Raw genomic sequence first — 72,089 nt, forward strand, 5'->3', positions numbered from 1 at the left:
TCCCTCATCATCGGGAACATCCTTCTTGCATCCACCCTGTCTAGTGCTGTTAGAATTTTACAGGTTTTTGTGAGATCCACCCCTCAGTCTTTGAAGCTCCAGTGAATATAATCTTAACTGACTCAAGCTCTCCTCATACGTCAGTCTGGCCATCCCAGGAATCAGTCCGTAAACATGCGCGGCCCTCCCTCTAAAGCAAGAACACCCTTCCTCAGAAAAGGAGATCAAAACTGCACATATTATTTCAGGTGTGGCCTCACCAAGGCCCTGTAAAATTACAGCAAGACATCCCTGCTCCTGTACTCAAATCCTCTTGCTTTGAAGACCAATATACTATTTGCCTTATACACCACCTGCTGCACCTGCATGCTTACTTCAGCAACTGGTGTATGAGGACACCCGGGTCTCGTTGCACATTCTCCTCAATGTATAGCTATTCAGATAATAATATGCCTTCCCGTTTTTGCTACCAACGTGGATAACCTCATATTTATCCACATTATACTGCATCTGTCATGCATTTTCACACTCACAGAACATCTCCAAATCACACTGAAGCATCTCTGCATCCTCCTCACAGCTCACCCTCTCACATAGCTCTGTGTCATCTGCATATTTTGAGATATTAAATTTAGTTCCCTCATCTATATTGTGAATAGCTGAGGGCCCAGCACCGATCCTTTGCAGTACTGCCTGCCATTGAGGAAAAGACACATTTATTCCTACATTTTGTTTTGTGCCTGCCAATCAGTTTTCCATCCATTTCAATACACTCCCCCAGTCCCATACTCTTTCATTTTACACACTAATCTCTTATGTGGGACTTTATAAAACTCCTTCTTAAAGTCCAAATAAGCCACATTCACTGGCTCACCATCATCAACTCTAATGGTCATATTCTTGAAAAATTCCAGTAGATTGTCAAGTAAGAATTCCAGTACGATTGTCAAGTATGATTTCCAAAATATGTATTTAGCTGGTCAGCCATTTCTTTGTTCCCATTTATGAAATCCCCTGTTTCCGTCCCTTGTTTCTGACTGTAAGGGAACTACATTAGTCTTCACCAATATTTTGCTCTTCATGCTCCTATAGAAGCTTTTGCTGTCAGTTTTTATGTTCCCCACTGGCTTACTCTCGTCCTCTATTTTCTCCTTCTTAATCAATCCCTTTGTCCTCCTTTAATGAATTAATAATTGCTTCCAATCCTCAGCTCTGCTGTTTTTTCTGGCCAGTTTGTATCCCTCTTCCTCGGATCTAGCACATACCTTGTGGCACCACACTAACCACTGCCTGCCATTTGGAAAAAGACCCATTTATTCTTATTCTTTGTTAGTAATGACAAAGAATCATCCAGTCTCAAAACATTATCTCCCTTCTCTCTCCACAGATGCTGCCAGACCTGCTGAGATTGCCCAGTATTTTCTGTTTTTGTACCTATTCTTTGTTTCCTGTCTGTCGGCCAATTTTCCATGCATCTCAAAATTTAACCCAAATCCCATACACTTTAATTTTACAACCTAATATCCTAAGTGGGATTTAGTCGAAAGCCTTCTGAAAGTTCAAACAAATCACATCCACTGGCTTCCCTTCATTAACTCTACTGGTTATATTCTCGAAGAATTCCAGTAGATTTGTCAAATATATTTTACCTTTCATAATCCATGCTGACTCGGTCCCACTGTTTTCCAAGTGTTCTGCTATAAAATCTTTTATAATGACTGGTTATAATTCCCTGCTTTCTCTCCACCTCCCCTTTTAAATAGTGGGATTACATGAGTTACCCTTCAATGTGTAGGAATTGTTTGAGCGTCTATAGAATCTTGGAAGGTGACCACCAATGCATTGGCTAATTTTAAGGCCACTTCCTTAAATACTCTGGGATGTAGATTATCAGGCCCTGGGGATTGATCGGCCTTCAAATGCTGCCACTGCCAGTGACCCTGTCATCCCATGAGAAAAAAGAGTTGGCATATTCACCAGAATTTTCTCTCTGTCATTGTGTATCAGATTTAAATTGTGAAGTGATTAAAAAAAAGCATGGGATGACAACATATTGAGATGTTATCACATGCTTGCACACAGACTGTAACAGGCTGAAAGAAAATCTTCCTCACCCACTCGCTTTTTCAGGTCCCACGTACATTTACACATTCTGTCACCTCAACCCACGCTTCTAGGTGTACACCTTATTGCTGAGTAAGGCTTGCCTCAAAATAAGGTGATACATTGATGCAGGCTCTTCAATCACAGGACCTCTGACATCCCAATGTTGAATGAAGCCCAAGCATTTTTTCAGTTAAAATCTGAAATGCAGCTTTCATGGCAGGCAGCTCATCCATTTAAAAGGTGCCAGCACTGAAAATCACCCTCTTTAAAATCTTAGCACGCTCCCCACATCTCAGGAACGACTTGCTTGGACGGTTGGTAGCATTTGGTAATGACTTGACCTCATCCTTTCAGTCGAGGTCAGCTCACCTTTGCTTGGGTGAATGATGGTTCCTGATGATCAGCAGACCCATCAGTGCTGCATGAGAGTAACATTATTGGCCTTTTAGCATTCTTGTCATAATTGGTCATCTGTGTCTGCGTTCATCCCAATAACCTTCTCAGTGGAAAAATGTTGTCGAGCTTTCCTTGAAGCTGTCTAGTTTGTGATCTTGTCGGTCAGCAGAAGCTGAATGGATAGCTACACATGGGAGAGCAAACTCAGGTTAGCTTGTCATTGCGAGCAGTGATGTGTCTGGGTCCATGAAGAGTAATATTGTTCAGTCCATGTAGGTATGTCAATATAGCTCATCCATAGAAGTAACTGCATATCACTTCATAATTCATTAACTTGAAATGAATAAGGCCCATGTTAAACAGTAAAATTGCACTGGATAAATCTTTATATTTACCAACCTCTAAACATCTACCAATTTAAAACAAAATCACACAATTAGGGTGTAATGGGCATATCTGAAACACTAATCAGCTGAAAGCTGATTACCTGACAAGACAACAGACCAAAACATTTAATCAAAGCAAGGGAAGCTCTTACAGCTGAGAATGCTTGAGGTATCTCCATTTTCGTGTCATTTACGAAAATATCAAATATACTTTGGAACATTTAGAATGACTCCTTTGGATTCAAACAGCTAAGCAACAATTACCTGAGCTGTGGAGATGAGGAAACCTCAGGAGTCAGTCCTCAGTCTGCGTCATATTAGGCATAAGAGTGGCAGCGACTGAGTGACATTTGCCTGAGTGTCATTTTACTGGGAGAGAAAAGTTGTCCAGGGTTCCCTTTGCTGAACTCAATCCAGAAGCCACAATTGCAAATGTGTTCATGTGAGAGAACATGACCATACTCATATTTCCACAATGCTCACAACTGAAATCGTCAGTTTTCAGAAATGTACTGAAATAACGTGTGTAGTGATTGTGGTACTAGACAATTAACTGGGCAGTGTTTGGTCGAACATCCATGTGCTTTTATTAATCATTCAACATCACTATGCTGGAAGGGCAGTGGAAACCGAGAAGAAGCAGTAATAAACAGATTGTGTATGTCTCTGTGCCAGAATTGCCACTAATCATCGACTGAAGTGTTAGTACAATGATCAGGAGAATCAAGGTGGACATTCCAGACATTTAAGTTTAAAAACTACCATGGCAAATTATAATTTCTGGATGGACAACAGAACATGAGAATGCCTCTGGATTGGCTCACTAATGCTTTTCATGGAAGGAACATTCCCAGACCCACCCAATTTGAGTTACACCTGAAGAGAATTAATCATATGTAAAACAATTTGGAACAGGTATTGAATGAAATAATTTATTTACAATATTATGCCCTTTCTTTGAAGTTGTCTTGGAGACATACAAGAAACAAACTACAATGCAGGTCATGCTCGGCTGCAAAATGCTATTTTTGTGTAAGTGCATATTCAAATTTGAATTGAAAGCTATTAATCCATCCATATTACATAGCTTTGCAAGGTAGTCCAATTTTTTGTATGAGAACAAAGCGGAATGTGAATCCCCATATTCTCCATCCTCTATTTTCCAGTACGGAAATGCATTGTTAAAATTGTAGTACAAACACTCAGTGCTGACATGTGTATAATTTAGTAAAACAGGTAGTTATGTAAAAGAGTATTGAAAAATGTTGAGGTCACCAGGGAAACAGAATTAAATGATGACAGATGAGTTGATACTCAAAATGATCAGATATTAATAATATAGACAGCTTTGAACACATTTGGCTAGAAGATTGTTCAGGCAGGTTTGTGCTAAATGGGTGGTATACCATGAAAAACACTTTCAATTGCCTGACAGGTATTCTGCTCCATTGATGTCAATGGGCGGAACCTTTTAGTGCATTTGAAAGCAGGAAGGGCATGTACTTAGGCTGAATGGTAACTTACTCAAACCCTGCCATCTTCAGAATTGAATTCTGGGCAGGAAGGTCCATGGTCCATCTACTGCCCTGCCACCAATTGAGACCCATAAGTGGCCAATTAACAACCACTTAAGGGCCTCATCCTGCTGGGCAAGGCTTAACCTAGAAGCTGACAAGTCTGTCACCATACAGGGTGCATGGCAGCTATTGCCCTATGAGAAACTTGCCACCTCCAGGGGCGCATGCCTGATCAAGAGAGTGGGCATTGGGTAGGTTGGAACCACAGGGAGTCACCCTCCCTGCCCTTACTTGTGAACCCCTTGTCTCACTTGCCCCATAACTCCTGCCCTGCAAAGCCACCCCCCTCCCTCAAATCATTTACCTTTGACCTGGATCACATGGCGACCCTGAGATTCTAAGGGCTGAGCTTCCAACAGCTGCCACAACCTGCTGAACACCAGAGCTGCCAGCCTCTGATTAGCCTGCAATTCTCACTAAGCAGGACTTATGTCCCTTGCGGGGACCTGATTCCAGATGAAGGCCCTCCTCTGGCCTTGCCATTGACTGATTGGCATATGGTTCGATGGGCCTTCAAGAAAAGAGGCAGGAGGTAGGTGCTGGACCTCTACCCATTCTTCTCAAATTATAACATCCCACTGCCATGATCATGACACTGAATTTAATATACGGAATAGGTAAAAAGCCAGAGAAAATAGAAAAAATAAATTGAAATGCCAAAGTAATTTGGAAGGTAATGTCTGGATTTCAGGAAATGAATACATAGTCAGAGAAAAAGGGCTTTCTTTTATTAGTTAATCTCACTTCGTAGCATTTCACTTGAAAATGAGAAGGTTGTTCTTCAAGCTCCAGTGTACACTTGTACTCAACTTGCATCAGCAATGCAATGTGGCACTTGATAAATGTTGCAAAGTCTGAGAAACCATCTTTTTAATAAGGAATTAAACCAAAGCCCTGCCTATCTCTTGCTATGGAACATTCAAGAGAACCAGGAAGTTCTCCCAATGTCCTGATCAACACTCTATTGTCAATGCCACCAAAAGCAGATTGGGCATGATCTATTATACCCAAAAGGCTGTGGGGCATGGCCGATAGGTATCAGGAGATCCCTCTTCGATCTCGCAAGACGTCGCGATGTGAATCTTGACCATTGTGGACGGAATCACTTTTTAGAAAATCTGCATATTTCACTGTAACATGCACTCCCATGGTCTACCTAAGGGGTGGGATCTAACCCCCCTTGTCTTGCAGATCCAGCGTGAGTGCCGTTCAGTGACGGTCTCCACAAACGGAGACCAGATGGAACGGCACTTGTGGGGGTCTCGCAGGGGATAAGAGACCCCAAGTGCTTGCACTCTGGGCAGGGTGGCACCCTGGCACTGCTGATGTCACCTATGCACCTTGGCACTGGCACTTGGGTGCCAGCCTGACATGTCAAGGTGTCCAGGTGGCACTGCCAGTTTCACTACCTTCTCAAGGGCAATTAGCAATGTACAGTAATATCGCTGGCCTTGCTAGTGATGTCCACATCTTATGAATGAATGAAAATGTCTGTCCACATCAAAACATACTTTCTAAAATAACCAAATTTAATCAAAGCAAATTGTTAATGCATAATATGTTGCTGTTTTTCTCAGGATGCTGCATATGCTTAAACATTTGTCCATGTCGGAATCATTCATACATTGGCCTATCACTTGTTAGATAGTGGTGGTCCACTACATTATATCATACATTATAATGCCCTATTTAGATACAAACATCCAGAAGAGGATAGGTTTGTGAAAAATATTTCAAAAGTAGCATATCTTTAACTATAGTTGCCTCTCACCTACAGTCATGAAGTACAAATAGGATTGTTGTGAATAAAACTAGTGTTTATCCATACTTCTTAAATGACCTATTATTTTCCATTGTTTCTATTGCTCCCATGCCTCCATTCACTGGGCATTTTTTTTAACTCAGGCATTTGCTCATTCTGAGGCATAAAAAACAAAGTCAAAACCTAAACAAGCCCCTTTGCTTATCCCAAACGTCTATTTTTTATGAGACTGATTAATGGAAGTGGGGCAGCAACATATATTGGTAATAATTTGTTTAGCCTCCTTTCCTTTGGGAGTCAAAATATAGTATAGAAATGGGTAAAGGTGAATCTGAGTGCTTGCAATTTATGTGAGGAACGAATGTCTTTGGTAAGAAAAATAAGTTTTCATGATTTTGAGGGGAAAAGGCAAATAATTCACTCCATCAAAAGGTGCAAATACAAATCAGGTATGGCCACAGTGCTGATCCCTTGGGCATCTCACTCAGCAGTTCCACTCCACTGAGGCTCAACTCTTCCAGCAAACGCCCATTGATTTCTGCCCTTCATTCAATTTTTAAAATTCTAATCTGAAGATTTATCCCGAATCCCCACTATTTTGAGCTTCACTAGTATCTTCTGTGCGGAACGTTGTCAGATGTCTTCTGCAAAGGTTTAACACAGAGCAATTACATGAAATAATTCACATGAATCTTTTCATCGCCAAGAGATGATGGGACTGCAGCCTCAGAACTTTGGTGAGGTCAGATGAGATCATCTGCTGCACTTCCTTTGACGGCTGGACAAGTTGATTCTTGAAAGACAATGGGCTGAGTTCTCCGTTAGCTGACGCCAAAATCGGGAAACGCGATCGTGCAGAGAGTAGCTTCTGACGCCGAAATCGAGCCAGGTGCCTGTTTCACACCAAATCGGGATTCTCCGGCCTCCCAAGAACGACGAAATCGTGCCGCCCGCAGCGCGGCCTGAAAGTACAGTAGGCATATCATTAGTAATCCTGGCGACCGATTTTCCGGGGCCTCAGCGATTCAGCGCCTCAGATGAGCCGATTTCCCGACGGCGTGTTTCTAATGTGCTAGAAAAAATCGTGAACATGGCGCGCTGGCTGTGGCGGCAGAGAGAGGGAGGTAGGATGTGTGTGGGGTGACTGCGGGCTTTCGGCTCAGATACCGGCCCTGCTGGCTGCGGGAGGGGGCCATGCCAGGACCGGGGGAGGGGAGCGGAAGGGGGGGGGGGGGCAGGCGGAGCAGCCGGGAAACACCCCAACAGGACAGGGGCGGTGCCCAGTCAAAGACCGCCATTACAGTGCCCATCTTGCTGGCACCCACCCCAGCCCCTGGGTGTACGCAGTGACAATGGCCGGATGGAATGCCCCCACCCCGACCACCCCACCCAACCGGCAGCCACCCACCGGAGTACCATCCAGGGCTAGACTGAGGCACCCAATGAGGGCAGTGCCATCCAACGGTGTCCCTGGCAGCAGGGACAGGCACCAGGACCGGGGGCACCGACGGGGCCGGGGTGCGAGGGTGGGGACATGCGTGGTTGGTACTTGCGGTGCCAACCGGGGCCACCGTGTATCCCATGGTACCTGGTTGGGCACGGGTGTATGCGCCATGATAACATGTTTACCTTTCACTCCCTGATGGGTTTTGGTCATCAACCTGTGATGCTGGCCGCCATGGCAATGGCCGCTGTCCTGCAGGAGGCACTGTGGCAGCATGAGCGGGGGCTGCTCAGAGAGGAGACGAAGGCTGTTGCAGAGGGACAGGTGGCAACCGCTCAAGCTGGAGGACCAGCCTCTCAACAGGATGAGGAGGAGGAGGTGTCAAGGAGGCACCGGATGAGGCCATGCATATACCTCAACAGTATGTCCTTTGAGAACTTTCCGGACAGGGCATGCAGACGGAGACTGCGGTTGAGCTGGGAGACAGTGTGACATATCTGCCAGATGATGGCACACCTGGCACCACAGGGGTATGGGTGAGGACACCCTGTCCCGGTGGCCATCAAGGTGATGGTCGTGCTGAACCTTTACACAACGGGGTCGTTCCTGTTGCCGAGTGGGGACCTGTGCAGCATCTCCCAGGCATCAGCACACAAGTCCATCCACGCCATCACGGACGTCCTGTATGCCCTGGCGGAGCGGTACATCGAGTACCCTCTGGACCTTGCCCAACAGGATGCCCGAGCAGCGGGGTTCGCTGCCATCACCGGGATGCCCCGGGTCCAGGGGGTTATCGATGGGATGAATGTCGCTCTACGGCCACCGGCGGATAACAGGCCACTGTTCACCGACTGGAAGGAGAACCATTCGATGAACATACAGGTGGTGGGTGATCATCAGATGTGCAATCACAGTATTGATTTGTTTTTGTTCATAAGCAAGGCATTTTTGTATAGCAGTTTCTAGAGTTAGATGCTTATTTTATGATAGTTCTTCCCTCAAATTTTTATCAGATAGTCCAGAAATTAATTGATTCATTATCACAGTGTCTCTGAAATGAGCCTAATCAAAGCCTTGTGGTATTAACTTGAGATTTGTAATAAAATCAGTGATGGGCCTTCCGTTTCTCTGGCATTCATGACAATTGTTAAATCTTTCCAGCATCTCACTAGACTGACTCTTACAGTGCTCATCAAACTTTTTGAGTATTACTTCTATTTTGGTGTCGTCTTCACCTTCTAAGAAATTAAAGCAATTATAGATTTCTCTATAGAGCTTCATGCCCTCCTATTGACAGTAGGAGTGCTATTTTTGTTGCAATAGAGACTATGCTTAAACCAATAGCTGTGATTAATATTTGGAATATCTGTTTAAATCTTTTCCAGTTGTAACTTAAATTAACGGTTGTTTCCAGCTGCCCTAGAGGTCCAATGAGTCCCATAGTTAGTTGTCGAGGATCCATTTGCTGCAAAGTCTTCCACAGTCGAATGTCCAGTCTTCCCTTTTCCTTCTCTTTTTGTCTAACCTTATCTAACTAATTTGGTTAAAGCCACTCGACTGGTACTATGTTTTGTTCTGTGTGGTAGGTAACATGTGCCACTCAATCCTTGGTTAGAGATGAGGTATTCTGAATCCCGATGAAGAAGATTCAAACTCTTCCAGTTGTAACAAAAAGTTTATTGAGTAACTACAACAATATTTACATGAGTTCTTTACTTTAACTTTGATACTAGTGATAAGGTTAACAAGATCTAACTATGGTAACTATACTTAACTCCACTGGCCATCTAAACTAGTCTGCTGTTGCTTTGATCACAGTGCACCCAAGAGAGAGAGAGAGAGATCCAATGTGGCTGCCTTTTATACCCCTATTGGTCCTGCCCTCTAGTGATCATGTGGTGTTACTGATTGCACATTAACCCCTTGTGTACATGCACACATAGAGATCATGACAGTGGGGTTACACGGTCCACCCACTTGGCCTCACTCATCCCCCACCTCCGACTCCCACTGGCCAGCATTGACTGCCCCACCTCCACACCCATCAGACAGAGCACAGAGGCAGGTTTCAACGGTGTTAATTGGTGTTTAATGCGGAGGTATATACAGTCTGTGCTCTAGCCCCTATAACTAAACTATGCCCTGCATCCGTGCCAACTTAACTGGTGTCTAGCTTTCTGGCTTTACGGGCCGAAGTGGTTCCCCAGACGGTACAGCAGGAGTCGAGGCGGACTGCTGTGACTCCTGCCCTGCGATGAAGGTCCCCGTTAGCGCACGTCTCCGGGGGCAGCCCGGCCTGGATGGGCACGGCTGCTCCTCGAGCGACCTGGGTGGCGCCGTGCCACCCTGTTCTGCTCGCTGCCCACCAGATGCACCAGGAACAGGCGGGGGGGGGGAGTCCGAGGTGCTGCGCTGTTCCAGCACTTCTCCTGTGGGAGCCACCGGCACGGGCCCCAGAACCTCCTCCTCCCTCGGGGTGCCCGATGGCCTCCAGGCTACTCAATGGGAAGGGCGGGGCAATAAGAGCCATCCCCTGAGGCCCCCCTGACACATGGTGCTGCCAGTCCTGGAGGCCCGCTCTGCACATTTGTGGTCACGGAGTCTCTGTGTGGAACTGCACCACATCACTCTGTGACTGTGCCACCACCCTGAGGGTCTGTGCCACATCAGCCACTGAGTGGGCCATATCACTCAGGGAGTGGACCACATCCTTCAGGGTGTGGGCCACATCAGACAGTGAGTGAACCATGTCCCTCTGGGATTGGGTAACCTCCCTCTGTGTCTGCGCCATGCCGGCCTGCACCTGGGCAATGCCACCGATACTCTCAGCAGTGGCCTGCTGTGACTGGGCCACACTGTGAGGGGGTGAGGGGGATGAGTGGGGTGGGAGGGGTGGGTGTGGTGAGGAGGATGGGGGGGGGGTGAAGGGGGCATACATGTGTCATGAGGATCCACAGCTAGGTGGGGTATCGCTTCCTCGCCCGCTGCCGAACTCCGACTCGCGACCTCCCTCTCCTCAGGGTCGCCGACCACCTCCAGTGCCCTCTGCTCGGGCAAGGTGAGGGGCCGCAGGTCTGGTGGTCCCCGTCCGGTCTTCTCCAGCTCCCGGCGGTTGTGCGTGGCTTAGTCCTGGGGCGGGGCAAACACAAATAACGACACTTTTAGACAGTCCAGCGATTGCAGCCCAGGGGTTGGGTAACTGATGGCGTCAGTGTCCATGGCACCCGGCCATTGCGGCTCGCATGGGTGCTGGCATGTGGGACAGGGTGGGGGTCCGGCTGTCCCTGGGATGGGAGGGGGGCGTCTGGGTCACATGTGTGCAGGGGATGGGGGGTTGGTGCCATGGGTATAGCGCTGCCTCCTCACCCTGGCCGCCCTGAGGAGGTTGTGCAGTTACTTTCTGCACTGGATGGTAGTCTGGGCGACTTCGCCAACGGCGCTGGCAGCGACTGCCACCTGTGCTCAGGCATGGCAGATGGCGGTGCCTGACGATCTTCCTCCTGGGCCGGGTACAGGACCATCCGCCTCTCCTCCTCGGCATCTAGGAGGGTCTCCAGCTCTGTGTTGCGGAACCCCGGCGCTGCTCTCTTTCCGGCCATATTGGCTGCGATGAGGTATGTGGTGGGGGTGGGGTGGAATGAATCACTTAAGTGCGGCTGCAGCTATGCGGCAAACACTGTGGCGTTTCATGTGACGCCTGAGCTAGTCCCTTTGGAGTTGCTGAACAGTTGCACCTTTCGCGCCGTTTTTGCCGTCGTAAAAGTCCGCACTTTTCACGACGACGTTATTACTTAGTCTCAGATACGGAGAATCCGGGGCAGCACGGCGACGCAGTGGGTTAGGCCTGCAGCCTCACGGCGCCGAGGTCCCAGGTTCGATCCCAGCTCTGGGTCACTGTCCGTGTGGAGTTTGCACATTCTCCCCGTGTTTGCATGGATTTCGCCCCCACAACCCAAAAGATGTGCAGGGTAGGTGGATTGAACACGCTAAATTGCCCCTTAATTGGAACAAAATGAATTGGGTACACTAAATTTATTTTTTTAAAAGGAACGGAGAATCCAGCCCAAAGTGTCACACAGGTGCCACACTTGAAGTTGTCACTTGCCAGTAGGGTGCAAGGTGCTCTCCGCTGATGCCTTGTTTGCTCTGAATATATGAGCATAACAAATAGGATCAGAAGTAGGCCTTTCAGCTCCTCGAGACTGCTTCATCCTTCAATAAGGTGTGGCCTTAACTCCACTTTCCTTCCTGTGCCCCACAACCCCTTACTCCCAGGGAGATTAAAAATCAGTCTAACTCAACAAAGAACAAAGAACAAAGAACAAAGAAATGTACAGCACAGGAACAGGCCCTTCGGCCCTCCAAGCCCGTGCCGACCATACTGCCCGACTAAACTACAATCTTCTACACTTCCTGGGTCCGTATCCTTCTATTCCCATCCTATTCATATATTTGTCAAGATGCCCCTTAAATGTAGCTATCGTCCCTGCCTCCACTACCTCCTCCGGTAGTGAGTTCCAGGCACCCACTACCCTCTGCGTAAAAAACTTGCCTCGTACATCTACTCTAAACTTTGCCCCTCTCACCTTAAACCTATGCCCCCTAGTAATTGACCCCTCTACCCTGGGGAAAAGCCTCTGACTATCCACTCTGTCTATGCCCCTCATAATTTTGTATACCTCTATCAGGTCGCCCCTCAACCTCCTTCGTTCCAGTGAGAACAAACCGAGTTTATTCAATCGCTCCTCATAGCTTATGCCCTCCATACCAGGCAACATTCTGGTAAATCTCTTCTGCACCCTCTCTAAAGCCTCCACATCCTTCTGGTAGTGTGGCGACCAGAATTGAACACTATACTCCAAGTGTGGCCTAACTAAGGTTCTATACAGCTGCAACATGACTTGCCAATTCTTATACTCAATGCCCCGGCCAATGAAGGCAAGCATGCCGTATGCCTTCTTGACTACCTTCTCCACCTGTGTAGCCCCTTTCAGTGATCTGTGGACCTGTACTCCTAGATCTCTTTGACTTTCAATACTCTTGAGGGTTCTACCATTCACTGTATATTCCCTACCTGCATTAGCCCTTCCAAAATGCATTACCTCACATTTGTCCAGGTTAAACTCCATCTGCCATCTCTCCGCCCAAGTCTCCAGACAATCTAAATCCTGCTGTATCCTCAGACAGTCCTCATCGCTATCCGCAATTCCACCAACCTTTGTGTCGTCTGCAAACTTACTAATCAGACCAGTTACATTTTCCTCCAAATCATTTATATATACTACAAAGAGCAAAGGTCCCAGCACTGATCCCTGTGGAACACCACTGGTCACAGCCCTCCAATTAGAAAAGCATCCCTCCATTGCTACCCTCTGCCTTCTATGGCCTAGCCAGTTCTGTATCCACCTTGCCAGTTCACCCCTGATCCCGTGTGACTTCACCTTTTGTACTAGTCTACCATGAGGGACCTTGTCAAAGGGCTTACTGAAGTCCATATAGACAACATCTACTGCCCTACCTGCATCAATCATCTTAGTGACCTCCTCGAAAAACTCTATCAAGTTAGTGAGACACGACCTCCCCTTCACAAAACCGTGCTGCCTCTCACTAATACGTCCATTTGCTTCCAAATGGGAGTAGATCCTGTCTCGAAGAATTCTCTCCAGTGATTTCCCTACCACTGAAGTAAGGCTCACCGGCCTGTAGTTCCCTGGATTATCCTTGCTACCCTTCTTAAACAGAGGAACAACATTGGCTATTCTCCAGACCTCAGGGACATCACCTGAAGACAGCGAGGATCCAAAGATTTCTGTCAAGGCCTCAGCAATTTCCTCTCCAGCCTCCTTCAGTATTCTGGGGTAGATCCCATCCGGCCCTGGGGACTTATCTACCTTAATATTTTTTAAGACACCCAACACCTCGTCTTTTTGGATCACAATGTGACCCAGGCTATCTACACCCCCTTCTCCAGACTCAACATCTACCAATTCCTTCTCTTTGGTGAATACTGATGCAAAGTATTCATTTAGTACCTCGCCCATTTCCTCTGGCTCCACACATAGATTCCCTTGCCTATCCTTCAGTGGGCCAACCCTTTCCCTGGCTACCCTCTTACTTTTTATGTAAGTGTAAAAAGCCTTGGGATTTTCCTTAACCCTATTTGCCAATGCCTTTTCATGACCCCTTCTAGCCCTCCTGACTCCTTGCTTAAGTTCCTTCCTACTTTCCTTATATGCCACACAGGCTTCGTCTGTTCCCAGCCTTTTAGCCCTGACAAATGCCTCCTTTTTCTTTTTGACGAGGCCTACAATATCACTCGTCATCCAAGGTTCCCGAAAATTGCCGTATTTATCTTTCTTCCTCACAGGAACATGCCTGTCCTGTATTCCTTTCAACTGACACTTGAAAGCCTCCCACATGTCAGATGTTGATTTGCCCTCAAACATCCGCCCCCAATCTATGTTCTTCAGTTCCCGCCTAATATTGTTATAATTAGCCTTCCCCCAATTTAGCACATTCATCCTCGGACCACTCTTATCCTTGTCCACCAGTACTTTAAAACTTACTGAATTGTGGTCACTGTTACCGAAATGCTCCCCTACTGAAACATCTACCACCTGGCCGGGCTCATTCCCCAATACCAGGTCCAGTACCGCCCCTTCCCTAGTTGGACTGTTTACATATTGTTTTAAGAAGCCCTCCTGGATGCTCCTTACAAACTCTGCCCCGTCTAAGCCCCTGGCACTAAGTGAGTCCCAGTCAATATTGGGGAAGTTGAAGTCTCCCATCACCACAACCCTGTTGTTTTTACTCTTTTCCAAAATCTGTCTACCTATCTGCTCCTCTATCTCCCGCTGGCTGTTGGGAGGCCTGTAGTATACCCCCAACATTGTGACTGCACCCTTCTTATTCCTGATCTCTACCCATATAGCCTCACTGCCCTCTGAGGTGTCCTCTCGCTGTATAGCTGTGATACTCTCCTGAACAAGTAGCGCAACTCCGCCTCCCCTTTTACATCCCCCTCTATCCCGCCTGAAACATCTAAATCCTGGAACGTTTAGCTGCCAATCCTGCCCTTCCCTCAACCAGGTCTCTGTAATGGCAACAACATCATAGTTCCAAGTAGTAATCCAAGCTCTAAGTTCATCTGCCTTACCCGTAATGCTCCTTGCATTAAAACATATGCACTTCAGGCCACCAGACCCGCTGTGTTCAGCAACTTCTCCCCGTCTGCGCTGCCTCAGAGCCACACTGTCCCTATTCCCTAGTTCTCCCTCAATGCTCTCACCTTCTGACCTATTGCTCCCGTGCCCACCCCCCTGCCATACTAGTTTAAACCCTCCCGTGTGACACTAGCAAACCTCGCGGCCAGGATATTTATGCCTCTCCGGTTTAGATGCAACCCGTCCATCTTATACAGGTCACACCTGCCCCGGAAGAGCTCCCAGTGGTCCAGATAACAGAAACCCTCCCTCCTACACCAGCTGTTTAGCCACGTGTTTGTCTGCTCTATCTTCCTATTTCTAGCCTCACTGGCACGTGGCACAGGGAGTAATCCCGAGATTACAACCCTCGAGGTCCTGTCTTTTAACTTTCTGCCTAGCTCCCTGAACTCCTGCTGCAGGACCTCATGCCCCTTCCTGCCTATGTCGTTAGTACCAATATGTACAACGACCTCTGCCTGTTTGCCCTCCCCCTTCAGGATTCCCTCTACCCGTTCGGAGACATCCTGGACCCTGGCACCAGGGAGGCAACATACCATCCTGGCGTCTCTTTCACGTCCACAGAAGCGCCTATCTGTGCCCCTGACTATAGAGTCCCCTATAACTATTACTCTTCTGCGCTTTGACCCTCCCTTCTGAACATCAGAGCCAGCCGTGGTGCCACTGCTCTGGCTGCTGCTGTTTTCCCCTGATAGGCTATCCCCCCCGACAGTATCCAAAGGGGTATATCTGTTCGAGAGGGGGACAACCACAGGGGATTCCTGCACTGACTGCCTGCCCTTTCTGGTGGTCACCCATTTCTCTGCCTGCACCTTGGGTGTGACCACACTTACATAACTGCGATCTATGACGCTTTCCGCCACCTGCATGCTCCTAAGTGCATCCAATTGCTGCTCCAACCGAACCATGCGGTCTGTGAGGAGCTGCAGTTGGGTGCACTTTCTGCAGATGAAGCCATCCGGGACACTGGAAGCCTCCCGGACCTGCCACATCTCACAGTCAGAGCACAGCACCCCTCTAACTGACATTGCGTCAATTAATTAAAATTAAAATTTGTCTTTTTTTTTTTTTAAATACTTTTTTAAATTTCAAAGTTACTGTCAACTATCTGTTTCCTAGCACTAGATTTCTAATAGAAATGCAATAGCTAACTATAATATTCTCCGATCTCTGGCTTAGATATCCTCTAAATTATAATTAAGTTATTATGTTTAATTAGATCCCAAATACTCAAAAAAATTTAGGTTAGAATCCCAACCAGCCACTCAGGTCACAGCTTTTCTGTGATGTCACTTCAGTTTCCCCCCGACACACACAATTTGAAAAACAGGTATAAAAGTAAAAATCACTTGCTTACCTTCTGAGATGTTCTCAGGTTCCCTCGCTGACAGAGACTGCTCCTCCACCTCCAATCCTTGACCTGCACAATGCTAATAATATAATATGGCACTTACCTTACACCAATGGGTCTTATTATTAGGTTAGAGGAGGAGGGCGGGTGGGAGACACTACACGTGTAGTGTCTCGGGTTTCCTCTCCACCAGAATTTATTGGGGGGGGGGGGGGGGGGCACTTGCCAGAGGTCGAACTTCCGGTTCCCGCCGAAATCCAAAGGGCTGCTCCTGTAAAGGTAAGTGCTTTTAAACTAACTACTCACCTCCCAGAAGGCCCCTGCGCACCGCTGCCGCCGAAATCCAAAGGGCTGCTCCTGTAAAGGTAAGAGCTTTTAACTAACTACTCACCTCCCAGAAGGCCCCTGCGCACCGCTGCCGCCGAAATCCAAAGGGCTGCTCCTGTAAAGGTAAGGTTTTTAAATTCACTACTCACCTCCCAGAAGGCCCCTGCGCACCGCTGCCGCCGAAATCCAAAGGGCTGCTCCTGTAAAGGTAAGTGGTTTTAAACTCGCTACTCACCTCCAAGAAGGCCCCTGCGCACCGCTGCCGCCGAAATCCAAAGGGCTGCTCCTGCAAAGGTAAGTGCTTTTAAACTAACTACTCACCTCCCAGAAGGCCCCTGCGCACCGCTGCCGCCGAAATCCAAATACATTTCAATGACTCAAACTCCACTGCTCTCTGGGGAAGAGAATTCCAAGTGGAAACATTCTTGTTCACCTGATCAAACTATTCCATAATTATAAAGATCTCTATGGGACAGAACAGTGGTGCAGTGGTTAGCACTGCTGCCTCACGGCGCCGAGGTCCCAGGTTCGATCCAGGCTCTGGGTCACTGTCCATGTGAAGTTTGCACATTCTCCCCGTGTTTGCGTGGGTTTCGCCCCCACAACCCAAAGATGTTCAGGGTTGGTGGATTGGCCACACTAAATTGCTCCTTAATTAGAAAAAATGAATTGGGTACTCCAAATTTATACGAAAAAAAATAAAGATCTCTATGAAGTCATCTCTCTGCTTTCTCTTTGCAAGAAAAAGAGGCCCAATCTGTTCATCCTTTCTTGAAAGGTATGACCTTGTTTCTGTTATCAATCTTTTTTGCTGCCTCTCCAGTGCCTCTGTCCTTTTGTTAATATGGTTACCAGAACTGTACAAATGTATTTGAAGTGTGGTCGAACCAAGATTCAATACAAGTTCAGGACAACTTCTCTTCGCAATTCTCTCTTCTGAGAATAAACTCTGGAACTTTGTTTGTTTTGTTTCATGACCTTCGCAAGCCGTATCGCTCCTTTTGGTGTATTTGTCCTTTGAGAGCCCATCGTTCCTCTGCTTTGTTTAGTTTCCTTTTTTTCTAAATGATATGTAACCTCTTTATTTTTCCAACCACAATGGACTATCTCACAAGTAATCACATTGAAATTAATTCACCAACTGTAACCCCAGTGAGCAAGTTTGCTGTCTCATGTCAATTTGTTGCAGTCCTTCTCAGCATTGATGACCCATCCACCTGTCCCCAAATTTAGCATCACCCACAGATTTGGAAATTGTGTTTTTGATTTCAAAGTCTGAATCATTAATACAGAGTGGGATTTTCCGTGCCTCCTTTCTCGGGTTGCACAGCAGCTGAAACAGTCTGCCATTGGCTGGTGCCAGGATCTTAAGGTTCTGCCGCTGTCAACGTTGTTTCCTGGATTATGCCCCGCCCCCAACACCGGGATACTCACGGCTGCGGTTCGCTATCATTGGAACACAAAGATCCCACCAGCAGGAATGGCTGGAAAATTCCAACCATAAACTGTGGACAACTTTTCATAGAATTTACAGCGCAGAAGGAGGCCATTCAGCCCATCGAGTCTGCACCGGCTCTTGGAAAGAGCACCCTACCCAAGCCCACACCTCCACCCTATCCCCATTACCCAGCAACCCCACCCAACACTAAGGGCAATTTTGGACACTAAGGACAATTTAGCATGGTCAATCAACCTAACCCGCACATCTTTGGACTGTGGGAGGAAACCGGAGCACCCGGAGGAAACCCACGCACACACGGGGAAAACGTGCAGACTCCGCACAGACAGTGACCCAAGCCGGGAATCGAACCTGGGACCCTGGAGCTGTGAAGCAATTGTGCTAACCACAATGCTACCGTGCTGCCCTGAACTTGTAGTCTCAGCACTCTTCCTTCTGGCAATCCATTCTTTATCTTCTACCACTCAGTTTTCCCCTACTCTCCGCTTTCTTTCTTGAGGCCAGCTAAAAATCAATTCTGTCACTTGACCCCAAAATGCATGCTTGAACTTATTTATTAGTTCATTATGTGGCATGTTATTGAAAGGCTTTATGAAATCCAGATAAATTATATCTACTCCATTACCTGTGTCAGCCTTCTGTATTACTTTTTTAAGGAATTCAATGAAGTTGGAAAAATAAAACTTTTCCTTTTGAAATCTATGCTATTTAATATTACAATTTCTGGTTTATAGATTTTTCTAGAGTCATGCCTTAGTAGTCCAAACCATAACTGCTTCCTCGCAACATATTATCGTCTTCAGTTCCCCTATTTTATTACAGACACAGTGCATGTTAGTGCATTGGTAATAATTCATTTATAATAGCAGTTCCTCTTGCTTGATTTTTAACCACCATTTTACACTCCTACCCTTGTGCATGAATCTCAAAAGATTAGGATGCAGGTACATCAAGTAATTAGGAAAGCTAATCAAATGTTATTGTTTATTGTGAAGAGAATTTAATACAGAAGTAGAGAGGCTGGGCTTCATTCATACAGGACACTGCTCAGAGCACATCTGGGATACTGTGTAGAGCACTGTTTCTCATACTGGGTTTATCAGAACCTTGGGATTCTGTAGGACTTATCGTGGGGTTTCGAGAGCAGAACCAGGAGGATAAAAGAGAGAACGAAGGAGCGGGACTTGGACCAAAGCCATGAGATAAAAGACCGTGAGATAGCAAGGCTGAGAGAGAGCCAGGAGGAAAAAGGATTGCATGAAAAAGCGAGACAGAGCAGAGCTGGGAAACAAAAGAGCATTAGAAAGAGCGAGATTGAGAATGGAGCCAGGAGGATAAAAAAGCGAGAGAAAGAGCAAGACTGAGAATGGAGCCAGGGAGATAAAAGAGTGTGAGAAAAAGCGAGACTGAGCGGGAGCTGGGGGGATAAAAGAGCAGGAGAAAGAGTGAGACTGAGAGTGGAGCGTGGAGGATAGAAGAGCATGAGAAAGAGTGAGACCGTGAGTAGAGTGCTAGCTTGGCATTGCTGTTCCTGACATGACATAAAGATTCAAAAGTGACATGGGCAATTGCAAGCAGATGATTGGCTGAGTAAAGTCGTATCTATATTCACTATTTTTAATGCTTATAGTTTGTAAGGTCAATATTTTGTGATCTATAAGGGCAATATTCTGTAGTAATGAGGATCGGGGAAGAAGGGCCCTGGGATAATTGATATTGTGTGATTTTAAGTATTTTCCAAAAAGTTTAATTTAAAGGGGTAAGTCATGGGAGGAGAGCTCAAAGGTGTGGTGTGCTCTTGTTGTTCCATATGGGAAGCTGAGAACACTTCCAATGCCCAGGGCCAGCATGGGTGCAGGGAGTATCTGCAGCTCCAGCTCCTGGTTTCTGGATCAGGAAAGGATATTTTCCAGACTTGACCATCCACACTGTATTGTATGGTAATTTTAAACTGGTTTTGACTTGACTTTAAATAGATTTACCTAAATTTGAAAGTTGTTTGGGAAAGAGAATGCCTTAAGGAGTTCAGGGATCATAGAAAAAGTTTGGAATAAGGGGTAGGTTCTACATAAACTCTGTATGTGTCTTTAGTGATTCATATACTTAATTGTTCTAGAGTATCGTAGTCCTGTTTGTGTATATTTATATTTTCTTTAATTCAATAAATAGTTGTTATTCAGTGTTAAATAAAGGTTACAAGAGTTGGTCAGATGTTGGATCTTCTGTGGCATGTGACTCACCTCCTGACTCCCCAAAGCCTGTCCACCGTCTACAAATCACAAGCCGGAGTTTGATGGAAAACATCCCACTTGCCTGGATGGGTGCAGTTCCAATAACACTCAAGCAGGTTAATACCATCCAGGATAATTGATTGGTGCTCCATCCACCACCACCCCAACTGTCACTCCATCAAATTTGCATTGTGTACCTCGTTAAGTTTCAAATTGCACCTATTAACTCAAAGCCACTACCACCTAGAAGGGAAAGGGCATCATAAGACCATAAGACCATAAGACATAGGAGAAGAGTTAGGCCACTCGGCCCGTCGAGTCTGCCCCGCCATTCAACCATTGCTGATATTTTCTCATCCCCATTCTCCTGCCTTCTCCACATAACCCTTGATCCCCTTATTAATCAAGGACCTATCTATCTCTGTCTTAAAGACACTCAGTGATTCGGCCTCCACAGCAAAGAGTTCCACAGATTCACCACCCACTAGCTGAAGAAATTCCTCCTCATCTCTGTTATAAAGGATCGCCCCTTTAGTCTGAGATGGAGTCCTCTGGCTCGAGTTTTTCCTTCAAGTGGAAACATCCTCTCCACGTCCACTCTATCCAGGCCTCGCAGTATGCTGTAAGGTTCAATAAGATCCCCCCTCATCCTTCTAAACTCCAACGAGTACAGACCCAGAATCTTCAACTGTTCCTCATACGACAAGCTGTTCATTCCAGGGATCATTCTTGTGAACCTCCTCCTTTCCAAGGCCAGCACATCGTTCCTTAGATACGGGGCCCAAAACTGCTCACAATACTGCAACTGAGGTCTGACCAGAGCCTTATACAACCTCAGAAATACATCCCTTGTCTTGTATTCTATCCCTCTTGACATGAATGCTAACATTGCATTTGCCTTCTTAACTGCCGACTGAACCTGCACGTTAACCTTAAGTGAATCATGAACAAGGACTCCCAAGTCCCTTTGCGCTTCTGATTTCCTAAGCATTTCCCCATTTAGAAAATAGTCAATGACTAAATTTCTCCTTCCAAAGTGCAGAACCTCACAATTTTCCACATTGTATTTCATTTGCCACTTCATTGCCCACTCTCCTAGCTTGTCCAAATCCTTCTGCAGTCCCCTTGCTTCCTCAATACTACCTGTCCCTCTACAGATCTTTGTATCATCTGCAAACGTAGTAACAGTGCCTTCAGTTCCTTCTTTCAGATCATTAATGTATATTGTACTTTCATGATATAGACTGCAGTAGGTGGCTCACCGTCACCTTCCCATGGGATATTAGGGATGAATAATAAATGCTGTTCTTGTCAGCAGTGGCCCGATCTCATAAAATAGCAAAAACAAATTCTTTTTCTCAACATCTTTCATGTCCTTGCTACCTTACTGTCTGACAACCAAATTCTCTCCTTCTTGTACCGATGCTTGAATCTGGGGTGTGACTGTGTTCTGGATAAAACCATCAACAATTCCCACCCGCCACCCCTCTCTCCAGCCCCACTCTTAGATTGCACAGTATTTTGATACCCTGCACTCAATCTCAATGACTCTTAGCCAGAGTGAACCAAGGCAGTGACACTGCTTGCAGATATGAGGATCTCGAACAATTTCGAACACCCACAAACATCCACCTATTGTAATCTGGCCACACAGCCTGTCCTGTCATATCTAGTCCTTTACTTGCTTGTTTATTGATAGTCATCATCATCTTTGTTATTGATAATCTGAATGAATAAATTGTTTCCTACTTATTGCATTTTTACTTACCTAATTCGCTCAAATATGTCCTTCCACGTGCTTGCTGTGCAACACTTAGTTTTCATAGGCTTATCCACATAGTTAACTATAATTTCACATTTACACATTCATATTCATTTGTTTCCCCTTGTCTCCCAATGCTCTGCTGATGAATTGCCACACTACTTTTCAAATGCTTGAGGTTGCTTAAGGTCAGGGTGACAGCAAGCAATTAGGAAAGCAAATTATATGTGTGCCTTTATTGCAAAGGGGATTGATGTATAAGAATAAGGAAATCTTGTTGTATATATAGCTTTGGTGAGGCCAAGGACAGGATTTATCTGTCCTCCAGCCGCCTGTTTCTCGGTGGCGTGCTGCTTGCTGGCGGTGGAATTCTCTACTCACGCAGCTTGTCAATGGGATTTCCCATTGAAGTCATCCCATGCCGCCAGGAAACCCATGGGCGGGGTGGGGGGGGGGGCTGATGGTGATAACAGGGAATCCCAGTGGTCAGAGAATTCTGGCCCATACCTGCAGTACGGTGTACAGTTTCTTTCTCCTTATCCAAGGCAGGCCATATTTGAGGTTTGGTACAATGAAGGTTGACTCGATTGATTCTTAAGGTGATCATAGAATTTACAGTGCAGAAGGAGGCCATTCAGCCCATCAGGACTGCACCAGCCCTTGGAAACAGCACCCTACTTAAGCCCACACCTGCACCCTATCCCCATAACCCTGTAACCACACCTAATCTTTTGGACACGAAGGACAATTTATCATGGCCAATCCAACCTAACCTGCACATCTTTGGATTTTGGGAGGAAACTGGAGCACCTGGAGGAAACCCACGCAGACACAGGGAGAACGTGCGGACTCCGCACAGACAGTGACCCAAGCCGGGAATCGAACCTGGGACCCTGGAGCTGTGAAGCAATTGTGCTAGCCACTGTGCTACAATGCTGCCCACAATATAATGATCGGGCTTCCTTATGAGGAAAAATTGAGAATGGGTATTCTCTGAAGGTTAGATGAATGAGGAGTGAATTCACCCAAATGTATAAAATTCTTAGAGGGCTTGACAGAATAATTGCACAAAAGTTGTTTCTCCTGCCTGGAGAATCTGTGGATGGTTAGTTGATAAGTACATTCAAGACTGAGGTTGACAGGTTTTTGGAAAATCATTTTTAAAAATAAATTTAGAGTACCCAAGGGGCACTTACCATGGCCGATTCACCTACCCTACACATCTTTGGGCCGTGGGGGTGAGTCCCACGCAGACACGGGGAGAATGTGCAAACTCCACACGGACAGTGACCCGGAGCAAGGGGTGAACCCAGGTCCTCGGTGCCATGATACAGCAATGCTAACTTATTTCTGGGCAATCAGAGGGTGTTGTGATATGTGAAAAAGTGAAGTTGCTGGAGAAGCTCAGACATGATCTTATTGAATGGCAGAGTGTTGAGGAAAAATACCAACACTTCGAGTTTTCGCAAAGGTCCTTTATTTAACACGAAATTCGTGGAGGGAGTTAGAGTGACCATAGTCCTTCTAATTGTCCCCCCCCTTACAAAAAGTACAGTAGTACTTTATATAGTACAATAAGCAATATTTAGAAAAACGAGGCATTCCTTTGATAAGCCCAGAGACAGAAAAACGAGCAAAGTTAAACAACAGGCCTTGAATTCTTAGCCCAAGAACAATAATAATTGTCTGCTGTCAGCAACAATGTGCAGCTGTGCACTTGTTTACATAGTCTGACCTTCTGCCTATTACATACAGAACGTCTTGACTGAAATAAAGCTAATATACCCATCATGCTTTGCCAAGTGCCTATTGCCATGAAATATAGTCAAGCAGCCGGTTAAGAAAGAATACAGGGTATTAAGGCAACTAATCCGCCAACTAAAGTCCCTTCTACACAGAGCAGGTTCAATCATATGCATGGCCGAGTACAGCTCCTGGGCTGGATTCTCCGATTCTCCATGCCGGCCTGGGAAAGATGATGTTTTACGCTAGAAAAACTGGCGCAAAACCGCCACCGATTCCCCGTTTTGCTGGGGGCTAGCAGGATGGCAGCATAGACCACCCGGCTGTAGCTGCCGATACACCCTGGAGAATTGCCGGGTCCGTGGCCGCGCATGCGTAAGGCGGCGGCCTGCAGCCGGCGTGGCGTGCTACATGGCGGTGGCCACTCGCGGGCCCAGCCTTCGGCCGGCTCGCGCGCCTCAGACCACCCCTCCCCACAGTGCCCCAGCCCGAATAAAGCCCCCACTGCCTGCGGATCGGCCCTCCCCGACTGTGGCGGCACTGGACTGAGTCCGCTCCAATCACGCCAAGTTCCCGACGGGTGAGACCATGAGAGACTCAAGCCGTCAGGAACTTGGCCGGTCAGGGGCGGAGCATTGGGGGGTGTGCCTCAGGCAATGTCCTGAGGCCGTCGATACATGGCGCGACGTACTACCGGAGTACGCCATTTCGGAGGAGGCGGAGTATCGCGGAAGCGCCGCCGCCCACAATTTTGTCGTAAACTTGGATTCTCCGGCCGGTCGCCGACTGCGATTTCGGCATCGGCAACTGGAGTATCCTGCCATTTTCAAAATATTGCATAGTTTGGTTCGAGAGGGTCTTTGCCTTCTGAATTTTCATTAACTGTTATTAACTAGGCTATGATGGTGCAAATGATCCTCATGTTTTCTCCTGACAATTAATGCCATTGTTTTACATTGCATTGAAGTAAAACTAATGAGTCTGGAGTGGCTCACATCTGCTTTGTCATCCTTTGTGAATATGGATGCCACATCAGCCTGCTTACAGCATTTTGATGTTGCTGTTATTGACTTCTTCATAATGGCAGCTCATGCGCACAAATCTCCTCTTTAGTCTCTCTTAGCATTCTGGAATAAATATCATCTATCCCTCGGGATGTATCTGTTTTGAGTCCTATTGGCTTGTTAGGGACAATGGTACATAATGATCACACTCAAAAACAACATCAATGACTTCCAGGATTGCAGGCAGTGAAATTATATAAAATGGACCTGTGTTGATAAGTAGCTGGACATTTTAATTGGGCTTTAAAGAACAATGTATTTCCTCTATAACAATTGAACATGGAAAGTAAAATGCTTCCCACAATGTATTCAATCCCAGAATTGAAAAAAAAAAATTAGACTAAACTGTTCTGACTTTGTGTGGATTCCCAGAGGGGACTTGTATTTACCAATTTCTAGAAGTTAAGCAGTTTTAAAACTGTATAATTAAGCTCTATTGTCTCTTTATCTGGTGTGTATGAGGCATTAAGCAGTCCCCATGCTGATTAACTGCCAAGACAGCAAGGGAAAGTGTTCAATCAAAGTGTGGGAGTCATTTAATATTGAGAGCACTTTAACTAAACAGAAATGTTTGCAATTGTCTTATGTATCAAAAACTTTAAAACAATAACATTCCAATTTTATTGTGACAGTTTCCACTTATTGATTATCACTTTTGTCAGCCAGTCATATTTGAAAGACCAAATTTATCAGTGGTAGCTTCTGTGAAATGTTTAAATACTGGAGCTTAATCTTCCTCCAGCATATGTATGAAAACAAACTGACTCCAAACGAGGGATGTTTGCTGCTTTATTTAAACCATAGTGAACAATTTGTTGCAGGGGCATACACTGTACTGCAGGTCCTTTTTATTCAGTTGATAAAATCCTCTCGTCTACCAGGATTCTATTGCATTCTGTTACCAACAAAGAAAATTAAATTGGCGAGCCATAATTATTTGATGCAAACTTGATCACACAATGCAAAAATTCCCAATGCCGGGATTGAACCTGGGACCTCGGTGCCGTGAGGCAACAGGGCTAACCCACTGCACCACCATGCTGCCCCTTTGATAGCACTGATGATGAACCCTTCAATCACTTTACTGATGATCAGTAGTAGACAGATGGGGTGATAATTGGTCAGGTTGGATTTGTCCTGCCATTTGTGTACAGGACTTACCTGACAATGTTCCACATAACTGGGGAAATGCCAGTGTTGTAGCTGCTCTTGTCATCTCAATATTTGCATGGTAGCTCCAGGTCAGTTTCTGGTTGTTCCCACAATGTTTAGAGTGTGGGATTCAGCGATATGAATGGCAAGAGTCCAAATGCAGAAAGACCTTAACAATATCTAAGTTTGGACTGATAAGTGGTACGTTACGTTCGCACCACACAAGTGCTGGGCAATGGCCATCTCCAACAAGGGAGAATCTAACCATCAGCTCTTGAAATTTAATGGCATTACCATCACGGAATCCCCACTGCCAAAAACTGAACTGGACTAATCATATAAATACTGTGGCTACAAGAGCAAGTCAAAGGCTAGGAATCCTGCGACAAGTAACTCACCTGCTGACTCCCCAAAGCCTGTCAACAATCTACAAGGCACAAGTCAGGAGTGTAATGGAATACTCTCCATTTGCCTGGATGTGTGAAGTTCCAATAGCACTAAAGAAGCTCCACACCATTGAAGACAAAGCAGCCCGCTTGATTGACACAACATCCACAAACTTTCAATCCCACCACCATGGACACAGAGTGGCAGCAGTGTGTGCAATCTACAAGATGCACTGCAGGAACTCATCAAGGCTCCCTAAACAGCACCTCCTAAACCTGCAATCACTACTAAGTAGAAGAACAAGGGCAACATATACGTGGGAACACCACCACCTGGAAGTACCCCTCCAAGATACTTACCATCCTTACTTGGAAATTTATTGCCGCTCCTTCACTGTTGCTGGGTCAAAATTCTGCAACTCCCTCCCTAACAGCTCTGTGGGGTGTACCCATACCTCAGGGACTGCAGCAGTTCAAGAAGGTAACTCACTACCATCTTCTCAAGGGCAATTAGGGATGTGCAATAAATGTTGGCATGACCAGCAATGCCCACATCCCATGAATGAATAGTGATTAAAAATTATGTCAGAGGCTGGGAATTCTGAATAATTCACCCCCTGACTTGCTAAAGCCTATCCACCATCTACAAAGGACAAGTCAGGAGTGTGATGGAATTCTATCCATTTGACTGGATGAGTGCAGCCCCAACAACATTCAAGACGCTCCACACTATTCAGGGCAATGCAACAGGCTTGACGACACCCCATCCACCACTTGTACATCGATTCCCTTCACCATTGACACACAGTGGGACTAGTGTGTATCATTCACAGAATGCACAGCAGCAGCTCAGCAAGACTCCTCTTCCAGCATCTTCCAAACTCACAATGCATGGGAGCACCACCACCTGCAAGTTCCCTTCCAAGCCTCACACCATCCTAACTTGGAACTATAATTGTCATTCCTTCCCTGTATCTGGGTCAAAACCCTAGAACTGGGCAGCAGGTGGCACAGTGGGTTAGCCCTGCAGCCTCATGGCGCCGAGGTCCCAGGTTCGATCCTGGCTCTGGGTCACTGTCTGTGTGGAGTTTCCACATTCTCCCCTTGTTTGCGTGGGTTTCGCCCCCACAACCCAAGGATGTGCAGACTAGGTGGACTGGCTACGCTAAATTGCCCCTTAATTGGAAAAAATGAATTGGGTACTCTAAATTTTTTTTTTAAAACCTTCCGAACAGCACTGTGGGTGCACCTACATCACATGGGCTTCAACGGTTAAGGAAAGTGACACCAGCACCTTCTCAAGGGCAATTAAGTGTGGACTGCAATAAAGGCTGGCCTATAACCAGAGATTCTCACACCCCATGAAAAAATATATTTAAAAAAGAACTCTTGCACAGTGCCAGGACTACAGGAGTTGAATTTCTATCCTTGAAATGTCTTAAAATATCTATTCTCACGTAAGGGTTTCCAACAGGTAATGTCACCTGGCAGAAGCATATCATGGAAAATTACAGATTGACAACCTATGATTTTCGTCTCTAATTAATGGAAAGGAATTTATGAGCAAAGCACCTGAGAATTGGCAGCGTGAACTCAGAAAATTACCCGCTACATCTGTGACAAATGTTCGCGAAAGGCAGTTACTTTATAATGGATGTAACAGAATGTGAATTGTAAAAATGAGCTAACATTTTTTCTGTAGTAGCAATCACAGCTGCAGTTTTGCAATGTTTTGCTCAATGGCACACAATTTTCTGACTGCAATGCTGAATAGGTGGCAAATCACTAGGTCCAAGGACTGAGTTGGCAGGTCCCAGTGTATTTCTTTGGCTGCACATGTATAAATGTCACTTCACTGTCATCATTTAAAAATGCAAAACATTAAGAAGAGGGAGAAAGACTGACAGACAATTGGATGTGAGGGGGTTGGAATTCCAGAGATTCTGTTGGTCTCCTTTCGGATTTATCGTAAGCTACTGCAAAAATTTCAGCATTTCGGCCCTAACGTGCCTTTACATTGCAACACTGGTTTCATGAGCCAACCACTGTGGCAACCGCCTAATACAAGTCTCTCTTCTTCAACTGCCTTGGCTCAAAATCCTGGTGAAAGGCTACTGACTTTCACTGGGGGGAACTGTAGATGGTCTTGGAGGAAGACCTCGAGCATCTTTGGGTCTCGATACGCCAACTATTATCTCGGCATGGTTCCGGTGGAGTGGCAGTGGTGGTGGGGAAATTGTTATTTTCCGAAGAGGGCACTGCAGATTAGGGAATTCCCTGGACCTCTTGACCTCGCTACTTCTCTGACTTCATTTACGACGTTGCTTAAAACCTATCCATCCTTTGGTCACCTATCCTAATATGCCCTCATAAAGCTCAGTGCCAAACTTTGTTTGCTCACACTCCTGTTAAACAGCCTCAAGGACTGCGCAAAAAAAAAGTGTGTTTTTCTTCATTTCAGCTCCTAGCCAAATCCTATTCTCTGCATACCCTTTATTATTGCCATAATTCAAGCATCTGCCTAACTGATTTTTTATCAGTGGCAGTGACAGAGGCTAGAGTTAGATAATCTAGAATCCGGCACTAATAGAGACCTTTTCCTAACCATCCCTGGAAAGTATTGTATTTTCGAGACTCCCACATCAGTTCTGTGGGTCAATACATTTCTCATGTGATACTGGGCCACACCGACTCCAGGCTCAGCCTCGCTTGTGTTCACAATCTCAGGCAAGGTGGCACTGGGAGTATTAGTTACCGCATTCCAAGGTTTAAGAATGAAATCGAATAAAAACAGCCAGCTTTTCCATTACGACTCAGTGACTCTCATTGGCTTTTGGTACATGTGCTATTGGATGAGGAAAGAATCAGACCACCTACGAACCTATGGCATCTTCTACAGACTCACTATGAATAACTGTTCCTTCTGCGAGGGTGCCACAGGAATCCAGCAATCTGTCCTCCAATAGGTTAGCAAGATTGCTGAGTTACTGGTTCGGGGACATATGGTGGCTCCATGGAGTGCAAACATGATGTGCTCTCTCACTAAGACAGCATTTATCCTCCCACCAGTGCCATATTCTGTCTTTGCCCCTCTATTGCTTATCAGTGGCTAGTCCAGACTGTTGCAGCCCATGTTAAGATGGTGCAGTCCTCAGCTGAGCCTTCTTGCCCCAGCTTGGGGTCTCCCTCCGAGGCCATCCGCAGTCTCTTCTGCTGAAAATCAGCAGCCTTCCACCAGTTGTGCTGCAGCCACTGGGGTAGCACAGTAAAGGAGCACTGCACTAGGACAGACAAAAGCACACAGAAGGCATGCAAAAGTGTATGCACCAGGGTAATGACTGACTTTTGTATGTAATGTGGCGGGATTCCATTTATAAATTAGATTTTGAATATGCATTTTGTGGTGGCTTTAATCTCAACATTGTGGTTAAATGGACATTTAAGTGGTGAACGGGAAATTGGGGATATGTTTACTGGTATAGGACTCAGACAATTTCTTCACAATTCTTTCTCTCCTCTCCACACAAGGTGTTATGAGCAGTCACACCTCTTTGCTTTCTCTCATTGCAGGACAAGAGAGTTTAAACTGGGAGAGAGGCAGAGACCCAGATGATGGTCATCCAATGATGGGCACCTTGTCAGCCATTGGCAACACATGGTCCACTAGAAAGGAGGTCTTATTCCATAAAGCTGCAGACGTCATCAAGATCCTGTCAAATGGGCCTTCTGATACTCTAATGCTAAGCCATGTAGAGGTAGCTGATCCTCTGCTGTGGGCCCTGTGATGGCAGTCTTGCTTTCTTCCAGCTTGATCTCAGTGCCATCCCCTCGGCCTTGTGGATGGGCATGCAACTGAGGAGAAGACAACTGGTGCTGCTGCTGGTGTTGCTTCTGTTGCTGTTGTTGAACAGTTGACCATGGTGTGGCCTCTGCTGCTGCCCCTTACCAGAGGTGGTAGCTGGAGCTGTGAAAGCTCCTTTGCATGTTATGGTGAATGCTGGCAGCAGTGAAGTACAGCTTAAGGTGAGTGCAGTGCGAGATGAAGTGCCTTCTCAGAAGTTGGACTTCGCCTGTCAAGCAGTGAAAATACTCTCTGAGAAAGGGAATGCTTTGAACAGCACAAAAGCAAAATATTGCAGATGCTGGAAATCTGAAATAAAAACAGAAAAAGATGGAAATATTCAGCAGATCTGACAGCATCTGTGTTTCTCTCTCCACCAATGGTGCTGGTACTGTGAATATTCTTTTAGCATTTTCTGTTACTTTGAACATAAATCTCACCCTGATTATGGCTGCAGATCTTCAGTGTAACCGATCAAAGCCGTAAGCTTCTTGTTTCACTGGTGAAGCTCTTCCCACTGTGCACTCACCTCGATGACCTTCGCAAGTCACTGACAGGTTGGGAAGTACTTTATCTGGCTGGAAATCCAACATACAGGGTTAAAATGGCTCACATTTGCCTCCTTGACAACGTCAACAAACATTTAATTGTTTACCTAACAGATTCAAAGTGATTTCCTGATTATCTCCAGTATAACCGCAGTGTTATGAATTGGTAAAAAGTAAGATTAAAAATTGAAATTGGGATAAAATGAAATGAAAAAGGAAGTTGATAAGGGCAGCTGTCCAATAGGACTTTGCTATGCAAATTAACATATCACTGAGAAAAGCAAGTGTTAACCTATCTGACAAGGACAAAGCAATGAGGTATAAAAGAGGTAACTTCAAAGTGGAGAGACAAGGAAATTGACATGTATATGCTCAAAGCCGATCCACAGGGTGGGTAACATCAAAGGGAAAGAATGATATATCTTGAGCACAATAACTGGAGTAAGACACAGAAGCAGTTGCTATCATAGCCACACCCAGCTGCAGAAACAATCTCTTGAAAACAAGTTACTGCTCAACGGGCAATCAGTTAAGATGCAAAACTTGAACCAAGAAGATTTCGCCTTCACTGAAATTGAAGTTAGTTTTCCCAAATGTGGTCAAATAACTGGTGTGATGTAATTATCTTCAGGATTTAGCTCATAAAGTTATATAATATTCAATATTGTTTGGGAACAAAGGGGCATCTCAGAGTTGAGGAAACGTAGGTAGTTGGGAAACAAGGGGCAAAATTCTTCCCCAACGGCGCGATGTCCGCCGACTGGCGCCAAAAACGGCGTCAATCAGATGGGCATCGCGCCGGCCCAAAGGTGCGGAATGCTCCGCATCTTTGGGGGCCGAGCCCCAACATTGAGGTGCTAGGCCGACGTCGGAGGGATTTCCGCCCCGCCAGCTGGCGGAAATGGTGTTTGTTGCCCCGCCAGCTGGCGGAAATGGCGTTTGTTGCCCCGCCAGCTGGCACAGAAATGCGGCGCATGCGCGGGAACGTCAGCGGCTGCCGACAGTTTCCCGCGCATGCGCAGTGGGGAGAGTCTCTTCCGCCTCCGCCATGGTGGAGACCGTGGCGGAGGCGGAAGGGAAAGAGTGCCCCCACAGCACAGGCCCGCCCGCGGATCGGTGGGCCCCGATCGTGGGCCAGGCCACCGTGGGGGCAACCCCCGGGGCCAGATCGCCCCGCGCCCCCCCCAGGACCCCGGAGCCCGCCCACGCCGCCTGGTCCCGCCGGTAAATACCAGCTTTGATTTATGCCGGTGGGACAGGCAATTTCTGGGCGGGACTTCGGCCCATCCGGGCCGGAGAATTGAGCGGGGGGTCCCGCCAACCGGCGCGGCCCGATTCCCGCCCCCGCCCAATCTCCGGTACCGGAGACTTCGGCGGGGGCGGGATTCACGGCGGCCAACGACCATTCTCCGACCCGGCGGGGGGTCGGAGAATGACGCCCAAGGGGTAACTTCATATAATACTGTGTGTGCATGTAGATAACAGTATAATTAAGTGTTGGAGTATGTTATGGTCCTTCGTGTCATGTGATTTTTTCTTTTAAGTTAATAAATATTCTTTATTAATTGAGCACAAATGACTGAACTACTCCTCCGTGGTTTGCATACCTTTTCCCACAGTATACCAAATTGAAAATATGCACCACTAAGTATCCAGGATCAAGTTACCCTTTTAAGTTTTGGGATACCTTCACACTTAACATCAGTGGGATTCTTAACATTAGGAAAACCATAAGAGGGCAGATTCATTTTGGATACCTAATCTGGCATCACTCTCTGAGGCTTTAATCCCCGCTCACCCTTGAAACCTTTTTCCAATAGCCTGGAAAAATTCTGTCCATTGTCTCTCGCTAAGGTTCAGGTAGGAGAGCTTCCCCTTGAGTATCCTGGGTAGATACAATTGCCTGCTGAGGACCCATTTCCCCTCACCCTCTTCCTCCTCCATTTTTCAGTTAAATTGGAAGATTGGAGAAGTTGTTACTATTTTCCTTGGAGAAAAGGCGGTTGAGAGGCGATTGTGATAGAGACATTCAAAATCATGAGGGGACTGGACAGATTAGATTCGGAGAAACTATTTCCATTGGTGGAAGGTTTAGAACCCGAGGGCGCAGATTTAAGGTAATGGCAAAAGAAGCAGAAGCAACATTAGGAAAAACCTTTTTACACGATGAGTGGTTAGGATCTGGAATACATTGCCTGAGAGTGTGGTGAAATCCAGAGGAAATTAGATCATTATCTGAAAAGGAAGAATGTGCAAGGTTACAGTGAAAAAGCAGGGGTGGGTGACGCTAACAGAATTGCTCTTCCAGCGAGTGAGCACAGACATGATGGGCTGAATGGCCTTCTTCAGTGCAGTAATGATTCCTCCAACAGCTTGGCCTGCTCTATATGACCTCGATTCATTCTTCAAGTTATGTTGTGTTCCAAGAGGAATTCCTACATTCTGGGAGCAATTGGTTTGTGCAGAAAACTTGAAGCCAGGAAGAAGCCCTTTAGAACCTGCCACGCCACTTTCTGCAGACCTTTGAGACTTCAATCAAGTATAGAAAGCACCATACACTTGTAGACTCAACACAACAGATTGAAAAAAAATCAACCAGTAACTGATCTGTATGCAGTTGATGAACATTTTAAATAGCACTGGTGGGGGTGGAACTTTGGGAAATTTGCTGAGTAATTGACAAGTCTGAACTAAAAGTGAAATGATACACAGAGGAAAAGTTGACAGGTAAGTTAAAGCCATTAGAGAAGCTCTATTTGTCTAGAAGGCACAGAGGGTAAGAGGCAACTTCACCTTCAGGCGCTCAATAAATGAGTTTACACTCGATAATGTAGTCCACCTGCCTTTCATGGCTTAGACCCATTTTGCAAAAAAACACATTCTGAATATGGCTTTGAGAGCCACATATGAGAAGTTGGCTGAGCTCATGACATTTAGAGAGCTGAATATATGCGAGAAGTCAGGTTTGACCTTCTGTTGATGCAGAACTACCTGGAAAATCAGTCATCAGAATATGATATTTCTCACCTTGCTTTCATATCGGTATTAAGGAGCAGCGTGATGCTCATGCTGTTTGTGGGTAAATGACAGAAGCTTGAAGCTCCTGTAATTAGATTCCTCACAAAGTGACAATTTGCAGATCAGCAAAGTTTAGTGAATAGCAGAGGAATACTAATTTGTAGAGACATATCTCCATTTGAATACTTATCAGTATTCAGCAAAACCTGTGCAGCTGTGTGTTATTTCCATAATTTTCAGTTGATGATTAGCATCCACATGCAAAAGATAAACAGAAAGAAGGACTAAATTTTACACATCTCAACAAATATTTGTGAACAGAAGCATCCTTCAATCAAAACCGCTGTCCCAGTTATTAATCATGAAGTAAGCATGAGGTAGATGATATCCCATAATTTCACTTTTCCAGGTGAAAAATACAAGCAAAGTCTGAACAATACAAGCTTGAATAATTATCCAGTGAACTGTGAAAAGGATTTGAAAGGTTGGTCTTAATGTTCCTGTCATTCTAACCTTCTATTGTAAGTAAAACATGTAGAATGACATCACCGGATTCAAGCTAGTTAGGTCTTATACTTACACAAAAATGGCATCTCGAGCTTTCCCCATTAGTGTAAAGCAAAACATCAGAAACACAGCAGGCACACACCATGGTCTACATTTACAATGCAACTGGAATCCTACAGAATTAGTGAGGGTTTTGCATCTCTGAACCCTGAACCCAGCAGGTTGATGCAACCAAAAGGTGAACTAGATGCACAGTAGCACGGTGGTTGGCACTGTGGCTTCAAAGTGCCAGGGACCCGGGTTTGATTCCCGGATTGAGTCACTGTCTGTACAGCGTCTGCACATTCTCCCCGTGTTTGCGTGGGTTTCCTCCGGGTGCTCCGGTTTCCTCCCACAAGTCCCAAAAGACATACTTGTTAGGTGAATTGGACATTCTGAATTCTCCCCCAGTGTACCCGAACCGGCGCCATAGTGTGGTGACTAGGGGATTTTCATAGTAACTTCATTGCAGTGTTAATGTAAGCCTACTTGTGACAATAATAAAGATTATTATTATTAATGTGGTCCCGCTATTAAGAAAGACAAGCCAGGGAACTACAGACCAGTGAATCTCACATCAGTAATAGGGAAACTACTGGAGAAGATTCTGAAGGAGAGAATTTATCTCCACTTGGAGAGACAAGGTTTGATCAGGGACAGTCATCATGGCTTTATCAGAGGGAGGTCATGCCTAACAAATTTGATTGAATTTTTGATCATGTAACCAAGTGTACAGATGAAAGTAGAGCATAGAGAACATAGAACATAGAGCATTACAGCGCAGTACAGGCCCTTCGGCCCTCGATGTTGTGCCGATCTGTGAAACCACTCTAAAGCCCATCTACACTATTCCCTGATCTTCCATATGTCTATCCAATGACCATTTGAATGCCCTTTGAGTTGGTGAGTCCACTACTGTTGCAGGCAGGGCATGCCACGCCCTTACTACTCTCTGGGTAAAGAACCTACCTCTGACATCTGTCCTATATCTATCTCCCCTCAATTTAAAGCTATGTCCCCTCGTGCTAGACGTCACCATCCGAGGAAAAAGACTCTCACTGTCCACCCTATCCAATCCTCTGATCATCTTGTATGCCTCAATTAAGTCACCTCTTAACCTTCTTCTCTCTAATGAAAACAGCCTCAAGTCTCTCAGTCTTCCCTCAAAAGATCTTCCCTCCATACCAGGCAACATTCTGGTAAATCTCCTCTGCACCCTTTCCAATGCTTCCACATCCTTCCTATAATGCGGCGACCAGAATTGCATGCAATACTCCAAATGCGGCCGCACCAGAGTTTTGTACAGCTGCAACATGACCTCATGGCTCCGAAACTCAATCCCTCTACCAATAAAAGCTAACACACCGTACCCCTTCTTAACAACCCTCTCAACCTGGGTGGCAACTTTCAGGGATCTATGTACATGGACACCGAGATCTCTCTGCTCATCCACACTGCAAAGAATTTTACCATTAGCCCAGTACTCTGTCTTCCTGTTATTCCTTCTAAAATGAATCACCTCACACTTTTCTGCATTAAACTCCATTTGCCACCTCTCAGCCCAGCGCTGCAGCTTATCTATGTCCCTCTGTAACTTGTAACATCCTTCCGCACTGTCCGCAACTCCACCGACTTTAGTGTCATCTGCAAATGTACTCACCCATCCTTCTACGCCCTCCTCCAGGTCATTTATAAAAATGACAAACAGCAGTGGCCCCAAAACAGATCCTTGTGGTACACCACTAGTAACTGAACTCCAGTCTTAACATTTACCATCAACCACCACCCTTTGTCTTCTTTCAGCTAGCCAATTTCTGATCCAAACTACTAAATCACCCTGAATCCCATGCCTCCGTATTTTCTGCAGTAGCCTACCATGGGGAACCTTATCAAACGCTTTACTGAAATCCATATACACCACATCAACTACTTTACCCTATCCACCTGCTTGGTCACCTTCTCAAAGAACTCAATAAGGTTTGTGAGGCACGACCTACCCTTCACAAAACCGTGTTGACTATCTGTAATCAAATTATTCCTTTCCAGATGATTATACATCCTTTCTCTTATAAACCTTTCCATGACTTTGCCCACAACAAAAGTAAGGCTCACTGGTCTATAGTTACCGGGGTTGTCTCTACTCCCCTTCTTGAACAAGGGGACAACATTTGCTATCCTCCAGTAGTGAATTGATGTAGTTTACATGGATTTCAGCAAAGTCTTTGACAAGGTCCCAGATGGGAGACTTATTAAGAAGGCAAATTCACGTAGGATACAGGCTGATTTATAAAGTAGATTCATAATTGGCTTAGTGGTAGGAGACAGAGGGTGATAATAGATGGCTACTTTTGATGTCTGGAAGCCAGTGACTAGTGGTGTACCACAGGGATCTGTGCTGGGCCCTGTATTGTTTGTCATTTATATAAATGACATAGATGACTATGTGGGTGTAGGATCAGCAAGTTTTGCGAATGACACAAATATTGGTCAGGTGGTTAACAGTTAGGTTGAGTGTCTTGGATTACAGGAGATATAGATGGGATGGTCAAATGGGAGGATAAGTGGCAGATAGAACTTAACCCTGAAAAGTGTGAGGTGATACACTTTGAAAGGAATAATTTAACAAGGAACTATACTATGAAAGGTTTGACACTGGGAAGTTCCGAAGAACAAAGGGACCTTGGTGTGTTTGCCTTAGACCTCTGAAGGCAGAAGGGCAGGTTAATAGGGTAGTGAAAAAGGCATTTGGGACACTCGCTTTAATCAATCAAGGCATAGATTACAAAAGCAGGGAGGTCATGATGAAGCTGTACAGAACTTTGGTGAGGCCACAGCTGGAGTACTGTGTGCAATTCTGGTCACCACATTGTAGGAAGGATGTGATTGCACTGGAGTGGGTGCAGAGAAGATTCACCAGAACGTTGCCTGGGATGGAACATTTAAATTACAAAGAGAGGTTGGATAGGCTTGGGTTGCTTTGTCTGGAGCAGAGGAGACTGAGCGGTGACCTGATTGAAGTGTACAAGATTATGAAGGGTATGGACAGGGTGGATAGGGAACAGCTGTTCCCCTTAGTTGCAGGGTCAGTTACAAGGGGACACAAGTTCAAAGTGAGGGGTGGGAGGTTTAGGGGGGATTTGAGAAAAAAACGTTTTATCCAGAGAGTGGTGAAGGTCTGGAATGCACTGCCTGGTAGGGTGGGACAGGCAGGATGCCTCACACCTATTAAAAAGTACCTGGATAAGTACTTGGTACTCCATAACATTCAAGACTATGGGCCAAGTGCTGGCAAGTGGGATTAGGTGGGCAGGTAAGTGTCTTTCATGCGTCAGTGCCGACTCGATGGGCCAAAGGGCCTCTTCTGCACTGTAGCATTCTTTGATCCTGTGATTCTGTGGTGTGTAGGGCATGTACTTCTGGACCGAGTTGGATGAGCCCCAGTGTGACTGAAGACCTAGCCTTACATTCTGGTTGACTTTGTGAAACTTGAAGCTGCCCTTTCTGCAATGGAGGGTGACCACACTTTCTGTGCGGATGGCTTGTCTGCAATTGGCCACAAGGTCCAGTTGGATGTTAGGGTCAAGTTTTGCATATAGGTCCAGTTCCCATAGCATTTGACTGGGCTATACAATACAATTTGATCCAGTGTCAATCTTTCCCTTCCGTTTTGCACTGCTGCAAATCATGTTCAGGATGGCGAAGATCTCAGCCTTCTCTATGATGGTGGTAACACTCTCACATTTGAGAGTTGTTAGAGGCTTAGCAGTTTGGTTACTCTGGCTGAGCTCCAGTTCGTTCACGCTTAACCTTGGAGGACTGACTGGTTGTAATTGTCATGATATTCAAACACACACATCATGATGGACACACCAACAGGCAAATCAGAGCACACAACACCACAACCAATCACAGACAAGAACACCAACCACATAAAAAGCACGAGCACGACACCTGGTGGTCAGTAGGTCTGGGGATAAAGAAACAGAGAAGAGCTGTTACAACATCACAAGCAGGGAACCCCCACGTGCAGAGTGCAAAGACAAAACTGTACATAGTAAGTTTGAATAAAATAGCGTTGTACCATATACAACCGTGTTGGCTCATCTGTGTGTCAGAACACCCAACACCACAGTAATGTGGTTGGTGGCAAAGGAAGGTTGTAGTGTCCAACTGCAGCATTTTGCAAAATGGTACCATTTGCCAGTTGTTGGCCACCACAGATGGGGGAGGGTGTGCCCAGTCCGGCAAAAACTTTTGTTTCCTGCCTAAACACCTTGCTGCTTTTTTCAGATTGTTTGTTTAGCATGCAGGTGCTGAAGGCTTATGCAGTGACAAATCCTTCTGTTGCAGCAGTTGTTTGTGGACAAGATCACTGTGGACCCCACAGACTATGCGATTCCCGACTAAACCATCAGTAAGCGTGCCAACCGTACATTTCTTTGCTAAGGTTTTTTGGGGTTTTTAAAATATTTTTTGTTCTACTCCTTTTTCACATTTTCTCCCAAATTTACACCCACCAACAATAAACAATAATTAGTAACAAATATGTCAATCCCCATATCAATAACAACGATCCCATCCTCCCACCAAACCCCAAACATTAGCCCGCATGTTCACACAAACAAATGACAAAAAGGTATTAGGGATCACCCATAGTCGCTATTAACACACACAGCCCCCCATCCCCGAACCCTCCAACCCACACGCCCCAACTAATGTTCGATGTTATCCTGTTCTTGAAAGTGCATAATGAAAAATGCCCATGAATTGTAGAACCCCTCCATACTTCCCCTCAGTTCAAACTTAACCATCTCAAGAGTCAAGAGTTTCAACAGATCCCCCCGCCACGCCAGGGCACAGGGTGGGGAGGCTGCTCTCCAACCTATCAGGCTCAGCCTTCGGGCGATCAACGGGGCGAAGGCTACGACATCTGCCTCCGCACCCGTTTCCAACCCTGGCTGGTCCGAATATGGCCTCCCGGGGGCCTGGGTCCAGTTTCAAGTGCATCACTTTAGAAATTACCCTAAAAACCTCCTTCCAGTTATCCTCCAGCTTTGGCCAGGACCAAAACATATGAACATGGGGTGGGATTCTCCGTCCCCCCACCGGGACGGAGAATCGGCGGGGGGGTGGGGGGGCGGCGTGAATCCCACCCCCGCCGGCCGCCGAATTCTCTGGCATCGAAAATTCGGCGGGGGCGGGAATCGCGACGCGCCAGTCGGCGGGCCACCCGGCGATTCTCCGGCCCGTGAGGGGCCGAAGTCGCGCTGCTGTCATGCCAGTCCTGCCGACGCGAATCAAACCACCTACCTTATCGGTGGGACTGGCGGTGATCTGGCCCCGGGGGGTGCCCCCGCAGTGGCCTGGCCCACAATCGGGGCCCACCGATCCATGGGAGGGCCTGTGCCGTGGGGGCATTCTTTTCCTTCCGCCCCGGCCACAGCCTCCGCGATGGCCGACGCGTAAGAGACACCCCCCTTGCACATGCGCGGGGATGACGTCGGCAGCCGCTGACCCTCCCGCGCATGCGCGGATTTCCGCCGACCGGCGAAGTCCTTTCGGCCCCGACTGACGTGGCGCCAAAGGCCTTTCTCGTCGGTCAGCGACGGGCAAACCACTCCGGCGCGGGGCTAGCCCCTCAAGGTGAGGGCTTGGTCCCGAAAGGTGCGGAGAAATCCGCACCTTTGGGGCGGCCCGATGCCAGAGTGGTTCACGCCACTCCATCCCGCCGGGACCCCCCACCCCGCCGGGTAGGGGAGAATCCCGCCCATGATTCATGGGCCCACCCCCCAGCAACGCTCACACACATCTTCTACTCCTTCAAAGAATCGGCTCATCCTCGCCCTCGTGAGGTGTGCTCTGTATACCACGTTCTGCTGTATCAGCCCCAACCTCGCGCACGTGGTGGAGGCATTCACTCTCCGGAGCACCTCAAACCAGACCCCCTCCTCCATATCCTCTCCCAACTCTTCCTCCCACTTTGCTTTGATCACTTCCATTGGTGCCTTCTCCTCTTCCAAAATAGCTCCGTAAACCGCTGACACTACCCCCTTCTCCAGTCGCCCTGTCGTCAGCACCTCCTCAAGCAATGTAGAGGCCGGCTCCACCGGGAAGCTCTGTCTCTCCTTTCTGGCAAAATCCCGAACCTGCATGTATTTAAACAATTCCCCCTGCTCCAGCCCATACTTCGCCTCCAGCTCCTTCAATCCTGCAAACCGACCCCTAAGAAACAAATCTTTTAGTGTCTCAATCCCCTTCTCCTCCCATTTCTGAAAATTTCCAGCCCACCTCCCTGGCTCAAATCTGTGGTTCCCCCGAATCGGCATTTCTCTTGACCCTGCCCCCAACCCGAAGTGTTGACGAAACTGCCTCCAAATTCTCAATGAAGCTATTATTACCGGACTCCCTAAGTATTTCCCCAGGGCCATCAGGAGCGGCGCTGTTGCTAGTGCTTTCAATCCCGACCCCCTGCACAAACTCCTCCATTCTGACCCACTGGGAATCAACCCCTCTGACCCAGTTCCGCACCTTCTCCACATTCACCGCCCAGTAGTAATACACCAGGTTCGGAAGACCCAAACCCCCTGCCTTCCTTCCCCTCTGTAGCAGCACCTTTCTAACTCTGACCACGTTCCCTCCCCATATGAACAAAGTAATCCTTCCCTCAATCTCTCTGAAAAAAGCCTTTGGCAGGAAAAACCGCAGGGATTGGAAAATAAACAGAAATCGCGGCAACACGTTCATTTTAACCGCCTGTACCCGACCCACCAGTGACAGAGGGAGACCATCCCACCTTGCCAGATCAGCTTTCACTCTCCCCACCAAACTAGAAATGTTGTACCCCGAGAAAGACCCAAACATTCAAAGCAGCTCCAATATTCCTCCTATCAACGCACTCGGTTCCGACACGTATAACAGCAAGTCATCGGTATATAAGGACACTCTATGCGCTATCCTTCCCCGCACTATTCCTTTCTATACCCACGAACGTCTTAATGCGAAGGCCAACGGCTCAATCGCGAGTGCAAACAGCAGGGGGGACGTAGGACATCCCTGCCTAGTCCGAAGGTGGGGAGAAAAATATCTCGAGCTGATGTTGTTTGTGTGGACACTCGCCCTCGGCTCCTTATATAGTAGCTTTACCCAGTTCACAAATCTTAGTCCAATCCCAAACCGCTCCTGAACTGCCATCAAGTACCCCCATTCTACCCAGTCAAACGCCTTCTCAGCGTCCAATGCCACAACCACCTCTGTTTCCTTCCCCTCTGCCGGTGCCATAAAGACGTTCAATACCCTTATAACATTTGAAAAGAGCTGCCTCCTTCTCAAGAACCCCGTCTGACCTTCACCTATCACCTTCGGGAGACACTCCTCCAGCCTACCCGCCAGTACCTCCGCCAATACTTTTGCGTCCACATTCAGAAGTGATATGGGCCCATACGACACACACTCCGTCAGATCCTCATCTTTTTTTAGCAACAGGGAAATCGATGCCTGCCCCAAGGTTTGTGGCAACACCCCCTTCCCTAGCCCCTCTTCAAACATCCCCACCATCATCCATCATGGTGCCAGCTTATCCTTGAATTTTTTATAATATTCCACCGGAAACCCATTCGGCCCTGCAACCTTCCTGGACTACATCCTCCCAATCGCATCCTTTATCTGCTGCTCCACTATTGCACCTTCTAATGTAGCCCTGTCCCCCTCCCCTAACCTCGGGTACTCCAACCCATCTAGAAATTCCTGCATCTCACAGGTGGCTCTGACCTGTACAACCTCTCATAAAATTCCTCAAAAACCTTGTTAATCAGATCCGGAGCCACCACCAACTTCCCTGCCCTATCCTTCACCTGAAGAATTTCCCTTGCAGCTGCCTCCCTCCGGAGCTGACCTGCTAACATACGCCTTATCTCTATGTTCATAAACTGCACCCCTTGCTCGTCTCAGTTGGCGCACCGCCTTCCTGGTAGATAATCGGTCAAAACTCGCCTGTAGTTCCTTCCTGTTTTCCAGCTTCTCTGGGTCCCCATCTTCTGCTTAACTCCTATTTACCTCCAACATCTCATCTATTACCCTCTGCCGCTCCAGCCTCTCCTCTTTGTCCACCCTGGCCTTAAACAAAATCACCTCACCCCTCACCACCGCGTTTAGAGCCTCCCAGACAACTGCCTTCGACATCTCACCCGTACAGTTGAAACCTCCATATTCCTCAATTACCTTTTCAATTTTGTCACAGAACCCTTGGCCCACCAAAAGTCCAACATCCAGTTTCCACCCCGGCCTCTGCGCTACCCCCTTCTCCAGTACCAAATCCCCCCAATGCGGAGCATGATCTGACACTGCAATTGCCGAGTATTCTGACCCCTTAACCCCAGCCAGCAAAGCCTTCCCCACCACGAAAAAGACGATCCGGACTGCTCAGAAAAACAAGTACTCCCGTTACCTCGGGTGCAGAAACCTCCAAGGGTCCACTCCTCCCATTTCCACCATTAGCCCAGCCAACACCTTCACCCCGCCCTGATGGGACCAGCGAGCGCGGCCGTGACCTGTCCAACCTTGGCTCCTGCACCAAGTTCCAGTCCCCCCACACTATCAGTTCGTGTGTGTCCAAGTCGGGGATGGCCCCTAACACCTTCTTTGCGAATCCCGCATCGTCCCAATTGGGACCGTATACATTGAACAGCGCCACTAATCTCCCATCCAGCATGCCTGTCACAATCACATATCTACCCCCCCTGAGCTGCCACCACCTTCTCCATCTGGAAGCGTACACTTTTGCTGACCATTACCGCTACCCCTCGAGCCCTCCCGTCAAATCCAGAGTGAAACACTTGACTAACCCAGCCCTTTTTAAGCCTTGCCTGGTCCTTCACCCTCAAGTGAGTCTCCTGCAGCATTGCTACAATGGCTTTCAAACTTTTAAGATGCGCAAGCACCCTTGACCGGACCTCCTAACCCCCTCACGTTCCACGTGACTATCCTAACTGGGGGTCTCTCACCCCCCCCACCCTTCTTATCCACCATCATCATACCACCAGGCCCTGCCCCATGAGCCTGACCCTACATTTCCTCTCGAAAAAACATCTCCCAACATCAATCCCTTCCCCCCCCCCCTCGCTCGCCTCGTAGGCCCATCGAAACCCGCTAACCAGGCTCCAATGTCCACAGCCTTCCTCTCACCTCACTTCCGTTCACCAGCCGACTTTAGTTAGCTAGCGCGGGTGGCTCCCCCCGCCAAGGTATACCGTCCACTCCCACCCAGTCCCAGAGAAAGAAAAAACAAAAACAACAATCCAACCCAGACGATTCACTAAAATAAGATATAACCGTCGCAACACAGAATGCCAATCAACCCAACCAATAACTTGAACTCTGTAACAATGTAAAGAGAAGTAAATTACAATACACGTCAGTAAAAAGAAAGTTATATCATTTATACATTTTCCAGCTCCCCAATTACAGTCCACAGTATCTCGTCCAGCTAAGCTCCTCACGTCTGTCCCAAGCTTTCTGCCCTCACGAACGCCTCAGCCGCCTCCGCTGTCCTGAAATAAAAGTCTTTGGCATCATACGTCACCCTCAGCTTCGCTAGGTATACCTTACCAAATCGCACCCCCTTTTTGTACAGTGCCGCCTTCACTCGCCCGAACGCCGCTTGTCTTTTGCCAACTCCACCGTCAAGTCCTGGTAGATCCGAACTCCAGCACCATCCCACAGCACTTCGCGCTTCTGCTTCGCCAGCTTAACACCTCCTTCATGCAGTACTTATGGAAGCAGATGATTATTGCTCTTGGTGGCTCATTCACTTTGGGCTTCGGCCTTAATGACCGATGAGCTCGGTCCAGCTCGTACCGGGAGGGATTCTCACCCTCCCCCATCAACTCCACCAACTTCTTAGCAAAGTACTCTGTTGGCCTTGGGCCCTCTGTCCCTTCGGGCAAGCCCACAATTCTCAGATTGTGCTGCCTCGAGCGGTTCTCCAAGTCCTCGAGCTTTGCTCGGAATCCTCTGTTGACCTCCACCACCCTCCACAACTCGTCTCCCATCGAAGTGAACTAGTCGCTGTGCTGCGACACGACCTCCTCCACTTTCTTCATCTTCTTGCCCTGCTCTCTCACCTCGGCCAATGTCTTTGCCACAGCTACCCTCACCGGGACGATTGCCTCCTCCACCATTGACTTCAATGCGACAGCCATCTCTTTCCTCAAAGCCTCCATGTGCCTCGCAAACTGCTTTTCCAGCTCCACCGCCATCACCTCGGTCATCTTCTCCACCGTAAGTAGTGCGGCCCCACCTCCATCACCTCGGTCATCTTCTCCACCGTAAGTAGTGCGGTCCGGCATCCGCCATCTTGTCGGCACTTTTCCTGATCTTTTCATTCAGCGGTGAGCCCACGTTTCCTCGACGCTGCTTTTCGCATCCTTTAACAACTTATTTTTCCTTTTTTTTCACCCTTCCTTCCTTCTTCAATCTTTTTTTTATTTTATAGAAAAACAAAAAAAATTTCCTTCAAAAAAAAAGAAAAAAAAACTTTCACCAAGTTTCATTAACACTTCTTTCTCTTCTTTTTTGTCTTCCTCCAGAATTCCCCTGGGACCGAACTTCAGTCTTCTTACCACATTCTAGGCGGGAGCCACCCGATGTGGGACATCTCACCTACATCGGGCCTGCCGCATCGACCTCTGTTTGGCTCCGCCCCCGCTGCTCTGACCTCCACGCGCGCTGGGCCCCACGCCTCAGCACCAGCCGCCCGATACCCGTGTGGGGTTCCTCGCCGGTTTTCAAACCGGCCCCGCTTGATGCCTGAGACGGCCCCAAAGGCCGACAATAATCGGGGGGGAGAGCGAAGAATCGGGGAAACCCCCGAAAGCGCTGCAAATAGTGGCCACCGGCGGGAGCTCCACTCGATGCGGCCGAGCTGCTCGCAAACGCCACCGGAAGTCCCCTTTGCTAAGATTTTTAAGGTTGCTGGAGATGACTGTATCAATTTGTCACATCTTTGGTCTGTAGTGTCAAGCACATACCTGTCGAGTATTATGTTCTTCACTGCTGGAGTAGCATCCACCTGAGATCCAGGCATAAGAAAATGCTGCAGTATGTGTCACACACCATAGAATAACATTTCACATAATCATAGAATCTGTACAGTATAGAAGGAAGACAATCGGCCCATTGAGTTTACACCGATCCTCTGAAAGAGCGCCCAAACTGGGCTCCTCCCCCATCCTTTCCCTGAACCCCATCACCCCACATAAACTTTGGAAACTATGGACAATTTAGCTTGACAAATCCACCTAACCCTCACATCATTGGGCTGTGGGAGGAAACAGGAGCACCCGGAGGAAACCCACTGAGTGAAAGTACAAACTCCACACAGTCATCCGAGGCCGGAATTGAACCCATGTCCCTGGTGCTGAGAGGCAGCAGTGCTAACCATGCCCATATGTGCTATTTAAAAGTTTGTTTTTGGCTCGCCGACTTATTTTATTCAACTGGATGTCTGTGGCTGCACATTCCCACTTGCAATGGTTCAAGGAGACGATAATGTTTCTTAAGGTGCATTTAATATTTTCAAGTTTATCAGGATCAATTTTAAAAATTGATTCAGTCTGGCAACCTTTTGTTTGTTCATAGATTATCATAGAATTTACAGTGCAGAAGGAGGCCATTCGGCCCATCGAGTCTGCACCGGCTCTTGTTATTTTGACAATCTTTCTTTCTCTTCCACGAATTGAATAATTCTATCTATTCCTTTTCCTTTTTTCTTGCCGTTCCATTTTTATTCTAACTTTTTCTCAGTCTGCATTTTATTCTGGAGCATTTTGTTAAACCAATAAATAAAGCATAGAATTTTTTTTTTAAATTTACCAAATGCAATAAATTCCTCTGCAATATGGTCCATTAAATTTCAACTTTATTCTGTCTCCTTTGTAACACTGGATTATCAATGCTCAATTCCAAAAATCCAGTGGCATTCCCATCAACCGGTAGTGCTAAAGTGTTAAAAGATGGGAAATATGGAGAACAGTGTCTCGTCCAACTATCTGAATATGAATGGAAGTATCCAAAGTAATCCGTTGGTGAAAGTGGCAGTGGTGGTTAAGATGCTTGCAAGACGCTTGCCTACTGTGTTCCACACTTCCAACTGTCTAATAACTGCCTGAAAACAAATAACATGTACGTTAAAGCTATGAGCCCTTGTGTTTTCGTTATGCATGTACCGTATCTTCGCCGTGGATTTTTTTTTGCAATTAATACTCGCCTATACATTCTGAGATCTTCCATCCTTTACATGGTGTAAACAGCAGCACTAACATCATTGCGATATATACCAGTTTGGACCGGGAATTATCATGATGTCATTCGTCCATGAAATTCTGGAGCTTGACATTATTTGCTGCCCTCCCCTTGTTCCCACCCGACCATCGGAGCTCAACTCGCATCACCTGGCAGTCAAAGAAATGCAATGGCGGCCCCAAGAATGCTGAGGAACATTCTCTGGAAGGTTGAAGTTGTCAGACGATGGACTATTGCAAGAACTGCCAAAGGGCACAGCCAAGACAAAGTTATAGGAACAGGCATGATGCGTGCTGTTCAGGATCTAAACCAAGGCCAGTACTGGCCTGCACCATGCAAACACACCCATTTCCAGAATTAGGGACAGTACAACCTAACAGCATCATTACAACTAGGTCACCTCAATAATGGTGGAACTGCTGGTAAATGGTCATCCCTTGAAAATGTACATGTGTTTACATTTTCCAAAAATCTGTCCTGGTCCACCCACATTGACGCTACCACCAAGAAAGCACGACCGCACCAATATTTCCTCAGGAAACTAAGGAAATTCGGTATGTCCACATTAACCCTGACCAACTTGTATAGATGCACCACAGAAAGCATTCTATCTGGCTGCATCACAGCCTTGTATGGCAACTGCTCGGCCCAGGACCGCAAGAAACTTCAGAGAGTCGTGAACACAGCCCAGTCCATCACACGAACATGCCTCCCATCCATTGACTCCATCTACACCTCCCGCTCCCTGGGGAAAGCAGGCAGCATAATCAAAGACCCCTCCCACCTGGCTTACTCACTCTTCCAACTTCTTCCATCGGGCAGGAGATACAGAAGTCTGAGAACACGCACGAACAGACTCAAAAACAGCTTCTTCCCCGCTGTTACCAGACTCCTAAATGACCCTCTTATGGACTGACCTCTTTAACACTACACCCTGTATGCTTCATCCGATACCGGTGCTTATGTAGTTAAATTGTGTAGCGCATAAAGACTCACGAGAGACGAATAGAGATGAAGTCGATGAGGCTTTATTAAGCGTGACTTGTTCCCCGCAGTTCAGTAGCAGACTGGCCTGCGGGGGAGAACACCTGGTTCTTATACTCCACCTTCAGGGCGGAGCTAGAGGTCAACAGCTAACCAGGACCCGGGATCTGTCAGCCAATGACATCACGGCTTCACAGTCCCACATGACCCCTAATGCATACTACCACATTCACCCCTTGTTAAAAATGAACCCGGCGGGGTGGTGCTTCGCATGGTGGTAAGGGTTTACAAGGCTGGTCCTGGGAGGAAAACTTTTGCATGTCATCACAGTATGTACAGAGGTTTTTTTTTTTTTTTTTGAACTATTTACAGTAAAAAGGGGGAAAAAGAAAGAGTTCTCGTTAAAGTCCACAACATTGTAGTGTTACATCGATGCCACAAGTCGGTCGGGCGGTCTGGTCGTCCTCGTCGATCGCCTCGGCCCCGGTGGTGGTGCTTGGCCCAGTGTTGTCGTCTCCGGGAGTATAACGGTTTCTGCTTCAGCTTCACTTCTGGTCGGACCTGGGAGGAGGACCGATCCTCCCGGGAAGGGGGCGCTCGCGGGGTGCGCCGGTGGCAGGGAGGGGGTGATTGGTGTTGGGGGGGTGTGCGTGTTGCCGGCGGTCGCCAGATCTCGCAGGGAGACCGTGTCCTGTCGGCCGTCGGGGTACTCCACGTAAGCGTACTGCGGGTTCGCGTGGAGGAGGCGAACCCTCTCGACCAACGGGTCCGACTTGTGCGCCCGCACATGTTTTCGGAGCAAGATGGGTCCTGGGACCGCCAGCCAGGTCGGCAGCGACGTTCCAGAGGAGGACTTCCTGGGGAAGACGAGGAGGCGCTCATGAGGCGTTTTGTTAGTGCTAGTACACAGTAGCGACCGGATGGAGTAGAGAGCGTCCGGGAGGACCTCCTGCCACCGTGAAACTGGGAGGTCCCTGGACTGTAGGGCCAGTAAGACGGTCTTCCAGACCGTGCCGTTCTCCCTCTCTACTTGCCCGTTCCCCCGGTGGTTGTAGCTGGTCGTCCTGCTCGAGGCTATACCGTTGCTGAGCAGGAACTGGCGCAGCTCGTCACTCATGGAGGAGGACCCCCTGTCGCTGTGGACGTATGCGGGGCAACCGAACAGTGTGAATATGGTGTTAAGGGCTTTAATGACTGTGGCCGCTGTCATGTCAGGGCAGGGGATGGCGAAGGGGAAACGGGAGTACTCGTCCACCACATTCAGGAAGTATGTGTTGCGGTCGGTGGAGGGGAGGGGCCCTTTGAAATCCAGACTAAGGCGTTCAAAGGGACGGGAAGCCTTGATCAGGTGCGCACCATCCGGCCTGAAAAAGTGCGGTTTGCACTCTGCGCAGATGTGGCAGTTCCTTGTGACTGTACGGACCTCCTCCACAGAGTAGGGGAGGTTGCGGGACTTTATAAAGTGGTAGAACCGAGTGACCCCCGGGTGGCAGAGGTCCTCGTGGAGGGTTTGGAGGCGGTTAATTTGTGCGTTGGCACATGTGCCGCGGGATAGGGCATCGGACGGCTCGTTCAGCTTTCCGGGACGGTACAGGATCTCATAGTTGAATGTGGAGAGCTCGATCCTCCACCTTAAGATCTTGTCGTTTTTAATTTTGCCCCGCTGTGCATTATCGAACATGAAGGCTACCGACCGTTGGTCCGTGAGGAGAGTGAATCTCCTGCCGGCCAGGTAATGCCTCCAATGTCGCACAGCTTCCACTATGGCTTGGGCTTCCTTTTCCACTGAGGAGTGGCGGATTTCTGAAGCGTGGAGGGTTCGGGAGAAAAAGGCCACGGGCCTGCCCGCTTGCTTAAGGGTGGCCGCTAGAGCTACATCGGAGGCGTCGCTCTCGACCTGGAAGGGGAGGGACTCGTCGATGGCGCACATCGTGGCCTTTGCGATACCCGCTTTGATGCGGCTGAAGGCCTGGCAAGCCTCTGTCGACAGAGGGAAGGTCGTGGTCTGTATTACGGGGCGGGCCTTGTCTGCGTACTGGGGGACCCACTGGGCGTAATATGAAAAGAACCCCAGGCAGCGTTTTAGGGCTTTTGAGCAGTGCGGGAGGGGAAATTCCATGAGGGGGCGCATGCGTTCGGGGTCGGGGCCTATTATCCCATTGCGCACTACATATCCCAAGATGGCTAGCCGGTTTGTGCTAAAAACGCACTTGTCCTCGTTGTATGTGAGGTTCAAGGCTTTAGCGGTCTGGAGGAATTTTTGGAGGTTGGCGTCGTGGTCCTGCTGATCGTGGCCGCAGATGGTTACGTTGTCGAGGTACGGGAACGTGGCCTGCAACCCGTGTTGATCAACCATTCGGTCCATCTCTCGTTGGAAGACCGAGACCCCGTTTGTGACGCCAAATGGGACCCTTAGGGAGTGGTATAATCGCCCGTCTGCCTCGAAGGCTGTGTACTTGCGGTCACTTGGGCGGATGGGGAGCTGATGGTAGGCGGACTTGAGGTCCACGGTGGAGAAGACCTTATATTGGGCAATCCGATTGACCATGTCGGATATGCGGGGGAGAGGGTACGCATCTAGTTGTGTGTACCTGTTGATGGTCTGGCTATAGTCTATGACCATCCTTTGCTTCTCCCCTGTCTTTACTACTACCACCTGTGCTCTCCAGGGACTGTTGCTGGCCTGGATTATGCCTTCCTTCAGTAGCCGCTGGACTTCGGACCGAATGAATGTCCGGTCCTGGGCGCTGTACCGTCTGCTCCTAGTGGCGACGGGTTTGCAATCCGGGGTGAGGTTTGCAAACAAGGATGGGGGCTCAACCTTGAGGGTTGCGAGGCCGCAGATAGTGAGTGGGGGTATTAGGCCACCGAATTGGAAGGTCAGGCTCTGCAGATTGCACTGGAAGTCTAATCCCAGTAATGTGGGCGCGCAGAGTTGGGGAAGGACGTAGAGCCTGTAGTTTTTAAACTCCCTCCCTTGCACCGTTAGGGTCACTATGCAGAAGCCTTTAATCTGTACGGAGTGGGATCCTGCAGCTAGGGAAATCTTTTGCGCACTGGGACGGATGGTCAAAAAACAGCGTCTTACCGTGTCGGGGTGGATGAAGCTTTCCGTGCTCCCGGAGTCGACCAGGCATGGTGTCTCGTGCCCGTTTATCAGCACCATTGTTGTCGTCGTCTGGAGCGTCCGGGGCCGTGCTTGGTCCAGCGTCATTGAGGCCAGACGTGATTGTAGTGCTTGAGCGTCTTCCTCGAACCCCGTGGAGCCGTCGACACTGGGGTCCGTTGTTGCCGTCCAAGATGGCGGCGGGGGTGAACAAAATGGCCGCCCCCATGCATCGCACATGGCTGGGGGATCACAAGATGGCGGCGGGGTGGACAAAATGGCCATCCCCATGCGTCGCACAGGTCTGGGGGGGTCCCAAGATGGCGGCGCCCCTCCTCCCCTCGTGGTGGCCGGGACCCAAAATGGCGGCGCCTGCGGGTCGCACATGGGGCGCTGGGGGGGTTGGGGAGCGTTAGAAGCGCGCAGGACTCCTTGTTCTCCGGGGACAGCGGCGACCTCCTGGGACCGGCACACAGCCGCGAAATGGCCCTTTTTCCCGCAGCTCTTACAAATCGCTGCGCGGGCCGGGCAGCGCTGCCGGGGGTGTTTCGCCTGGCCGCAGAAATAGCAGCGGGCTCCCCCGGGACGACTTGGCGTCTGAACCGCGCAAGCCTGTGGGGTGGGGGGGAGGGGGGGGGTTTGTCGCGACGGGGGTCCACGGAGCCTGAGGGGCTGCCGTGCGGTCGGGGCCGTAGGCGCGGGCGTTTCGCGCGGCCACATCCAGGGAGGCTGCAAGGGCCCGTGCCTCTGAGAGTCCTAGGGACTCTTTTTCTAAAAGTCTTTGGCGGATTTGGGAAGAGTTCATACCAGCCACAAAAGCATCACGCATTAACATGTCCGTGTGTTCCATCGCGTTTACCGGGGGGCAGCTGCAGGCCCGTCCCAAAATTAGTAGCGCAGCGTAGAATTCATCTATCGATTCTCCGGGACTTTGCCGTCTCGTTGCGAGTTGGTAGCGTGCGTAGATCTGGTTCACTGGGCGAACATAGATGCTCTTTAGTGCTGCGAACGCTGTCTGGAAATCCTCTGCGTCTTCGATGAGAGGGAAAATTTCCGGGCTTACCCTCGAGTGCAGGACCTGTAGTTTCTGGTCTTCTGTGACCCGGCCGGGGGCCGTTCTGAGGTAGGCCTCGAAACAAGTCTGCCAGTGTTTGAAAACTGCTGCTGAGTTCACTACGTTGGGGCTGATCCTCAGGCATTCCGGGATGATCCTGAGCTCCATTGTCCTTTAAGCACGCTTAATAAATTGTAGCGCACAAAGACTCACGAGAGACGAATAGAGATGAAGTCTATGAGGCTTTATTAAGCGTGAATTGTTCCCCGCAGTTCAGTAGCAGACTGGCCTGCGGGGGAGAACTCCTGGTTCTTATACTCCGCCTTCAGGGCGGAGCTAGAGGTCAACAGCCAACCAGGACCCGGGATCTGTCAGCCAATGACATCACGGCTTCACAGTCCCACATGACCCCTAATGCATACTACCACACATTGTATACCTTGTGTTGCCCTATTATGTATTTTCTTTTCTGCCCTTTTCTTCCCATGTACTTAATGATCTGTTGAGCTGCTCGCAGAAAAATACTTTTCACTGTACCTGGGTACACGTGACAAACAAACCCAATCCAATCCAATCCAATTATGTATTTATAATACGTTCTGTGTTTACATGTATGGAATGAGCTGCCTGGACTGTACGCAGAACAATAATTGTCACTGTACCACAGTACACGTAACAATAAATCCAAATCTAATCTAAAATGGAGCTGTGGTCTCCATTATCGGGGAGCAAACATATGAATACCTCCAAACTGGTATTCAACTCTTGAGCTTAGAAGACATGAAGAACAAAGTAACCACCTACATGAGGTAACCATTATGAATGCAGGCGCCACAGTGACTAACAGGCAGCAATCAGCTCGACACCCACTCATCATTCTGTAGGGGTAAGGACCAAGCCTAATGAGAGAGATTATCCCCAGTGGATCAGGCTGAACTGGTGGGAGATCTTCAGGCTGGGCTTTGGAGGAGTGCATGAATTCATCAGCAAATACCTGAAGTTTTCCCGGAAGGATTTGGGAAAATAAGAGGAGCCAAAGCCAAGATTTATGTCGACACTGATGCTATGCCTAAATATTTTAGAGCAAGATCAGTTCCCTACTCCATAATAAGTCCCATACAGTTTGCAGGGTCCCTGCCCTTAAACTGGACAAATCAGTCCGCTTACTTGTGACAATAAGCGATTATTATTATTATTCTGTGGAGATTATAAGAAAGGGGTCAATCAGGTTTCCAAGCTAGATAGATAGCTCACACCTTAAATTGAAGACCCATACATCAAGTTAGCAGGTGACCAGACATCCACAAAGTTGGGTATAAGCTATGCCTACCTTGAACTTGAATTAGACAAGCCTTCCCAGAGATATGATACAATCAACCTGCACAAGGGCCGATATGAGTACACTCGTTTGCCCTTCGGAGTCTCATCAGCATGCACAATATTCCAAAGGGTCATGGAGAACATAGTCCAAAGTGGCGGTGTACTTGGATGACATCCTGGTCATGGGGACTTCAGAACGAGAACACCTGACAATCTAGAAGACATCTTACAGAGGTTCCCAAGTACACCTGAAAAGGAAAAAATGTGTTTTTCAAGCAACTGAACTTGGTCTATTAAGTGGATAAAAAAGGGTTATATCTGGTAGAGGAGGCCATCAAGGAAGCACAATGGAGTTAAATTCCTTCCTGGGATTAGTAAATTATTACAGGAAATGTATCCTGAATTTGGCCTCCTTAATGATCCCCTTCCATTCCCTACTGTACAAGTGCGAAAGATGATCTTGGAAGGCACCACAGGTGGAGACTTTCACTAAAGTTAAACAATTTGCTGTCATCCAATGTATTGGCCCAAATTGACCCTAAGAAGGAACACACTTTGACATAATGTGGGCAGCACAGTAGCATAGTGGTTGGCACTATGGCTTCACAGTGCCAGGGTCCCAGGTTCGCTTCCGGCTTGGGTCACTGTCTGTGCGGAGTCTGCACGTTCTCCCTGTTTCTGCGTGGGTTTCCTCCGGGTGCTCCGGTTTCCTCCCACAAGTCCCGAAAGACGTGCTGTTAGGTGAATTGGACATTCTGAATTCTCCCTCTGTTTACCCGAACAGGAGCCAGAATGTGGCGACTAGGGGCTTTTCACAGTAATTTCATTGCAGTGTTAATGTAAGCCTACTTGTGACAATAAATATTATTATTATGATGCTTCCCTTCGTGGTGTTGGGGGCAGTACTTTCACACCACTGGAAAGATGGAATGGAAAGACCTATTGGATACGCATCCAGGACCCTGTCGGATGCCGAGCGGAGGTATTCTCAAATTGAGAAAGAGGGCTTGGTGGTCGTGTTTTTGGTGTAAAAACGTTACACTAATACATTTAAGGTTGAATTTTCATAATATTAACTAAACACGCGCCTTTACTGAGACTTTTTATTGAGGATAGGGCAATTCTTGCTATTGCCTTGTTACTTACAGCTTATGAATACCTTTTAGAGAACCTCACTGGAACCCAGTAGCTAACGGCGATGGGTTGAGTACCCTCCCACTGTCCAAAAGCTGCTCCTTTAACAGCATTGGAAGAGATTGCGACGTCCCTGCATTCTTTGGAGACTTTGCCGGTGTCCGCAAGGTAAATTAAGACCTGAACACAAAAAGACCCAGCTGTCTAAGCTAAAGGACATAATCCTGAATGGTGGATTCCGAGGACAACTCTCACAAGAAATGAAACCTTATCTGACTAAGAAAGACGAGCTCAGTGTTGAGGATGGTATCATTCTCTGGCGTTCCGAGTACTTGACCCTCACCCAGGGTGGCGTCCGATATTTATGGAACTACAGAATGGCCAACCTGGTGTATCGAAAACAAAAATGCTCGCCAGCAGCTACGTCTGGTGGCCTGGCTTCGACTCAGACATCACTGACTTGGTGAGATAGTGCGATCTATGCCAGGAGAATCAAAACCTCCTTCCCTCAGCCTCCCCACATGCATGGGAGTGGCCTGGCAGACCATGGGTGCGCGTGCACATTAACTTTGTCAGGCCGAGGGCAGCACGGTGGCACAGTGGCACACTGCTGCCTCACGGCGCCGAGGTCCCAGGTTCAATCCCAGTTCTGGGTCACTGTCCGTGTGGAGTTTGCATTTTTTCCAATTAAGGAGCAATTTAACGTGGCCAATCCACCTACCATGCACATCTTTGGGTGTGGGGGCAAAACCCATGCAAACACAGGGAGAATTGGGTACTCTAAATTTATTTTAAAAAATACTTTGTCAGACCTTTTATGGATTCCATGTTTTTGATCCCGGTAGATGCACGCTCCAAATGGTTGAAGATACATCACATGAGCTCCACTACCTCCCAAGCAGATTTTCTCCATGCACGGAATACCAGAAGTCCTGGTATCCAATAATGGCAATGCCTTCACCTGTAGTGAGTTCCAAAATCTCATGCTATCCACTGGCATCAGACCAGCACATTATCACCTGTTGTCAAATGCGCTGGCAGAATGGACGATGCAGACTTTCAAAACTGGCATGAAGAAACCACCTGCGACATCTATAGAGACCAAATTGGCACAATTTTTGTTTGACTATAGGACCACTCATCACACAACAACAGGAATTGCCCCAGCGTAACTGGTAATGGGATGACGGCTTTGTATGAGACTGAGCCTGGTCTTCCCAAACCTGACGGGTAGGGTGGAGACCCAGCAAGAGAACCAGAAAAAAAATTACAACTCTGCAAGAACAGAAAGAGCAGAAAGAACAGGCGATCAGGTTTAAGTGAGGAACTTCAGAAATCGTCCCAGCTGGGTCCCTGGGAACATATTGGAGAAAACAGGGCCAGTGTCACACCAAGTGAAGGTCCAGAGTAAGGTTATTAAGAAATGCATGGACCACTTCAGCAGGAGGGAGTCTACCCCCGAACATGCCTCGTTACTGCCCATGGAGGGGCTGGTTTAGCACAGGGCTAAATCGCTGGCTTTTAAAGCAGACCAAGGCAGGCCAGCAGCACGGTTCAATTCCCATACCAGCCTCCCCGAACAGGCACCAGAATGTGGCGACTAGGGGCTTTTCACAGTAACTTAATTTGAAGCCTACTTGTGACAATAAGCAATTTTCATTTCATTCATGGAGGTGGCCGCCACCAGAACCGGGCAACAGTTCGAAGCCAACCCAGTGCCCAACCCTCCGGATAACAGGGACATGGACTCTCAGATGGAAGCTGGTGCCCTGACTGAAGCGGACCCCGAAGAGGAACCCAGGGCAATTACTCTTCGGCGTTCCCTCTGGAAACGAAGATCCCCAATTCGGTTCACACCAGCACATCCCATCTCACCCTCAACTGATCTCGGACCGATTGCCAAGTGATGGAAGGGACTGAGGGAAAAACAGATTTAAGGGGAATGGATGTTATAGTGGCCACAAAGAACATTGAGGATCATTAATTGATCCCCGGGCTTGGGCGCGTGCAAAATAAGCTGCAGCTGCGGCCTTTTTCATTATATAAATAAAAGGGTATGGTGTCAGATGACTGGCCTTGATAAGATTATTACAGATAATTTGGGCCAAACACAAACACGCAGTTCGCTTATTCTTATTTGAATTCATAGTTTTCCCGAAGGGAGATTCCTTGTTGTTTTTGTGTACGGCAGCCACTCAGCAAACATGATTACATTCCTTTTACCTACACACCAGCTAAAAGGAGTTAAAATGAACAATTCTTAACGAGGGCTGCAATATTGGACTTTTTCATATCCAACGTGCTTCCTACTCAGTGTAGTAATGAGAAATGAAAGCTAAAAAATTGAATTCATTTGGCACCTTTCATGTCTCAAAGCTCCTGCAACCAATTAATGACTTTTGAAGTGTAGTCATTGTTGTTGTTCAGGCAAATGTGACAGCCAATTTGCACATACCAAGGACCCACAAACAATGAGATGAATGGCCAGTTAATCTCTTTTTTTCTGTTGTTGATAAAGGGCTATACTTGGCCGAAACACCAAAAGAACATCAAATAGTCGTATGGGATCTTTTATGTCTGCTGGACTAGACATACCTTGCCTGAAAGACTGCATATCAGAAAGTGTAGTACTCCCTGAAGTGTCAGCCTAAATTCTGTGCTTATGTCTAGTAATGGGCCTTGAGCTCACAGGCTTGTAACTGAGGTGAGAGAACTACCACTAAACCAATTAAATAATTACGTGATATGACTTTCGAGTTGACTGTATTTTTCAAATGTGCAGGTATATAATACGCGCCCATTTAAAAAGTTTTTGTGTATGGTAACAGCTCAGGTTTAGGCTATATAGGCACTGTGCCAAAAAGCAGCCTCATGAGAACAAAGGGTGGCTTCAAGCTAATTAGTTGTCAAGTCTTCTCGTCTACATAATGTTGTGCCAACTGAAATTTATCAAACAAGCTGAAATGAGTGAGGCTTGAGCATATCAGGAGAAGTGATCACCAGCTTCTGGTTCTCTAAATCAAGATACTAAAAATTCTGACAATTCACAATCCTACAGAATTACTGTTCACCTTACTGGCTAATGTGACATTTTTGAATTTATGTTCCTTTGGTAATGTATTATTTAAGTAGACCACCTACTCTGAGTGAAGGAAGTCTTTAACCTAGTGCTAGCATTCCTGCTTCTGAGTCAGACGGTGTAGTTTTTGAATTCACTTCAATTAGTCCAGATGAGTGGAGGCTGAAGGTCCAACTCTGAACTTTCGTTTGATATCCACTGAGATACCCGTTTCAGGTGGGTATGAATGACCACCCTCATTTAATGGGCGGGTGGAGCCCATAAGTCCCTTCTACAGTGTAGGACTAATCCAGGTATAGGTATATGTGGACATTGACCACAACTATAGTGAACCCCATGGAAATCTGGAAATTGCAGACACTAAGAGGCCATTCAGCCCATCAGTGCGGTACAGTTGCTAAAACTTCAACTGGAGCTATCTTCTCTAATCTTGCTTTCATAATTTATTTGTCTTTTGAAGTACTAATCAAATTCTCATTCAAATGATGTTGTGGTGTCTGCCTCTATGACCACTTCTACCAAGCCATTCCATGTTCTAATATTGTACCATTGATATTCTTGAATCAATGGCCAGGATGTTTAGGACGGTGGAGTTTGCCTTCACCCCCATCTGAAAAGACAATGGCAAAATCATCCCCATCGATACTGGCTGTCCCACAGCCATTTATAACTCCAAGGAGAGTTAACTTAACCAAATTGGGGAACTTCTCCCCTTCGCTCAAGCAGATGTCCCGCCTGCTGGTGGTTGGGTACAGTTCGATAGGTCTGAAGAAGTCTTTGGAGTCATATGTAGGTTAACTGTAAGTCTTTATTGACTCTGGGTCAAAGGGTGAAAGCTGGGAGCTATCTCCATGTTTGCTGGTACACATGGCACTGTCCAATGCTCAGCTGACTCTGGATGTGGGTCATATGCTCATCTGGGTAGTATTGTACTTAATCCCACATTAACCCTGTAAGTACCAAACTCTTAGACCACATCGGCCCCCAAGTCTTTATCAAATGTATTTTAGTGATTATGGTTTACCTTATGTCTTACATTGTTATCACTTTCATACATTTACATTGCCATTATTACATTATCACTATCCCATCTCCCCATCCTTGAATTCAAAATTTCAGGCAGTCTGAAGGTGTTATACCCTCCCTTATCTCATTTGCACTGCTGTCAGAGATGTGATGGGCAGTGGCGTAATGGTACTGTCGCAGAACGAGTAATCCAGAGACCCAGGGTAATGGTCTGGGGACCCAGGTTCGACTTCCACTATGTTGAAATTTGAACTCAATAAAATTCTGGAACCAAAAGTCTAACGATGACCATGAAACCCTTCTCATAAAAACCCATCTGGCTCACTCTAATGTCCTTTAGGGAAGGAAATCTGTTGTCCTCAACTGTCTGACATGTGACTGCTGATCCACAGCAATATTATTGACTCTTACGGACAATAAATACTGGCCCAGCCAATGATGCCCACATCCCATGGCTGAATTTTAGAAAAGGCATTGTTGTTGCTGGTTCTTTCTGTAAGTTTGAAGTTTGTTCTGGAATTGGGGTCTGTTTTTATCCTTTTCTTCCATTCCTACACGTTGGTTTGGTCAGCTGTTGCATGGTCGGCCGTTGCTACCCTAACTCATTTCTTGTGGGGGGGACGAACATGTCCTTGAATCTTTGTCACTTTATGCACTTCTTCTGATGTGGTATGGGTCATTGCGATATGTGACAGTTTGTGTTTTAAAATTGGAATTCTCATTCCCACCTGTTTTACAATTCTACCTAGATTTTTTCAGTATTTTCTTCTTTTCCAGTTATTTTTCAGGTGGACGCATCTTTTCATTCAGCTCAGCAATTACTCTGGCAAGTTGAGTTTCCTTTTTTCAGAGATATCTGTGGTACTCAGTTTGACAACTTCATCTGGGCGTTCAGTTCTGTTCGGAATCTCCCTTCCATTGTCACTGACTGCTCCTTGGACTCTTTCAATTCCCTCGTTAGGTCTACTATCTGTTTCGTAGAATTGCTTTTATCTTCTTTCGAAGTTTAAATTTGCTCTTCAATATGGTGCATCTCAACTTTTATACTGTTCAGATTGGATTAAAGTTCAAGAAAAGGAATTTGTCAATTTTAGTTGTTAATTCTGCTTTCAAGCAACTGTTCTTGTTAAGTAATGGGTTAAGAGATATTCCAATTAGTTGTCTCATTTATGTTAAGTATCCAATAATTGACACTGATATGTAAAGGGGCTTCAGGTGGCCTTTGTGTCAGGTGATGTGATGTTAGAGTTTTGTGCAGAGTCTGTTAAAGTGAAATAAAGGTGTTGGTGAAAAGGAGCAGAACTTTTGACTCTTTATACAACAGCAGCTAAACGTTTAACAGTTCTGGTGCACAGACAATTTTTTCTCCAGTTCCAGATGATAAGCACAATTCCCACTGGAGGCTTCTGATGCTTGATGCTTGGTGGTGCAGACACAATGGGCCAAATGGCCTCCGTCTGCACTGTAACAATTCTATGATTCTGGAAAATTAATCAAGTATTAACTGAAGATCTAGCTTTGTTGAATTTGCCTCGACAAGTTAATCATTTAAGCATTTCAAGTCTTCCTTGAAGAGTTCTACTTCCTGAGAGCAACATTTCAGTATTCTCTTCACTTCTCATTATTCCTTTGCCATTCCTTCACTGTCGCTAGGTCAAAATCCTGGAACTTCCTCCCTACCAGGACTGTGGATGTACCTACACCTCAGGACTGCAGCGGTTCAAGAAGGCAGCGCACCACCACCTTCTGAAGGGCAACTAGGGATGGACCATAAATGCTGAACTAACCAGTGGCACCTACATCCCCAAAACACATTTGAAAAAACCTGCATAGCCACCAGCAGGAGGAGGTAAAATTCTGCTCCAAGTTCATTATCAACTCAAAAACCAGAGAGAACCATCTTTCTCCATTTTTCCTGCTGTCCTTCATTAATTTGAGCATTTCTGTTCTTCTCCTCCTTAATCTTCCACTTTAGTAATAAATACTCAAAATTTCAAGTCTTTCCTCAGAACTACAACCTCTCATTCCTGGCATCATTCACACGAATCTTCACAATTCTCTTTCCATGGCTATAATATCTTCCTTGCAAAACATTTGATTACTCAAATGTCTGGAAATAGACTGTGGAACACTTTGTTATCAATGAGGAGTCCTGAAAAGGTGAGTCAAAAGTAGCTTATTTCCTGCTCACAGCGCGGAAATACAGCAATTAAGCGATAGTCCAAGTGCCAGCTGGGATCATCCTGAGATGCCGGTTTCTTCCAGGGCCAGCTTTTATCTCAGGGAATTAACTAGCTTGCTGTTGGGCCTTTGCCCCTCAGCATGGGAGCTCATACTCCATGTGCCCCACAGGGAAATCAGTCGGGTCATCCCCATGGGTCTCGTGGGGGTTGTAGCATGCCTCCCGAAGTCTGCAAGTCCATCTGTTGTAGAGAGTGAAGGAGGTTGTCTTCTCCGCTTCACTCATGGTTGCACCTCCGTTTATTGTGGAGCTGAGTCAGGGGGCATGTTGTGTGTTGGGGAATGTTGTTTTTGGGACGATTGTCTGGGGGGCGCCATTGGTGCCGATTCCCTGATGAGGTCATCATCCGAAAACCCGGACGTCTGAGTCTCCATGTCGGATCCAGAATCCTCCACTTCACGCATCTCCATGTTGGGGTCTGTTGGGGGCGATGTCTCCTGGGCTTATTGTGCCGGGCCGGCGGGTCTGGAAGATATTTCCTTCAGTAGGATTTGTCCTGATGCTGGCTCTGCTGCTCCAGAGGTAGTCTATGTACTTCCACACCATTCATTCTCATGTTTTTATCGATTAAAATACCAGTCCAGTCTGTTTCACCATGGTCTCTGGAATCCACCAAGACTGACTCCGAAGTTTCGGACGTGTAATGCGCCCCCAATTTAGAACTTTTACTCCTGTTCTATCTTTGTTGTTGTTTTCCATAATGACATTAAAGATAAATATATTATGGTCACTGTGGTGAATGATATCTGTATACATATGTACCCTTAATGCGTAGGCCCCTTTAAGACCGGGTTTGGAACACTGTGGGACTCAGGAAGCTGTATATAAGGTTATGTTCAGTAGGCAGCGTGCAGTGAGCACACTTCTCGGCAGCTGACTGGTTTTCTGGTTATTAAAGCCTTTGTATCATCGAACTCCTCTCCTGAGTCGTATTTGAGGGTATCTCAATTTAATAACCAGACTACATCATGATGGACAGCGGTCTAATGCCGGAGAAGCTCAATTTGGATGCTCGGTCGGCGGAAGCCACTGAAATTTTTAAATACTGGCTCCGGTGCTTTGAGGCCTATCTGAATTCCTCAGAGACTGAAGTTGACGGACCTCGCAAGCTGAGCTTACTACATGTCCGGGTGGGCCACCGACTATCCTCCGTGATTGAGAAAGCTACGACATACGAAACGGCGGTCAAAATCCTACAGAAGCGCTTCGTAAAGCCGATAAACGAGGTACACGCCAGACATTTGCTCTCGACCTGCCACCAGCGCTCCGGGGAAACGCTAGATGAATACTTGGAGAGACTCACCGCGCTCGCCAGGAACTGCGACCATAAAGAGGTGACGGCAGAAGTCCACATGAACTTACATATTCGTGATGCTTTCGTGTCCAGTATCCGATCCACGTACATCCGGCAGTGGCTCCTAGAAGACGGAGCGAAGGACCTCCAAGGCACGGTAACGCTCGCCTCTTCCCTGGAAGCGGCCCACCATAATCTCCGCACGTATTCCGCGGACCTTGCGAACCCCTCTCGATCCCCTCCAGACTTGGCCACGCTTCAGGCCTGCGCCGCGCGGCGACCCGCTCACACCGGGGGCCCCCAATGCTTTTTCTGTGGGCAAGGCCAGCACTCACACCAGCGTTGCCCGGCCAACTCCACTATCTGCGGCGAATGCAGAAAGAAGGGGCACTTCGCGAAGGTCTGCCTGGCTGGGCCCAAAGGCCAGAAACAAAAGTCTCATCGGGCCCAGAAATCGAACTCCCGGGACCACAGGCCCCGCAACGTGGCCGCCCGGCGGCCAGACACGCCTACTTCCGACACGTCATCGGCCTCGTGCGAGTCATGGGGGCGGCCATCTTGGCGGCGGCCATCTTCAAAATCCGACACGTGCAACCGAAGGTGGCAGCCATTTTGTGACTCGGGTTGGCCATTTCGTGAGTCCGACTCAACCGAGGACTCTGACTGCCTGCAACGATGAGCGATCACGCTCGATCAATCTCGGCCGAAGCACCAGCGAAACTGAATGATGCAAGTTCAAATCAATGGCCGTGACACCCCCTGCCTTTTTGACTCCGGGAGCACGGAGTGTTTTATCCATCCAGACACGGTAAGACGCTGCTCCCTGCGCACCTATCCCGCCTCCCAAACTATCGCCCTCGCATCCGGATCTCATTCGGTCCAAATCACGGGGTATTGTGTCGCGAACCTCGCTATCCAAGGCTCCAAATACGCCCGTTTTAAACTTTATGTCCTCTCTCACCTCTGCGTCCCCCTGCTGCTCAGTCTGGACTTTCAGTGCAGCCACCGAAGCCTGACCCTGAAGTTCGGCGGACCCCTGCCCCCGCTCACGGTATATAGCCTGGCGACACTCAAAGTTGCACCACCCCCCCTCTTCGCGAACCTCTCCCCCGACTGTAAGCCCGTCACCACCAGGAGTCCATAAGACCATAAGACCTAGGAGCGGAAGTAAGGCCGTTCGGCCCATCGAGTCCACTCCACCATTCAATCATGGCTGATTTCAACTCCATTTACCCGCTCTCTCTCCATAGCCCTTAATTCCTCGAGAAATCAAGTCGGCGGTACAGTGCCCAAGACATGACTTTCATCAAGTCAGAGGTTAAGTAGCTACTAAAAGAAGGGGTCATAGAGGCTAGCAACAGCCCTTGGAGGGCCCAAGTACTGGTAGTCCACTCCGGAGAAAAACAATGTATGGTGGTGGACTATAGCCAAACCATAAACCGCTTTACGCAACTCGATGCGTACCCACTTCCCCGCATAGCAGAAATGGTGAACCAAATCGCCCAGTATCGAGTATTCTCCATGGTCGACGTAAAATCGGCCTATTATCAACTCCCTAGCCGCCCAGAGGACCGCCCCTATACAGCCTTCGAAGCAACCAGTCGGCTCTTCCACTTCCTCAGGGTCCCTTTTGGTGTCACAAAAGGAGTCTCCGTTTTCCAAAGGGCAATGGATCAAATGGGGGACCAGTATGGCTTACGGGCTACACACCGACAGGCAGCACACCATTTCCCTGCGAGGCCTGGCACCCGCTGGCTCGCCCACCGACGCTCCCCTCCCCGCACCGGCGGTCGACTCCGACAGCACTCCCCCCCAAAGCGCACCCCTCCCCCCAGCCGGCGCCGGCACCAATCACCCTAGTCACCCCGGATACCCCCCTGCTTCAACGCGGGCAAAGGCTCAGACAACCGTGCTCCCGGATATACCACCACCGAGGACGACCATATCCGCCGCACCACCGCCGGAGCTGAGAAGGCCGACACAGGCAATCAGACCACCCAAAAGACCGAACTTGTAATTCCACTTCACCCCCGACGGACTATGCGTTTTTTTTTAAACAGGGGGTGAATGTGGTGAATGATATCTGTATACATATGTACCCTTAATGCGTAGGCCCCTTTAAGACCGGGTTTGGAACCCTGGGGGACTCCGCCCCCAGGAAGCTGCATATAAGGTTACGTTCAGTAGGCAGCGTGCAGTGAGCACACTTCTCGGCAGCTGTCTGGTTTTCTGGTTATTAAAGCCTTTGTATTATCAAACTCCTCTCCTGAGTCGTAATTGAGGGTATCTCAGCCACTATCTCCAGAAAGGTCCCCCATTGCTACTTCATTCACTTGCCCAGCTTCATTTCCAAAGACTAAATCTAGAATTGCGCCCCACTTGTTGGGCCAGCTAAGTACTGGCTGAAAAAGCCATCTTGAATGCAGTTAAAGAATTTTGCGCCTTTCACACCATTCATATATGTTATAATCCCCACAAGACCAAATGGGGGGCTACCTGATTAATCTCCCTGTGATCCTCGTGGAGTACGAGCTCCCCCACTGAGGGGCAGAGGCCCATCAGCGAGCTTGGTAATTCAGATCGCGATTGGAGTGGTTGTGCTATGACCTGACGAGGGATCATGGATTCAGTACTGGAAAATGTTCAGTGGCTTTCTGCGTTCTGCAAGCTGAGGATTTTTGCTCATCCACACAGAGATCAAAGGGAAGGGTCATATCTGTATGCTGCAGCTAAGGTGCAAGAACTGGCACATTACTCTGCTTCAGCTTTAAGGCTTGTATCTGTAGACTGCTCATGTTGATGCACGCAGAACATATTGAGCCCACAGACACAGTGATGAGAAATATCCCTGCATGCAGTATATATATCAGGCTGAGAGGAAATCATGTTATTATTGCAGCTGAAAAGGGCGAAGAACACCAAGGTGATGGCCCAGACTGGGGGTGGGTCAGTCTGACTGAGTACAATTAATTTGTTTCAATTAATGGCTACGGAAATAGCCGGAGTGCCGGAGCAGCTGTCTGTTAGTGATGGTGAATCACCAGTAGTAGGTGGTTAAAGCCGTTGTTAAAATCACCTTGGAACATGGTGTAATTGGTGATGGTCGCTGAGCACAAGGGGACAAGGGAAGGGTTGTGGAGCCTCAGGAGTCACCTTTAGTCACAGTATTTAGATGTTCAGCAGCAGCTGTGTGGACATCAGCCAGAGTTCCCTGAGGCAGTGGGAGCTCCAGGACTCCAAATGAAGGAGTCCTTCACCGTCATGAGATCTAAATTGTTCTGGGGGCACAACCGCATGAGCTCTGACATGTGAGATTGCCCAATGCTGCAACACTCCGAGTGGGTGCAAGAGCAGTGTCTTGGCCAGGAAAGGGTGCAAGCCTCCCCTGAGGCCCACCCCGTGCTGCTCCATCCCCTGAGGATCGCCGCACGATATTCCATGCTCTGAGGCCCGCCCCGCGATGCTCCATCCCCTGAGGCCCGCCCCGCGATGCTCCATCCCCTGAGGCCCGCCCCGCGATGCTCCATCCCCTGAGGCCCACCCCGCGATGCTCCATCCCCTGAGGCCCACCCCGCGATGCTCCATCCCCTGAGGCCCGCCCCGTGATGCTCCATCCCCTGAGGCCCACCCCGCGATGCTCCATCCCCTGAGGCCCGCCCCGTGATGCTCCATCCCCTGAGGCCCGCCCAGCGATGGTCCATCCCCTGAGGCCGGCCTAGCGATGGTCCGTCCCCTAAGGCCTGCCCCGCGATGCTCCATCCTCTGAGGCCCGCCCCGCAGTGCTCCGTCCCATGCCCGCCTCGCGATGCTCCATCCCCTGAGGCCCGCCTCGCGATGCTCCATCCCCTGTGGCCCACCCCCGATGCTCCACCCCCTGAGGCCCGCCCCGTGATGCTCCATCCCCTGAGGCCCGCCGCGCGATGATCCATTCCCTGAGGCCCGCCCTGCGATGCTCCGTCCCATGCCGGCCTCGCGATGCTCCATCCCCTGAGGCCCACCCCGCGATGCTCCATCCCCTGAGGCCCGCCCCGCGATGCTCCGTCCCCTGAGGCCCGCCCCGCGATGCTCCATCCCCTGATGCCCGCCCCGCGATGCTCCGTCCCCTGAGGCCTGCCCTGCGATGCTCCATCCCCTGAGGCCGGCGCAGCGATTCTCCACCCCCTGAGGTCCGCCCCGCGATGCTCCACCCCCTGAAGCCCACCCTACGATTCTCCAGCCCCTGAGGTCCGCCCCGCGATGCTCCATCCCCTGAGGCCCACCCCGCGATGCTCCATCCCCTGATGCCCGCCCCGCGATGCTCCGTCCCCTGAGGCCTGCCCTGCGATGCTCCATCCCCTGAGGCCCGCGATGCTCCATCCCCTGATGCCCGCCCCGCGATGCTCCGTCCCCTGAGGCCTGCCCTGCGATGCTCCATCCCCTGAGGCCCGCGATGCTCCATCCCCTGAGGCCGGCCCCGCGATGCTCCGTCCCCTGAGGCCTGCCCCGCGATGCTCCGTCCCCTGAGGCCTGCCCCACGATGTTCCACCCCCTGAGGCCCACCCCGCGATGCTCCGACACCTGACGTGCGCCCCGCGATGCTCTGTCCCATGCCCGCCTCGCGATGCTCCATCCCCTGTGGCCCGCCCCGTGTTGCTCCAGCCGCTGAGGCCCACCACACGATGTTCCATCCCCTGAGGCCCGCTCCGCGATGCTCCGTCCCGAGGCGCACCCCACGATGTTCCATCCCCTGAGGCCCACCCCGCGATGCTCCATCCCCTGAGGACCGTGATGCTCCATCCCCTGAGGCCCGCCCCGCGATGCTCAATCCCCTGAGGCCCGCCCCGCGATGCTCCTTCCCCTGAGGCCCGCCTCGCGATGCTCCATCCCCTGAGGCCCACCCCGCGATGCTCCATCCCCTGTGGCCCGCCCCGCGATGCTCCATCCCCTGTGGCCCGCCCCGCGATGCTCCATCCCCTGAAGCCCACCCTGCGATGTGCATCCCGAGGCCCGCCCCGCGATGCTCCATCCCCTGAGGCCCGCCCAGCGATGCTCCATCCCCTGAGGCCCACCCCGCGATGCTCCATCCCATGAGGCCCGCCCCATGATGCTCCATCCCCTGAGGCCCGCCCCGCGATGCCCATCCCCTGAGGCCCGCCCCGCGATGCTCCATCCCCTGAAGCCCAGCCTGCGATGCTCCATCCCCTGAGGATGCCCCTGCGATGCTCCATCCCCTGAGGCGAACCCCGCGATGCTCCATCCCCTGAGGCCTGCCCCGCGATTCTCCATCCCCTGAGGCCCGCCGCGCGATGCTCCATTCCCTGAGGCCCGCCCCGTGTTGCTCCACCCCCTGAAGCCCACCCCATGATGCTCCATCCCCTGAGGCCCGCGATGCTCCATCCCCTGAGGCCCGCGATGCTCCATCCCCTGTGGCCCATGATGCTCCATTCCCTGAGGCCCGCGATGCTCCATTCCCTGAGGCCGGCCCAGCGATGCTCCATCCCCTAAGGCCCGCCCCGTGTTGCTCCACACCCTGAGGCCCACCACAAGATGTTCCATCCCCTGAGGCCCGCTCCGCGATGCTCCATCCCCTGAGGCCCACCCCGCGATGCTCCATCCCCTGAGGCCCACCCGCGATGCTCCATCCCCTGAGGCCCGCCCGGCGATGCTCCATCCCCTGAGGCCCACCCCGCGATGCTCCATCCCCTGAGGCCCACCCTGCGATGCTCCATCCCCTGAGGCCCGCCCGGCGATGCTCCATCCCCTGAGGCTGGCCCTGCGATGCTCCATCCCCTGAGGCCTGCCTCGCGATGCTCCATCCACTGAGGCCCGCCCCGCGATGCTCCATCCCCTGAGGCCTGCCTCGCGATGCTCCATCCACTGAGGCCCGCCCCGCGATGCTCCATCCCCTGAGGCCTGCCTCGCGATGCTCCATCCACTGAGGCCCGCCTCGCGATGCTCCATCCACTGAGGCCCGCCCCGCGATGCTCCATCCCCTGAGGCCCGCCTCGCGATGCTCCATCCCCTGAGGCCCGCCCCGCGATGCTCCATCCCCTGAGGCCCGCCTCGCGATGCTCCATCGCCTGAGGCCCGCCTCGCGATGCTCCATCCCCTGAGGCCCACCCCGCGATGCTCCATCCCCTGTGGCCCGCCCCGCGATGCTCCATCCCCTGAAGCCCACCCTGCGATGTGCATCCCGAGGCCCGCCCCGCGATGCTCCATCCCCTGAAGCCTGCCCCGCGATGCTCCATCCCCTGAAGCCTGCCCCGAGATGCTCCATCCCCTGAGGCCGGCCCAGCGATGCTCCATCCCCTGAGGCCCGCCCCGTGATGCTCCATCCCCTGAGGCCGGCCCTGCGATGCTCCATCCCCTGAGGCCCGCCCCGCGATGCCCATCCCCTGAGGCCCGCCCCGCGATGCTCCATCCCCTGAAGCCCAGCCTGCGATGCTCCATCCCCTGAGGCGAACCCCGCGATGCTCCATCCCCTGAGGCCCGCCCCGTGATGCTCCATCCGCTGAGGCCCGCCCCGCGATGCTCCATCCCCTGAGGCCCGCCCCGCGATTCTCCATCCCCTGAGGCCCGCCGCGCGATGCTCCATCCCCTGAGGCTCGCCGCGCGATGCTCCATCCCCTGAGGCCTGCCCCGCGATGCTCCATTCCCTGAGGCCCGCCCTGCGATGCTCCACTCCCTGAGGCCCGCCCTGCGATGCTCTATCCCCTGAAGCCCACCCTGCGATGTTCCATCCCCTGAGGCCCGCGATGCTCCATCCCCTGAGGCCTGCCCTGCGATGCTCTATCCCCTGAAGCCCACCCTGCGATGTTCCATCCCCTGAGGCCCGCGATGCTCCATCCCCTGAGGCCCGCCCAGCGATGGTCCATCCCCATATGCCTGCCCCGCGATGGTCCGTCCCCTGAGGCCTGCCCCGCGATGCTCCATCCCCTGAGGCCCGCCCAGCGATGGTCCATCCCCATATGCCTGCCCCGCGATGTTCCGTCCCCTGAGGCCCGCCCCGCGATGCTCCATCCCCTGAGGCCCGCCCGGCGATGCTCCACCCCCTGAGGCCCGCCCCACGATGCTCCATCCCCTGAGGCCTGCCCCACGATGCTCCGACCCCTGAAGTCCGCCCCGTGATGCTCTGTCCCCTGTGGCCCGCCCCGTGATGCTCTGTCCCCTGAGGCCCACCACACGATGTTCCATCCCCTGAGGCCCGTGATGCTCCATCCCCTGAGGCCCGCCCAGCGATGCTCCGTCCCCTGAGGCCCACCACACGATGTTCCATCCCCTGAGGCCCGCCCAGCGATTCTCCATCCCCTGAGGCCTGCCCCGCGATGCTCCACTCCCTGAGGCCCGCCCCGCGATGCTCCATCCCCTGAGGCCCGCCCCGCGATGCTCCATCCCCTGAGGCCCGCCCCGCGATGCTCCATCCCCGTGGCCCGCCCCGCGATGCTCCATCCCCTGAGGCCTGCCCCGTGATGCTCCACTCCCTGAGGCCCGCCCCGCGATGCTCCACTCCCTGAGGCCCGCCCCATGATGCTCCATTCCCTGAGGCCTGCCCCGCGATTCTCCATTCCCTGAGGCCCGCCGCGCGATGCTCCATCCCCTGAGGCCTGCCCTGCGATGCTCTATCCCCTGAAGCCCACCCTGCGATGTTCCATCCCCTGAGGCCCGCGATGCTCCGTCCCCTGAGGCCCGCCCAGCGATGGTCCATCCCCATATGCCTGCCCCGCGATGGTCCGTCCCCTGAGGCCTGCCCCGCGATGCTCCATCCTCTGAGGCCCGCCCCGCAATGTTCCGTCCCCTGAGGCCCACCCCGCGATGCTCCATCCCCTGAGGCCCGCCCCGCCATGCTCCATCCCCTGAGGCCCGCCCAGCGATGGTCCATCCCCTGAGGCCCGCCCCGCGATGCTCCATCCCCTGAGGCCCGCCCCGCCATGCTCCATCCCCTGAGGCCGGCCCAGCGATGCTCCATCCCTAAGGCCCGCCCCGCGATGCTCCATCCCCTGAGGCCTGCCCCGCGATGCTCCACTCCCTGAGGCCCGCCCCGCGATGCTCCACTCCCTGAGGCCCGCCCCATGATGCTCCATCCCCTGAGGCCCGCCCCGCGATGCCCATCCCCTGAGGCCCGCCCCGCGATGCTCCATCCCCTGAAGCCCAGCCTGCGATGCTCCATCCCCTGAGGCGAACCCCGCGATGCTCCATCCCCTGAGGCCTGACCCGCGATTCTCCATCCCCCGAGGCCCGCCGCGCGATGCTCCATTCCCTGAGGCCCGCCCCGTGTTGCTCCACCCCCTGAAGCCCACCCCATGATGCTCCATCCCCTGAGGCCCGCGATGCTCCATCCCCTGAGGCCCGCGATGCTCCATCCCCTGTGGCCCATGATGCTCCATCCCCTGAGGCCCGCGATGCTCCATTCCCTGAGGCCGGCCCAGCGATGCTCCATCCCCTAAGGCCCGCCCCGTGTTGCTCCACACCCTGAGGCCCACCACAAGATGTTCCATCCCCTGAGGCCCGCTCCGCGATGCTCCATCCCCTGAGGCCCACCCCGCGATGCTCCATCCCCTGAGGCCCGCCCGGCGATGCTCCATCCCCTGAGGCCCACCCCGCGATGCTCCATCCCCTGAGGCCCACCCCGCGATGCTCCATCCCCTGAGGCCCGCCCGGCGATGCTCCATCCCCTGAGGCTGGCCCTGCGATGCTCCATCCCCTGAGGCCTGCCTCGCGATGCTTCATCCACTGAGGCCCGCCCCGCGATGCTCCATCCCCTGAGGCCTGCCTCGCGATGCTCCATCCACTGAGGCCCGCCCCGCGATGCTCCATCCCCTGAGGCCTACCTCTCGATGCTCCATCCACTGAGGCCCGCCTCGCGATGCTCCATCCACTGAGGCCCGCCCCGCGATGCTCCATCGACTGAGGCCCGCCTCGCGATGCTCCATCCACTGAGGCCCGCCCCGCGATGCTCCATCCCCTGAGACCCGCCTCGCGATGCTCCATCCCCTGAGGCCCGCCTCGCGATGCTCCATCCCCTGAGGCCCACCCCGCGATGCTCCATCCCCTGTGGCCCGCCCCGCGATGCTCCATCCCCTGAAGCCCACCCTGCGATGTGCATCCCGAGGCCCGCCCCGCGATGCTCCATCCCCTGAAGCCTGCCCCGCGATGCTCCATCCCCTGAAGCCTGCCCCGCGATGCTCCATCCCCTGAGGCCGGCCCAGCGATGCTCCATCCCCTGAGGCCCGCCCCGTGATGCTCCATCCCCTGAGGCCGGCCCTGCGATGCTCCATCCCCTGAGGCCCGCTCCGCGATGCCCATCCCCTGAGGCCCGCCCCGCGATGCTCCATCCCCTGAAGCCCAGCCTGCGATGCTCCATCCCCTGAGGCGAACCCCGCGATGCTCCATCCCCTGAGGCCTGCCCCGCGATTCTCCATCCCCTGAGGCCCGCCGCGCGATGCTCCATCCCCTGAGGCTCGCCGCGCGATGCTCCATCCCCTGAGGCCTGCCCCGCGATGCTCCATTCCCTGAGGCCTGCCCTGCGATGCTCTATCCCCTGAAGCCCACCCTGCGATGTTCCATCCCCTGAGGCCCGCGATGCTCCATCCCCTGAGGCCCGCCCAGCGATGGTCCATCCCCATATGCCTGCCCCGCGATGGTCCGTCCCCTGAGGCCTGCCCCGCGATGCTCCATCCCCTGAGGCCCGCCCGGCGATGCTCCACCCCCTGAGGCCCGCCCCACGATGCTCCATCCCCTGAGGCCTGCCCCACGATGCTCCGACCCCTGAAGTCCGCCCCGTGACGCTCTGTCCCCTGTGGCCCGCCCCGTGATGCTCCATCCCCTGAGGCCCGCCCGGCGATGCTCCACCCCCTGAGGCCCACCACACGATGTTCCATCCCCTGAGGCCCGTGATGCTCCATCCCCTGAGGCCCGCCCAGCGATGCTCCATCCCCTGAGGCCTGCCCCGCGATGCTCCACTCCCTGAGGCCCGCCCCGCGATGCTCCATCCCCTGAGGCCCGCCCGGCGATGCTCCATCCCCTGAGGCCCGCCCCGCGATGCTCCATCCCCTGAGGCCTGCCCCGTGATGCTCCACTCCCTGAGGCCCGCCCCGCGATGCTCCACTCCCTGAGGCCCGCCCCATGATGCTCCATTCCCTGAGGCCTGCCCCGCAATTCTCCATCCCCTGAGGCCCGCCGCGCGATGCTCCATCCCCTGAGGCCTGCCCTGCGATGCTCTATCCCCTGAAGCCCACCCTGCGATGTTCCATCC

The sequence above is a fragment of the Scyliorhinus torazame genome, chromosome 3 (genome assembly GCF_047496885.1).
Source record: "Scyliorhinus torazame isolate Kashiwa2021f chromosome 3, sScyTor2.1, whole genome shotgun sequence".
In the NCBI taxonomy this organism is placed as follows: Eukaryota; Metazoa; Chordata; class Chondrichthyes; order Carcharhiniformes; family Scyliorhinidae; genus Scyliorhinus; species Scyliorhinus torazame.